We start from the raw sequence: 72,089 nt of genomic DNA on the forward strand, positions 1-72,089 counted from the left end.
TTCTTAACTTACTTATGTTTCGATCCTGGGATTCTTTCCCTTATCCTTTAAGGAATATCTTTGAACAATTAAAGAAATAAACATTCACAACACGTGTTCAAAGTTCGTCGACATCTTTACTTTGTAAGTTCTCTTTCACACTTACAACCTTAAAACCGATTTGCCACACTTCCAATCAAGTTTAGAATTGGTTCATCTGACTTTCAAGAACTATGTGATTGATCAAATCAACATTCAATCACAATCATGGGTTTAACGGTTCTACCAAAACAAGTTTCGTTCTACCTCCATGTGAGTATTGTACACAGTCACACTAGATTTCCAAAATTCGGTTGACTAGGTACTAGGATCGGTTCCCCACATATATATGGTATCTAACTTATATGTGTTGCACATGTCCATAGGATCGGTTTCCCTTAGCCTAAAAACGTGTTGCACATGACCATAAGATCGGTTCCCCTTTCTACTATAAACCTTGATGCACCCCATACAAGTATCGGTTCCCCTTGTTATGTATTGCACCTTTTACTAGGATCGGTTCCCCTCTCCCATATTTGGTCAGACACACAAACCCGAGCATACCACAGGTGATTACTTAAGATCCGTTTTACTAATAAAAGTTATACCAATACATAAGTCAGGACTTTGTGAATAGTTCTACCAAGAACACAACAAGTTGTGAGCGGTTATACTTAATCAAACATATTGGTTGTTCATAAGATATGCAATGAATAACAAAACAAATAACACCTGGCAATTTTCTTTTCGGTCCACAAACAAGTTTATGAACTTACTTCCTTAGAACACATGTAAACATTGTTCCCTAGGATGAAATCCTCACCTCATACCCATACATAATCACAATAGCATTCAAATGATTATGGAGATGTATTATCTATAAAGTTTAATGGTTAAGCAATAAACCTCGTATTGTATTCCTTAATACTATATCTATCTAGAGTTCAAATATGCTTCGCAGTTATGTTTTCAATATGCATGACTTGAAAGATATGTTATGAAATGAAACAGTTCAAGTCAAATATCACTAACCTCAAGTCGAAGGATGATTGTTTTCGTTGTATCTCCTTGCTTCTTCACATCTTCAAGTCTTCGCAATACTTGTAATGTCTCATATCTTAATACTTTCAAGCTAACCTATACGAAGTTGACTCTAGTACATAATCAAGCGACTCTTAACATGACTTTGATTCACTAAAATATGACAACCAAACTTGACATACCAACGCTTGGTGAGTTCAACCGAACAATTCTCTAACAATATTTTCTCCCAAGAAGGTGATCCTTCCTTGATCTAAAGTTATGATCAATCAGAGAATTCTTACTGATGTGAGAATCATCAGAGATAGAAAGATCTCTCTTAATTCTTTCAATGAGATTTTCATAAGATTTTCTCATTTTAAGGATTTCCTTAATATGCACATCAGCATGATTATTTGAAAAAATTATCGAAAAATCATGATTGTTTTCTTTGGCAGAGAATTTCTCATCCCCCTGTTTCTGGAATCGTTCTTCATCAAAACAACTGTTTCGATATGGGTGAGGAGGAACTTTTTTCCAGAAACGTTTGTCAACTCTTGAACTTGATTCCTTTGAGTTGATCTTGTCGGGGTCAAATAAAATCTGTCTTTCTACTGAGGAGTGATCTTTCAGTTTTTTAAGACAAAAAAACTTCTTTTAAGACTTTTGCAACCATCTTTACAAGAAGGGTGAGTTTCTTGTCAAGTGACTGAAAATTGTATTCCTTTATATCAATTCTACTGAATCGGTTCAAAGTTTCCTTTGGACAAGATTTCGTTGATCATCATTATATTTAGAAGTGGGTTTCTCATCCCCTTCTGACTTGATGTAGTTCGGTAGACTACCATCATCATGATCTGTTTCAGTTGTGACAAGATTATCAAAATCTATAAAAGTCAAGCTAGGACTTTTTGATTCCTCATTATCAGAAGAAATTATAACAACATCATTAGTCAGGATCACAAAATGAGTCTCTTTATCAACAATAAGAGATTTTCCCAAGGCTTCTAATTTGACAGTAAGATCCATATTATATTTGGCTAAGAGATGAAGTTGAGTATCTTTATCTATGATATCATGTTTAAGAAGATCTGACTCTATCTTTAGCATCACAACTTTGGCAGACAGAGATTGATGGGTTTTAGGAGTTTTACCAACTCTTTATCAGCACCTTCCTTTTCATCAGAGATGACTTCAGATGTTCTCTTACTTGTTGAATCTTCTGGATCATGAGTCAACAAAATAAGAAAATTTTCAACTTTTGAGTATTCATACTCTTGCATAACATTAACTAAATCAGTCATGTATTCAATTCTTATAGGATGGATCGCACCAAACACCGATTGTTAGATATTTTCGTGTTTGCCTGCTCTGATACCAATTGAAAAGACGAGGGTACCCAAATATACCACACTCTAAAACTTTTCCACCTAAAAGTCCTTTCTTCGAAAGTGATTTTCTATATACTGAGTCGAGACAATACAACAAATCGGTATCACACTTCGAGTGATCGTCTACGGATACGAGATCGAGACAATACAATCAACGAATTGTGTTTACTTGATATTAGGTTCGGACTTAACCAAACTCTAAGGGATAACTTATCAAGTAAATAGAAATTAAAGTTTGTGTATTTTACTTCTAATTATAATAACAATTATAATTGCGAAAATAGAAAAGTAAAAGACACAACAAGATTTTGTTAACGAGGACAAATGCGGAAAAACCCCGGGACCTAGTCCATATTGAATACTCTCAGAATTAATCCGCTATACAAAATCTAAACCAACTTCGTATAGATGAGACCAAGTAACTAACTCTATAGTTTAACTAGTTTCCTCAGTATCCCTGCGCCTTCAACTTCCATTAAGTCACACACTTAGAACAATTCTTTTGGTTCGTATTCCAAACAGTAAAGGAACAACAAATCTGTTTGGTAACAACTCTTTTTAAACAAATTATACAAAGGCTCTCTCGTTTAATCACATAAACTCCTTCTTACCTATCACCATAGTGATTGTAAGACACAAGCAATCAACACTCTTAATCACAAAGAATGGTGTTGATGCAGATATACACAACTAACCAATCAAATATTATCACAAGGATAAATCCGATTATAGTTGGATTCATTTCCAGCCGAAACAAGCATTGTGCACACCAAAGATTATGAACACAAAAAATCTTATTGTCTTCAAATCTGTCTTGATCTTCAATAAACACCTGCACACAATCAACTTGAATCTAAGTCTGTTAACGTCGTATTATCACAACACGTATTTAGATCTACAAACAGTATAAAGATGCCCGTTAAAACTTCGATCTAGTTTGAGTGAATCTTATATAAGAAGAGATGATTCTTAAGAATAAACAAACTAGGTGCAATCAAATTTCAACCACCGTTAGTCAATCAAATCAATCGAAAACTAATAATAAACCGCAATTATCTATTTTCCCACCAACGGTACTAATAGAGCTTCTCAATCCCAAAGAAGTATTTAAACCGAGCGGCCGTAAGTGATTTCTCCTAATTAGGTTACTCTCCACTCCAAAAGGCGGCTCCACCAATAACAACACAACTGAGGTAGTTTTGATGGCTCTGAGGATTAGTTTGCAAGAGAAGCAAACTTCAGTATTTATAGAAAAGGAAGTTTGGACACCAAGGAATTTCCAAAACCGAAAATATTCTCAAGATATGCAATAAACACAGATTCGGTTTTCATAATTCCTGGAAATGCTTTGTCCAAATATTGACCGAAATTCACATAGAAAAATCTTTAGTTAGTAAATGCACATTACTAATTAATGTTCTCTAAAGATATGTATTTAATTGCTGGAAATTAAATACCATATAAAATTAAGAAACCTTTAATAAAAAAGATTCTCAGTCAATTTCGATGTTGGGATTCTCCTTAGCTATCAAGGAATATCTTTGAGCAATTAATGATAAGAGTTACAACTCGTGTTCAAAGAATGACGACATCCTTACCTTGTAAGTCCTCTTTCATACTTACAATCTTAGAAACGAAAATCATTCGATTTCTAAGAACCATGTGAATTATCATCATATCAAATCACTAATCATGGGTATCACGGTTCTACTAAAACAATTTTCGGTTCTACCTCCTGTGAGTACTTTACATAGTCACACTAGTTACCAAAACTCGGTTGACTAGGTACTAGGATCGGTTCCCCACGTAATATGGTAACTACACGTAATTTGGTGCACATGTGCATAGGATCGGTTCCCCTCACTACTAAGAACTTGTTGCACATGTTCATAGGAAAGGATCGGTTCCCCTCACTACTAAGAACTTGTCGCACCTCTAACAAGGATCGAATCCCCTCTTACAAAATTTGTTGCGCCTCTTACTAGGATAGGTTCCCCTTTCACTAATAATAGTTGCTATTTTGCAAGGCATCGATCATACCATCTTGAGTGATTTCTTAAGATCGGTTTTACTAATAAAAGTTATACCAATAACTTAAGACAGGCATCCGTGAATAGTTTTACCAACCATATAAACAAGTTTATGATGGGTTATACACATCACACATATTGGTTGTTTACAATATATTTTCAATATGAATAGCATTACCAATAAGCCTAGCGATTTCCCTTTCGATCCACAAACGAGTTTGTGAACTTACTTACTTTAAACAAATGTAAACATTGTTTCCTAGGATGAAATCTTCACTTACACTCATACATAATTACAATAGCATTTAAATGATTATGTCGATGTCTTATATACAAAGTTTAATGGATAAGCAATAAACCTCGTATCGTATTCCTTAGTACTATGTCTATCTAGAGTTTCATACACAGCTTTGCAGTTTCGTTTTCAATATGCACGACTTAAAAGATACGTTAGGGAATGAAACAGTTCAAGTAAAATAATACTAACCTCAAGATGAAGGATGATTGTTTTCGTTGTAGTTACATACTTCTTCACGTCTTCAAGTATTTAGTAATACTTGTAAGTCTCAAATCCTAATACTTTCAAGCTAAACTATACGAAGTTGACTCTAGTATATAATCAAGCGAATCTTTAAATGAGTTTTGATTCACTAAAATATGACAACCAAACTTGATATACCAACACTTGGTGGGTTCAACCGAGCAGTGCTCTAACACACCCTACCTGTCTCCTTCACCAACACCGTATGCACACATACGCACACACTTGGTTTCCGGCACATGGATTTATACACTAATGTGCGAACACACTAGATATGCTTATATCCATAGTTGTTACGTAATCTCAACTCTACATTTCAATTATTGAAACTGTTAGAGCATTGCTCGGTCGAACTCGGATGCGTTGCTGTCTCAAGCATGTTTGTCAATGTTAGTGATCAAAACTATAAGTCTTGATTTCTAGTCTATTATAGATAAGTCTCGGACTAGGATATAAAGTGTAGTTGAGCTCAAGGACTTCATGGAAATTCATCATACAAGTAGAAGAACTACTTAAGGAACCGCTGGAACTTCTCGACAAAAAGGTATGTGAAGACTTGAACTTATCTATCACTCAAAAGTCTATCTACTCTATCTCATACTTCTTGAGACAAAAAGTCGTATGTGATATATATATAGACTTTATTATACACATTTGGTATTTCGAGCCGAGTATACCTCGCCTATCTATATCTCGAAATATGTGTTGGTAAGCTTTTCGCTTCAATCAAGTTTATCTTTACCTAGTATGTTTCAATCATCTTGAAAATTGCTTTGATGAGAAATGGTGTAACAACTATATAACGTCCTCTAAGAATGTTTCAATGATTGGAATGAGAGTTTAGATTACATAACCGATGATGGACATAAGTATTGTTGTGGAAATACATATGTGCATAAGTCCCATCCCTTGAAACAAAGTTTTCGAACTTTGTTGATCAAGAGAAACCAAAAGAATGGCTTTGCCAAGTCCGCGAACTGCCGAATTTCTCATCCCGAGAAATTATGCTGGAGTTGACAAACTAGTTGCGTGAGTACCAGTCCGCGAACCGGTGGAAGGTCTTTTGCCGAGATTTTATGCTGGATTTTGTAAACTCTGCTCGGTTGCTTAAGTCCGCGAACCTAGTGTGCGAACTTAAGAAGGTTATATATCTGAAGATGATTTCTGAACTTAAAATTATATAAACTAAGGAATGCAGTATGCAAACCGTGGCTATAAATTTCATGAACCGATTCAAGTGAATCAAATCATATTTGCTTCAATTGTGTCTTGTGTAGTTACATAAGATTTCTTTGCAATTGAACAACTCTCTAACTAGTTCATCTTGAAGTCATTTGAACTAGTTATGGTGAAGAAGAACATGGTTGATATGAAATGCTCATATGGCTAACCATTTGGTTAACTATTGTTGAACCAACAATGTACACGTTTGGGTACAGTTACACAATCCTAGAAGCGTACATGTCAAGTGTGTGTAACAAGCTAAGATTTTGATCTAACGGTTGAGAAATATTAGCTTTAAGCTAAATCATGTTTTCATCTAATGGTGGATATTGATGGCTTTGTTACCAAGGCAGAACCCTGATTTGAAAGACTATATAAAGGAGACATCTAGCCTTGTGAAAAACTGATCCCCACACCTTACGTGTGATACTAGTTTGCGTCCTAGAGTCGTTTCTCCTTTACCCTTTGGTTTTCTTCTTCTAAAACCAGGTTAACGAATTAAAGACTTCATTGGGATTGTGAAGCCAGACCGATACTACTTTTTATCGTAGTTGTGTGATCTGATCTTGCATCTTCTATCTACGAGTACAATCAGATTGATTGGCTTGAGATTGATATCTCCGATAGGCAAGATATAAAAAGTAATCATAAACATCTTCGTCTTTGTGATCCCGCAACATCTTGTTTCGCTACCACACGATTAAGATTGTTGTGAGGTGATTGATAACTCTAGGATGTTCTTCGAGAATATAAGACTAGATTATCAATTGGTTCTTGTTCACCTTGATTATTATCAAATGACGGAACAAAAACTTTAGGGTTTATCTGTGGGAGACAGATTGATCCTTTGATAGACTTGTCTTTCTGAGACAGATTTGTCTATTGTCAAAGCCTGCGATTTTGGGTCGTTGAAACTCTTAGTTGTGGGTGAGATCAGATAAGGGAATCAAGTGTGCAGTATCCTGCTGGGATCAAAGGCGTGGGGAGTACAAATGTACCTTGGATCAGTGGGAGACTGATTGGGGTTCAACTACAGTCTAGTACGAAGTTAGCTTGGAGTAGGCTAGTGTCTGTAGCGGCTTAATACAGTGTGTGTTCAATCTGGACTAGGTCCCGGGGTTTTTCAGCATTTGCGGTTTCCTCGTTAACAAAATTTCTGGTGTCTGTGTTATTTCTATTTCCGCATTATATTTGTTTATATAATTGAATTAATACAGGTTGTGCGTTTGAATCAATCAATTGGAAATCCGACTTTTGGTTGTTGATTGATATTGATTGATCCTTGGATATTGGTCTTTGGTACCATCCAAGTTATTCCTTGTGTTTGATTAGTGACTCGCTGATTTCTATTAGCTTGAGTAAATCAAAACAAGAGAGAGATATTAACTTCTTGAGATACTTTTAATTAGATTGAGTCTGACTGTCTAGTTGATTCTCTATAAAGTATTTAGGAGTTAGTCTATACAGATTTCTAAGCAAAATATTGGGTGGTGTTGTTAGACCTCAGCTTTTTCAATTGGTAACAGAGCAGGCAAACACGTTCAAGACCTTACAAGTCTGTGTTTGTAGCGATATGACTTTATGGACAGTAGTGTTATCTCAATAAATGCACCACCAGATCCAGGGATTTCAGAGTTCTCTTCCATGACTGTTTTAATAATATATGTAGAAGAAATTTTATCTAAACCTCCACCAGGTTTAAAATCCCTTGAAGTGTTTTCAGGGATTGCAAAGAAGCTTGAGAGCTTATCTCTTGATGTTGAGTTATACCTCTAGAAAGAGAAAGAATCTCTTGACAGGATAAATCAAGTTATGATGAATAATATTCATGTTGAGGTTGATATTGATTTACTAATCAGTGAGAGCAACGCTTCTCCTCTGCGTAATCCAATTAGTCGTGATAAACTAAACAAATTACAAGAGGAGTTTAAATCTCAGTCCTCTGAGTGTATCACCTCAAAGCATGAATTGAGTCGTTGCTCAATTCCTGATACTTCATATCAAGATAGTAGTATTGTATTCTTTTATGAAGAATCTAGGACGTCTCTTTTTATCAAAAGAGTTTCCCTTCGCAGTACTAAAAACTATCTGCAGAAACTATTTTTTATAAGTTGGAAAACAAGAAATCAGAAACACAAATATTTTTGGGTTTTCTTGAAGTTCCTTGATAGACTTATAAAAACAGTTCCTTGGGTGTTTCTCAACATTACAAGATTTAAGAGTTGTTGGAAAGAAACTCTTTCTTGGTACCATGGTGAGCAAAACATTTTTCACCTCAACACAACTTGTTTGTGTTGAAAGTGCATCCTCACCAAGAAATGCCCTTCTATGTATACGGTGAGGGAAACACAACAACTGGGGCGCACAGATTGTATTCGGTGAGGCTGTATAATTCAATTGGAATTTTCTAAAAAGGTATGTCTATAAACTTGAGCAAGTTTTATGTTTTTATTACTTGTTTGAGTACTTATAATGATCCATGTACCTTGATTATCGTTCATTTCTACCTAACTTGATATGTGTTTAAGGTTCTTAAATGTTTAGGTTTGAAAACATTAGTTCGGGATGTTTGGACTTCATGGTACACATACCAAGTATGCATAACATCATTTAAAACCAAAATCCAGGGGTTTAAGTTCGCAAACCCCGTCTGCATACTGCTCCAGGATACGAAAATTCGTTTGCAAACCTGTATGCATACTTGACGTCGATATTCGGTAAACTTGTTTTGCTCGTATCTTCTTCGTACGAACTCGGAATGACCTCATTCTTGTTGAATTCTCTTCCTCTTTGAATTCTCTTCAAAATGGAGGTAATAATTATTGAATTTGGATGAGTTAAGATTGGTATTTTTCATGTCTCTTGTTTTTGAGTGTTTTGCTTCGTTTCGTTGCACTTGTTCCACTTCTCTTGGACTTGGGCACTTGGATTCATGGAGTAGTACTCTTCTAAGCTCATTTGTAGCTTTTACAAGAATGTTGTTGGTGAATCACAAAGAAGGAAGTTCAAGTTGGGCAGTCGTACGCATTACTATGGGATTCTTGAATGTTCACAATCATTTTATGTGAACTATGGTGCATGGTCGTTAATGACTTTGTATGTTCTTCTTTGAAAATATTTTTATACGCCTTTGGTAGCTATTCTTGGTATAAATCCGGGCGAAAAAGATTTATTCTACTCTCTAAGGAAAAATCATCTTATATGTGCATTACGAGTTTGTCTTGATGCCTAGGAAACTTCTTATGAGAATTTATTCTTGTTTTTGAGAAGGATTACTAGAGTTTGGAATAACAATGATATTGACTACACATAGCTATTATTTTTCATCTTCTTGTTCTTTTTTAGGTTTATTGGTATTAAATTCTAAAAATATTTGGAGAATGATGTTTTGCAGTATTAATCTTTATGATTTCATATATTGCAACTTGTTATGGGATATTGGTGTTTGCGTCCGTGAACTATGTTTGTCCCATACTTTGTCAAAAGTAAAGTCGTTTGTGATCGGTATTTATGTACTGGTGAAAGAATGAATGGAATTTTGACATATACAAAAGTTAAGCCTATATTGTCAATTACTTGATGGAAGATAAGATAAAATCTTTTGTCTTTAAGGATTATGTCTATTGATATCGTTATGCATATAGTAATGGAAAATAGAATGAATCATTGTGTATTCCGCAGTATTGATCATCCCTGATCCATATTTTTATGTAATACTGTGAGGCTCCGTAATGTGTCTTATGTTGAGCACGATACAACAAAGTTGATTATTTTTGGCTTTGTTGGTTGTTCCGTAAGGTACTTTATGTTGAGCATTATGAACTAAATTAATCATCTTGTTTGATTATTTAGTTATTGCTCCGTAAGTTTTCTTATGTCGAGCAAAACAAATGACAATTAAATTAATTACTTTTGTAATTAGTTTGGTTGTGTATTCCAATTAGATTAATTATGGGTTCTCTTGTAATTAATCTAGTTGAGTATTTTAGTGTCTCCATAAGTTCTCTTATGTTGGGCACAGTCAATTGAATTAATCACTTTTTGTGTTTAATTTGATTGTGTATTCCGATTAAATTAATCATGGGTTTACTTGTGATTAATTTGATTGAGTTTTTGGATATAGAAAATCATTCTTTTGGTTTTTGGTGTCCAATAAAAATCCTTCTTTTATTTCGAAATTAAGGTCGCTCTTGTTGTTCTTTCGGGAATGACATCTAATGGGGAGAGTTCTTTTGAACTTGTGCTTAATGGTCATATCTTGTGCGGCTGTGGAATTTTAGAGGGGTTATCTTGTATCTTTAAACTCCTTGGTGAATGCATTTAGCTTCGGCTTTATGATTGCATATAAATTGGTTGGTATGTATTTTTTCGTTTAGTCATGAAATGTCTCTTTCGGAAATTTCATTATGATCCCATTCTTGTACCTTTGCCAATTCTATTGACAAAAAGGGGGAGAATTAATATATTTTTCACACTACAAATACATATGGTTTTCGGATCATTATGTAAGGGGGAGTGGTTTCCATGTGAGATGGAATATTGACTAAGGTTGATTGATACATATCACCATAGTATTATTGTTGAAGTTGTGCTACAATTGAACTTTGACACCGTGTAATAATACTATAACACTGTATAACAATGATCTAGACCGATGATTTATCATTGTTATAGCTAAGGATCTTCAACAACGGTGATGCTAAACTTACAACCTTTGGGATCATTGGAGTACTTGGAAGTGACGAAGATTTCGAGGAATATTGAAGATTAGACATGTGGAATAGGAGCTACTAAAGTTTCTTTATCTTTTTTGTATTCCATATGTATTGATAGTTTTGTCACTAAAATTGACAAATGGGGAGATTGTTAGAGCATTGCTCGGTCGAACTCGCATGCGTTGCTATCTCAAGCATGTTCGTCAATGTTAGTGATCAAAACTATAAGTCCTGATTTCTAGTCTATTATAGCAAAGTTTCGGACTAGGATAGAAAGTGTAGTTGAGCTCAAGGACTTCATGGCGATTCATCATACAAGTAGAAGAACTACTCAAGGAACCTGTGGAACTTCTCGACAAAAAGGTATGTGAAGACTTGAACTTATCTATCAGTCAAAAGTCTATCTACTCTATCTCCTACTTCTTGAGACAAAAAGTCGTATGCTATATATATATATATACTTTATTATACACATTTGGTATTTCGAGCCGAGTATACCTCGCCTATCTATATCTCGAGATATGTGTTGGTAAGCTTTTCGCTTCGATCAAGTTTATCTTTACCTAGTATGTTTCAATCATCTTGAAAATTGCTTTGAGAGAAATGGTGTAACAACTATATAACGTCCTCTAAGAATGTTTCAATGATTATAATGAGCGTTTAGATTACATTACCAATGATGGATATAAGTATTGTTGTGGAAACACATATGTGCATAAGTCATATCCCTTGAACCAAAGTTTGCGAACTTTGTTGATCAAGAGAAAACGGAAGAATGGCTTCTTTCCAAGTCCGCGAACTACCGAACTTCTCATCCCGGGAAATTCTGTTGGAGTTGACAAACTAGTTGCGTGAGTACCAGTCCGCGGACCGGCGGAAGGTCTTTTGCCGAGATTTTCTGCTGGAGTTTGTAAACTCTGCCCGGTTGCTTGAGTCTGCGAACTTAGTGTGCGAACTTAAGAAGGTTATATATCTGATGATGATTTCTGAACTTAGACTTATATAAATTAAGGAATGCATTATGCAAAACGTGGCTATAAATTTCATGAACTGATTCAAGTGAATCAAATCATTTTTGCTTCAATTGTGTCTTGTGTAGTTACATAAGATTTATTTGCAATTGAACAACTCTCTAACTAGTTCATCTTGAAGTCATTTGAACTGGTTATGGTGAAGAAGAACATGTTGATATGAAATTCTCATATGGCTAACCATTTGGTTAACTATTGTTGAACCAACAATGTACACGTTTGGCTACGGTTACACATACCTAGAAGCGTACATGTCAAGTGTGTGTAACAAGCTAAGTTTTCGATCCAACGGTTGAGAAATATTATCTTGAATATAAATCAGGTTTTCATCTAACGGTGGATATTGATTGCTTTGTTACCAAGGCAAAACCCTGATTTGAAAGACCATATAAAGGAGACATCTAGCTTTGTGCAAAACTAATCCACACACCTTACGTGTGATACTAGTTTGCGTGCTAGAGTCGTTTCTCCTTTAACCTTTGGTTTTCTTCTTCTAAAACCAGGTTAATGACTTAAAGACTTCATTGGGATTGTGAAGCCAGATCGATATTACTTTTATCATAGTTGTGTGATCTGATCTTGTATCTTCACTCGTACGAGTACAATCAGATTGATTGGCTTGAGATTGATATCTCCGATAGACAAGATATAAAAAGTAATCACAAACATCTTCGTCTCATTTTTTGTGATTCCGCAATATCTTGTTTCGCTACCATACGATTAAGATTGTTGTGAGGTGATTGATAACTCTAGGCTGTTCTTCGGGAATATAAGACCGGATTATCAATTGGTTCCTAGTCACCTTGATTATTATCAAAAGACGGAACAAAACCTTTAGGGTTTATCTGTGGGAGATATATTGATCCTTTGATAGACTTGTTTGTGTGAGACAAATTTGTTTATTATCAAAGCCTGCGATTTTGGGTCGTAGAAACTCTTAGTTGTGGGTGAGATCAGCTAAGGGAATCAAGTGTGCAGTATCCTGTTTGGATCATAGGCATAGGGAGTACAATTGTACCTTGGATCAGTGAGAGACTGATTGGGGTTTAACTACAGTCCAGTACGAAGTTTAACTTGGAGTAGGCTAGTGTCTGTAGCGGCTTAATACAGTGTGTATTCAATCTGGACTAGGTCCCAGGGTTTTTATGCATTTGCGGTTTCCTCGTTAACGAAATTTCTGGTGTCTGTGTTATTTTTATTTCCGCATTATATTTGTTTATATAATTGAAATAATGCAGGTTGTGCGTTTGAATCAATCAATTGGAAATCTGAGCTTTGGTTATTGATTGATATTGATTGATCCTTGGATATTGGTCTTTGGTACCATCCAAGTTATTCCTTGTGTTTCATTAGTGACTCGCTGATTTCTATTAGCTTGAGTAAATCAAAACAAGAGAGAGATATTAACTCCTTGAGATACTTTTAATTAGATTGAGTCTGACTGTCTAGTTGATTCTCTATAAAGTATTTCGGAGTTAGTCCATACAGATTTCTAAGCAAAATATTGGGTGGTGTTGTTAGACCCCCGCTTTTTCAGAAACATTCTTCTATAATGTTATAACAGTCGTTATTCACAACTATCATCATCAAAGCTATTTTCAAGATTGAAACGTCATCATGACTTTCGTCACGTATAAAGATGAACAATGCTTAAATCGAAAGCTTACCAACTCATATTTCGAGAAAAAGATTAGCGAGTAAACTCGGCTCGAAATAGAAAATGTGTATGTATAAAAACTATCATACTTATACGACTTTGTCTCAAGAGTAGGATATAGAGAGGTAGACTTTTGAGTGATAGATAAGTTCAAGTCTCCACATACCTTTTAGTCGGATGAAGTTCCACCGGTTCTTTGAGTAGCTCTTCGTCTTTGTAAGATGGTCGCCGTGGAGTCTGAAGCTCAACTACACTTAACTTTCCTAGTACGATACTTAGCTATAAGTAGTCTATAAATCAAGACATATAGTTTTGACAACTAAACTTGACAAACATGCTTAAGATATCAACGCATGCGAGTTCGACCGAGCAATGCTCTAACAAGATGTGTTGGCTGTTCCGGTCAGTGTAGCATCGGAGTCCATGTTCAGCGATGGTGGAATGGTTCTAACAACAGATAGAAGTTCATTAAGTCCAGATTTAGTCCAAGCGTTGCTATGCTTAAGTGATTGGCTTCCAGACTTCTTTGATGCAGGTAAATCTTCTTTTCCTTTGCTTAGTTCTTTTCTTTTGCTTTTCTTTGATTAAATATAGAAAGTACAACCAAGCATGACTGCAGTTAACACCCGTAAATATCACTGATTCTATAAATAAATGCTTGGTGTAAGTACTCCGCAGCCTTCACTGCAGGTTACAAAGGAACTCGACCATAAATTAAACCAAGTTTTGAAAGTAGCTAATTCAAAGCATTTGTTACAGGGACTTTATAGTATAAGCATTTTTATCAGTCAGTGTGATGCTCACCACTAGTCTAATAACAGTCTTCAAGATATATGTGAACAACCAGATCTTTGTTAAAATTGATCAGTATAAATCTTGTGCAGTACACCTACCCTTAGTTTTCATATACAATTTACCAACACTTAGAATACATATTGAATTAAGAAAATATATGCATATGATTTTTTAGACTGTAGGAATTTACACATTTAATGCTTATGGCTTATGTAGTTGAAAGGATGGCAACAACCCACTTTGATTTTCTTTGATTAATTATTTGGCCATATACTTCTAAGGACTGTTGATTGTTTGTGAATGCAGATATGGAAGTCGTCGACTGAAGTTGATGCAATGATGCAATATGCAACCAGGCAGCCAAAGAAGATCATCACTAGCATGTTGACATTGTTGTTTAGTCTGTTACAAGAAGACATGATTTTTTCTTTTTTTTGTACTTGTGTACTTTAATTTACAGACTGTTTGGTGTTTGTAGTTCTTTTTCACGTGTAATGTGACAGAGAGGCTGGGAGTAGTGTTTGTGTGGTTTGTCTTTCAGGTTACACTGAAAAAAAACTCTCTATTATGTTTAATTCTTAAATTTCAACATTTGCTTTTGTTCCCACAAAACCGGATTTTGACGGATAAAAATACGATGTCCGTTTGCTTAACCTTAACCTTATCGAATTGGAATTTTTTGGGTTCCGCCGGATGTTATTGGATATCAGATATCCACTAACCCTTAACCTTAACCTTATCGGTATGGAAAATATCTGGCGGATATTAACCCGCTGCCAGCGTACCTGCACAAGGAATCAACCTGGACTGCCTCCTATACACTTGTTACTTTATGAAAAGAAATCTGAAGAAAAGAAAGAGTATCGAAAGAGATCAGCAAACTACCAAAGATATTTGTCAACAAATGAGATCAAAACTGGCGGCCAAGATGCTGGAAAAAGTCGGATGTTATGAAAAAGTATGGGATGTTGCAAAGGATGAATAACACAAGGAGTGGCGCAAGAGTAAAGGAATGCAACCATTAAAGAGGAATATGATTTTTCAAGCTTTATATACAAGACTTATCACTTTCTGAATTGCTTCTAAATATTTTTTAATCTTCAGACAACTTTTTAAATTTCTGTTTTCAACTTTCTGTTTAAGACTTATCACTACTACAAAGACCTTGAATTGATCTTTTTATTAGTTTCAATATTGATGTTTTGAAAATAGACTTGTGTCAGTATTAAGGTGTATATTACAAAATAGGAAATATTAAGGTGTAATTGATTGTGCACGGTTACTGACAGAGTAGAAAATCTCAATAATGGTACAAGAAGGTGTACATAATGGTACACATGTACTTACATATTTTTCTAATTATCCAGGCCAGCAGAACTGAAAAATATAAAATTGGAACACTAAGCATAGACTAGAAGAGGCATTAACAAAAGTAATAACCTAGAATCTTTCCAAACAAAATAACCTAGTATCACCCATTGCATAAAAAATAAACCTAATTAATGGCATTAAAACTGAAAACATACAGTATTACTAGACAAGATAAACTAGTAGCATCCATTGTACATCAAGGTGTACATAATGGTACACATTTAAAAAGACATGTAAGAAAACTGAAGTGCAAGGAAGGTGTACATAATGGTACACATGTCTTGACACTAATTATCCATGCCTAGAAAATTGAAAAAAACATTACCAAAAGTAAAAACCAAAAACATAGAATCTTTTGAACAAATCAAACATAGTAAAAAGCATCAAGGAAGGGGGAAGGTAGCTCTGCTGTGGTGACCAAGTGTGAAGCACTCTGTGCACATCATATTCCTATTTTGCTTCTCCCAAGCATTCTTGATACGATGTGTTCTTCAGAATGAGACCGGGGAGACTTGACTTCATACAATCTTTCCATGGACTCAACCACATATCAAGGACGGCCAATGTTGATGTTTTCCTTTAGTAAATCCTCGTATACTGGAGTGTATCTAGTGTTGAAAGTTTCTAGGCCTTCCACCCTTCTCGAATATTTTTTCTTCATAACATTCAAACTAAAATAATAAAAACACAAAAAATAAATCAAAAAAATATTTAGAAGGAATACAGATAAAACATGTGTACAACAATGTACACATTAAGGAAATCCATGTGTACAACAATGTACACCTAGTTGCAGAATCATAAATAAAACTTATGTACAAGTATGTACACATCAAGCAAATCCATATGTACGAAAATGTATACAGATAAACATGTGTGAAAGGGGATATATATACACATCAAAAATATAAATGAATGAAACACTAAACATAAAACTCACCGTATTGCATCGAGAAGAGCAAAATCAGACAACTTTTTGAAATCAAGAATCCTGTTGTTGAATGACTCGGAAAGAGTTGAAGAGTGAGCACTATATCTGTATACAGGGAAAAATGCATTTGCCCATTTCTTTGGAATCTTGAGATAATTAGCAACATGTCCACATCCAATTGCATGCATGCTCCGTAAAGCTTCTTCAAAGTTAGCTGCCATGTAAGAGTAAGCAGCTTTGTAAAAAAAATCAATAACGGCCTTGGAATTCACATCACCTGATCCAATAGGAAGATTACACTTTATATGGTAAAAGAAATATATGTGATATGAGTCAGAGAATACTTTTGGAATGGCCTACAAAATTTCTTATCCACGATCACTAAGGAAAACAATCTGACTACCATCGACCACTTTTTAAAGATTCTCCAGAAACCAAAACCAATTATCTTTGTTTTCAGCAGAAACAAGAGAAAAGGAAAATGGATAAAAACAATTGTTTCCATTGATACATGTTGCAGCCATCAAAACACCCCTGAATCTACCAGTAAGGAAAGTAGCGTCCAAGTAAATCATGAGCCTAAGATACCTATACCTATGCTTGCAAGCACCAAAACAAATAAAAAAACCTCTGAAATCTTCTGTTTGCATGATCAACTTCAGAATTCACAAATCTATCAGGATTAGTTTGCTCAATGGCTTTGACATAAGAAGATAAATCGCTATACGACTTCTTGTCATCACCAAACTGTTATTCAAGTACGACTTCGTTCCCTTTATGGGCATGGTGATACTTAATATTGGACCCATAAGTCTTATTAAAAAGTGACATGATGTTATTGGGCTTTAAACTAGGTCCCCCCTCTATATTGTCAGCGATCAAATTCTTGACTAACTTGGTTGTCACCGCAGGACTCTTCAACCTCAAACCAACACCACAACTACAAAAAAAAAACTGGAATAAGTAATTTGCACCACCATATACACCTAATCAGATCTCAAAGTCAACACCACATATGCAAAAATAAGACATATACAAGGAAGAATATGTATTTTACACCACAATGTGCACCTAAAAAGCCTATAACAAGTAATGTGCACCACAATGTACACCTAGCTAAAACCAGTCTACATATATAAGATGCACAACTATGCCCACCACTGTAGACATACACATAAAAAGCCTAAAAATGAGTAACGTGGGTCACAGAAACAAGAATTAGTAATGTGGACTAATATGAACACTACTAACCTGTGAAGAAAATTAGCATGTTTTAGCACAAACCGAGAAATGTCACTATTCATAGGCCCAAAGTAAATCTTCCAACAACAACTAACTTCTTCGCACTTTGCAGTAAAACGAGTCTTGTCATTTTTAAGAATAATAATCTTGCAACCAATAGCCATCTTGTACTTATCAACAAATCTAACAACATTAACACCACCCATAATTTCTCTACCAATCTTGTCAAGGTATAAACCCGTTCATCAATAATCAGAGGCTTGGACTTGTTTGCATCATGATCGACCACCCTTACAATCTTTGGACTTTATCTTACACAAGAATTTGCAAACTAGAACCAGAACTAGTGCTACAACCAGAATTATAACGAGAAGTATGCTTCAGAATCACGTCAACATTCAAATAGAAATGTTCATTGTTCATAAGAATAACAAGAGCAATTAAACCTTGCAGTTGTATATTACCTTTTATAAAAACTACTTGATCATTTTCCATATAGATCAAACGTATAATCCCAGGAGACAAAGACCTCCAATGCTTATATGCAAATGCTTCAATTCATCTACGGTGCTCGAAGTATTAACACGAAAAACATCAGAATGCTCACCATGATTCAAAACAACAGGACAACCTTGTAGACATATTTGATACCTCTACATATTACAAAAAAAAATAGTAATAAAAATTTGAAGCTTCAAATCACTAAATAACCTACGTAAACAATGTACATGAAATTACACATTTAATCGAAGCAAAAACATCAAATAAAAGTAAACCTAAATCAAATAATCCATCGATTAATCGAAGATATAAGATTCAAAATCTTACTGGAACACATAATTGAATAAATCAGAAGCCTACGATCTGATATCAGGTCGATTTCATACCATGTATCATAAAACAAAAATCATCATCAATCAACAGTAAACAAAAATCGTTTCATGAGAATCAAAAGCTAAGATATAACAAAAATCAAATCAAGATCATACAAACAATAAGATGTAACTGATTGTATTCATATCACCATCTCATAAACTCAGAAAAATTAAAAAAATCAGAAACAAACCTAAAACTTAGGTGTAACAGATCGTACAACCAAAAGAAAGCTAACCTGAGGTTGAATTCTGCTGCAGAAACGATCAAATCCAACCTAACCTCTATGAATCTGTTAAATCACCTTCGAAATTTATATCTGGATCGATCTATCTCCAAATCTGAGATCAAAAAAATCGATTTCAGAACACTTTCAAACTAAGCTAAAGATGAATTATACCGGATAAACGATTGAAATCTAATTGATCGCTCTCTCTGTGTCTCTCTCATCTCTGTGTCGCCCTCTCTCAATCTCAATCTCAAATATAAAAAAAAACAAATTCAAAAACCATTGTTTATATACAAAATCGATGGATGATAAGCTCTGGTATTAAACAAAACGAAAAATCGCTGGAACGGGCCAAATTTGGACAACCTCGTCAAGATTTGGACGAGACTATAAAACACGAGTCATTTTAGGATTAAAACCGTTTTTTGGGGACCATGGTTTTTTTGGGGGGACCATGGTTCTATTTTGGGTAAAGACATTGGAAGTAATTCTAGGTCACCCCATATCTAGTTATTTATTTAATACCTAATCTACCCTCCTAATACCTAATCCTTCTAGTTATAACAATTGTCTCTAAGATCTATTTTGGGTGAACAGGTATGATGCAAACTTAGATAATGTATGTTAAAATTGGTAAAAATTCCCCAAAAATGTAAGATATGGAACTGGATTTTGAACAGTTCGGTTAGTTTATATGAAGGCAAGTAACCGAACTCATCTGAAGGTGTAGTTCGGTTTCCTTGTGAGGATGAACAAGTAACCGAACTCATATGAAGGTGATGTTCGGTTTCCTTGTGAGATAAACAAGTAACCGAACTAGTTTGACGATGTAGTTCGGTTACTTGATCCAAACACGCAGGTTACCGAACTCCATAGCAATGGAAGTTCTGGCATGCAGCGTTATGTTCGGTTGGTTCGCAACTAACCGAACTTTACGTACAAATTAATTTGATATAAGTGTATAAGGTTCGGTTGGATCGCAAACGGCATGCTTCTGCGATCCAACCGAACTCATAGATCAAAGTTCGGTTCTTACAGTACTAAAAATAATGGGAATAACATTAAGGTTCGGTTACATAAAAAAAATTCTTTCTATGTTTTTAACCCTACAGTTCGATTACATGGAGGTTTTAAAATGTTTGCGATCGAACCGAACTCATAGGTCAGAGTTCGGTTTTAAGACTAATAAAACTAATGAGAAAAGTGGTAAGGTTCGGTTACATCCTCAAAATTGCTTTCTATTTTTTTAACCCTACAGTTCGGTTACATGGAAATTATACAATTTCTTTGCGAAACAACCGAACTCTACAGTTCAGGAACTAAGTTATGAATCACATAAAACTGAACCGTTCTTCGTGTTCTTCAGTTCAGTGAGTTCGGTTAGGAACCTAGGGCAAATAGAAAACACGTTCTAACCGAACTCAACACTGTAACTACCATTTCAAGCCTATTTTGATGATTTCTATTCAATTGAATCGATGAAAAACAAATTAAAATGAATGGGTTTGTCGAGAAATACCCGCAAATCGGTCCCATGGAAGATTCAGCGTTGTTCTTGCGACTGTTACGACGAATTAGTTGCTCATCCGGTTCAAGTTCTTCCTCAATGGGTGAGTGGGTGCGGTATTTTTTTTTTAGATTAGGGTTAATGTATCACGGTTAGGGTTAGTATTAGGATTAATGTTAATTAGGTTAAGGGAAAATTAGTAAACTTGCTAAGTAGAATTATTATTAGGACATCCCTTATCACTGTAGAGTAGGTGGCCTAATAAGACCATGGTCCCCCAAACCATGGTCCCAAAAAATGGTTCTAGGATTAAAGCATCCCGGGCTTTGGATAGATGCACTGGAGCGTCCAAAACCCACTAATAATGGGACTAAACATTTTTTTTATTTTTTTTGGATGAGGAATGAAACTAAATGTTAATTTCGCTTATATGTGATACAAAGCAGTCCGCGAAAAGATTCCAGAACCTCCTAGTAACATCTTAAACATTCCGCAAGAGATATAATCCTTCGCCTAAAAGTTTTGAACTCCACACACACGACCATGAGGCGTACACGTTGCAAACACACCCAATATAAATAGCCCACGCTCGCACACACCTCACTTATCTTATCTTCTTTTCTCTTCTCTTCTCTTCTCAGGATTCTTCATCTCAAAAATCAGCAGCAGCAGCAGAAATCAAAGTAAAAAAAAAAAATGGCTTCAAAAAAAGAGATGGAAGTTGTGAAAGATTTAGATATCAAGAGATACATGGGTAGATGGTATGAGATAGCATCATTCCCATCAAGATTTCAACCTAAAAATGGCGTAAACACAAGAGCTACATATACATTACAAGAAGATGGTAAAACTGTGACTGTTCTGAATGAGACATGGAATGATGGTAAAAGAGGTTTTATTCAAGGTACTGCTTATGCAGCTGATCCATCTAGTAATGAAGCTAAACTCAAAGTCAAGTTTTATGTTCCTCCTTTTTTACCTATTATCCCCGTTGTTGGTGATTACTGGGTTTTATCCATTGATCCTGATTATCAATATGCTTTGATTGGTCAGCCTAGCAGAAACTATCTATGGGTATGTTTTACTTTGTTCTTTCTCTGATGGGTTTTTTCTTTTTCTCTTTTAATTGAATTGTTTCACTCAAAATTGGTGTTTTTGTTATGTGTAGATACTGTGTAGGAATACCCATATGGATGATGATGTATACAATGAGCTAGTGGAGAAGGCAACAAGTGAAGGATACGATGTGAAGAAATTGCACAAAACTCCACAGACAGACCCTCCGCCAGAAGAAGAAGGACCTAAGGATACCACGGGTATATGGTGGATCAAATCCATCTTTGGAAAATGAATGATTAATTTATGCTTGGGTTTAGCATGAATTCATCTCTGTTTATAATGAGTGAGTGAATAAGACAGATGAACTTAATATAGTGTTGTGTGTTTAGGTTTTGAGTTGATAGACTTCTAATGTGTTTAAGGGTTTGTGTTTCATGTATTTGCTTTTGTTTTGCGGTTTTTAATGGATATATGTTTTAATTTATATTCTGCTGTGGATGTTTACATTGTTCTATCATTGCTTCTCACACTATGAAACACCCAAGTCTTATGGTTCCAAAGTAGTGTCCCTTGCCTGTCTTATCCTTTACTAATCCAGCAGCAGCTCATGACATTCTATTGTTGACATCATGGCAATTATACTATTGCCAATAACCTCCCCCCAGGCATTGCTTGTTCGGATTAAGCTGTCTTTCACATTGCAACAGCCATTTTCAAACAGAAGCTTTCAAGGTAGCTGGGGTTATTTGTACTCTGAGAGCAGACCCCAAATCGCAGATAAGCTGTTTGATTAGTGTGGCCTTAGATTATATGTTTTTGAAATTCGTTAAAGCGTTGTTATAAGCCGTTTCAGATTGAGTTTGCGGGTTCTCTCTTAATTACATATGCATTTCAAGAATTTAATCCTCATTAACAGAAACATGTTTTCGCTTCATTTTCTCCCTCGAACCCCTGTTCCTGAAGTTCCAAGTACGTCCTATCCTTTCCTCCCTGTCTTCTAGATGTGTTTTGTATGATTAAATTTCAGTTTCAATTCCATTATTCCGTTCTCTTTGTGTAATGTAGAGAAATGTTAATTTGACTTGATCTGATCTGATCTGTTCTTGTTGTAGGCTTAGAACACAATCGTGGTCCAGTTCTTGGCTATCTTTTTCTTGCTGCTGCAGTCCATTGTGTTCGCCTAAAAAACACTCCCACATGCTATTCCAGCACAAATATGGCTGTCATTATCTGATAAATAGTGGCTTACAGTTCATGGCTCACATTATAGGTAATTTGTCAGGTTGTCATGATCCAGACACAAGCTGTTAGCAAGACCTGTTGTTATAGCAAGGGGTGGATTTTCGGGGTTTTTTGCTGATTCCACTGAATATGCCTATGCCTTTGTGACATCATCTGGCCTTCCGTATATGGTTCAGTTCAGTGGAGTTGGTTTTTTCCAGTCAGAATTAAGGCTAGATAACTATACAAGTATAGGAAGTGTCTACCCAAAAGGACAGAAAACTTATTATATTAATGGAGAAATGTTCGTGGCTGGTTTGCTGTCGAGTTCACAGCCAATCAGTTATTCAACAACGTTTCATGTATATGATGAGAAACTTTTTAAGAACTTTCTACTTTATATACATGGTCTGTTCTGATTTTTCACCGGCTTTACTTTCTTCTGTTGTTGTGGTTCAAGGAATCTTTACTCGAATAGATTTGTTCGAGAACTCGTTGCCGCTTGAGCTTGTTGATGACGTATCAAGAACCAAACCACCCTGTAGACTTCGGTTGAATGTCCAGGTAAATAACTAGCTGGTCTTATCCAGACTATTTGAGCCTCATTGTGAAATTTCTTTTGCGCATGCTTATCAGTAGCTTACCTAAACATTCATTTATACCATTTGTTGCACTTGCAGTATATATGTAATGTTTTACAAGCAGCGTAACATAAACGTCAAATCATTCATTCAAAATACATTGAAAGCGGGTGGTCATTTAAGCTACATCTCTCCCGAAATAGGTTTCTTGAAAAGCCTCAGTGGAGTACTAACCAAAGCCACGGAAGTCATCTTTCTCTTTCTTGCTGAAGATGCAATGGAACCCACTACCAAGCAAACATACAAATCTATCCTGGCAGAAATAGCCTCAATTAAGACTGTAGAGGTAGCTAAGACGATGGCTGTTTCTGGAGTATTGATCAGCATTAAGGTTAGTTCATTAATACACAATAAAGTAATTTGTCCCTTACCTGCTACCTGCTACAAAAGATTTTCTAGCTTAAATATCATAACATCAACAATTTAGAGCTTGCATGTTTATTTAAAAAATTTGATCACAATCCTTGCGGAGACGGGTTTTGTCACCACAGAGGTTGTCTTCAGCGCCTTGACCAATGCCTGACGAATAACTACGCACCAAGTTTTATTTCTCTCTTGTGATACTTAGGTTTTGTCTAAGTATAGTAACGAGCCTACTAGCAAAAGGGTCCTAAATATCGTTGAAGCTATAGCAACGTAACTCAGCAGAGTGTGGATGTAATGAAGTTTGCAGATGCTGTTGTTGTCGGTAGGCCTTCAGCTGTTGTTGTAACAACAGAAAGCGGCTTCTCCAGAGAATTCACTAACATAGTGATGGAATTCCGAGCTGTCAATCTAACTGTATGCATAGCAACACTGGCGAACGAATTTACATCAAACCCCAAGGACTTGTTTTCTGATCCTCAGAATCTCTACTTGTGCCTCAGAGTTTGTGGTTGATGGACTCGTAACAGACTATCCAGCTACAGCCAATGCCCATCTGAGTAAGTTTGTCACGCATATCAAGACATTCAGGGGCTAAGTTTTTTTTAGAACTGTTTAGTCTTAGTTTGTGAGGATGAATCTCCATGGTCTTACCACCATTTTACTGCTCCAGCGAGGGGCTATTCTTAGTATATTTGCGGTAGAGGCACAACCACTGGGTCAAGCTCCAGCTCCAACTCCTGAACCATCTGATGAGGTAGATCCACTTTTGCCACCAGTGTCGCACATTGAGACAACAATTCTTAGTGCTGCTGGACCTGCAATTAGTAAAAATGGCCAGTCCGCAAGTATTGCAAACTTTTTTGACTTTGCCTACTGTCCCTTATCTAGCTAGATACCTAGCTTTAGAAATCTCTTCTTCTAGCAGGGGTAGGGGTTGATTGTCGGATCTTAAAAATGACCCTTTTACAGTTTTAGATACAATTGTAACGTTTTTATCAATATCCATTTTTGGTTAGACAGAAATAAGAAAAATCATGAAGAACGTAGATCCTTGCAAGAAAAATCAAGAAAAGGGCATGTCACAAAAAAATAATAAAAAACGGCAGTCAACCCTTAACCTGAGCACAGATCACTAAAACGGGCTATCATCCAATCTATCTGTCCACCACAGATAAATATGGGTGATAGATTTTGGTGGTGTTTGAAAAGAAGAAACAAAAACGGTTATCAAGGTCGTACAAGCCGTTTCTTAGGGGTGTCAATTATTTTCCTTCCAAAACCAAAACAGTCTCCGTCTCTCTATAAAACCGCAACAAACGCTTAGACCAATTAAAAACCAAACGCTCTTCTCTCTCAAATTAAATTTTTGACGAGAGCCAGAGATTATTACTAGTTACCCTAGATTAAATTAACAAGTTAGTATTTCTTTTTGATAAATAAGTTAAAAAAAAAAAATCTCTCCATCATTTCTCAGTTTCATTTTTTCTTTTCTTTTTGGACCTCATTCATTCTCTTTTAAGGATTTCAAGACAGAGAATGTTTTGAGGGATCGAGGAAGGATTTACTACTCAAAACATGGTCAGGTTTTCGGTTGTTGTCTTCTTGCTGCTGCAGCTACAATCTCTTCTTCTTGTTGCTGCACTTGCCAAAAAACCTGCTGCTGTTCCACAGAAATGGCTCACATTATCAGGTATACATTCTCTCTTTAGTCTCTCATACATGAAACACTATGGATAATGGATGACTCAATTTGCTCTCTTTTCGTAGGGGAAAGGCCTATGGTAATAGCAAGGGGTGGATTTTCAGGGCTATTGCCTGATTCCTCTGATATAGGATATCAAATTGCACATATGTCAAGCTTACCAGATATGGTAGTATTCTGTGATGTACAAATATCAAAAGACGGAGTTGGTTTTTGTTTGTCAGATATAAGGCTTGATAACTCTACAAATATAGCTAATGTATTCCCAAAAGGACACAAAACTTATAACATTAATGGAGAAGATGTTAGTGGATGGTTTGCTGTCGACTTCTTGGCTGATGATTTGTACAACAACGTTTCATGTAAGCTTCTGTATAATTCATAATGACTGACAGATTTTTTCTTTTCTTTTCTTCTGTTGATTTGCATTGTCCATCGCTTTGTAGTGGTTCAGGGAATCCTTGCGCGGACAAGTTTGTTCGATAACTCGTTCACCCTTAAGTTTGTTGATGAGGCTACACAAATAAAACTACCTAATCAGCTTTGGTTGAATGTCCAGGTAAATATGACTAGCCTGCTTCATATTCAAATCATTATATGTCTTATCGCACCTCAACATTCATTTCTACCGTATGTTGCAGTATGATATGTTCTACAAGCAACATAACATAAACGTGAAATCATTCATCCAAGACACATTGAGTGCGGGTGCTCCTAGTTTAGGCTACATCTCATCTCCTGAAATCGGATTCTTGAAGAGCCTCAATGGAGCAGTGACCAAAGACGTTAAACTCGTCTTTCGTTTCCTAGCTGAAGATGCAGTGGAACCCACAACCAAGAAAACATACAAAGCTATCTTGGCGGATTTAGCCGCAATCAAGACCTTCGCTACAGGAATTCTTGTCCCCAAAACCTATATCTGGCCAGTTACTCCTGATCAGTACTTGGAACCTCACACTAGTCTGGTATCCGATGCCCACAAGCTAGGACTAGAAGTGTATGCTGACGGGTTTGCAAATGATATGCCTGGAAGCTTCAACTACAGTTACGATCCAACAGCTGAGTATCTACAGTTCATTGACAATAACGAATTTGCTGTTGACGGTTTTCTGACGGATTTTCCCCCTACTGCTTCCGAGGCTATCGGTTAGTTACTTTCACCACAGGTTTTAAGATATTTGTAGCAGGTACTTTGTGAAGAAGATTATGCATATTTGCAAGGCGTTAATCTTACATATTCTTGTTGTTTCTATGCAGGTTGCTTTGCATTGAACAACAAAACAAACCCCAGAATAGGTTTGTTATTTCTCCTAATCAGTGCAAATAAGTGGGGTTCTTCATTTTTAAATGTCTCTCAAACTTTTTGGATGCATTTGCAGGCAAAACTTTGGTCATTTCCCACAACGGAGCAAGTGGAGTATTTCCTCCTTGCACTGATCTTGCTTATCAACAAGCAGTAGATGATGGTGCAGATATAATAGATTGCTCGGTCCAAATTACTAAAGATGGAATTGCTTTCTGCGCTGATTCAGCTGACCTGACAGGTAGTACAACTGCAGTTACTACTTTCATGTCCAAATCCACCTCCGTCCCTGAGATCCAACAGAAAAATGGGATTTTTTCGTTCGACCTTACATGGAGCGAGATCCAAAGCTTGAAACGTAAACCTCCTACTTAAACTCATCATCAGTAATACTCTTAGCCGTGTATTATTCTTAATATGTAATAAGGTGAAATTTTTCTTCTTGCAGCTCTACTAGTTAGTCCTACTGGAGATCAAGGCTTGCAAAGAAACCCAGCAAACAAGAATGCTGGTAAATTAATTCTGTTCTCTGAGTTCTTAGAATTAGCTAAGACGAAGGCTGTTTCTGGAGTAATGATCAACATTAAGGTTAGTTCATAAATATACAATAAAAATAATACGAAATTTATAGCTGGCATGTTTATTAAGTAATTTGGTCAATTTTCCAGAATGCTGCAATCCTTGCAAATAAGGGTTTTGACATCTCAGAGATTGTCTCCAGTGCCTTGGTCAATGCCACTCTCGACAAACAATCTACTCAACAGATCTTAATTCAATCCGATGATACTTCGTTTCTGACCAAGTTTAAGAATGTGCCTACTTATAAAAGAGTCTTAACTATTGTTGAGACAATTAGCAACGTAACTCAGCAGAGTGCGGATGAAATCAAGAAGTTTGCAGACGTTGTTGTTGTCAATAGGCCTTCAACTGTGGTATTATCAGCTTACTTCACTAAAGAGTTCACTGATGTAGTGAAGGAATTTCAAGACGCAAATCTAACTGTGTACGTAACAACACTGACAAACGAATTCACGTCAATTGCAATGGACTTCTTTTCTGACCCAATCCTCGAAATCTCTACGTACGCCTCACCCTTAGCGTTTGGAGTTGATGGTCTCATAACAGACTATCCAGCTACTGCTAATGCCTACTTGAGTAAGTTTTTCCTTTAAACTGATTTCTCAAGTCATAAGTAATTTTCGTTTGTGTGGAACTGATTGTTTTCTGGACTACGTGCCAATGCAGGATCTCCATGTGCTGACCCTGATGCGAAAGATCTTCCATACACAATTTCACCGCCTCAACCGGGGGATCTGCTCAGCTTCGCAGAACCAGGTGCATTACCACCAGCTCAATCTCCAGCTCCATCCCTTGAACCAGCTGATGTGGTTGATCCACCTTTGCCCCCAGTGTCACACGTTGAGACGACAAATCCTGGTGCTTCTGGACCTTCTTCACCTGGCAAAAACAGTCAATCGGCAAACATTGCCAGCACCGGACTTTGTTTGCTATCCCTCGTCTATGTATTCATGGTTCTATACTGATTTTAACTAAAATATACCACCACCAATTTTTTTAAAAATAGGGCGTGTTGACCTTAAAATGGCCCTCTTTCTAGTACATATATAAACTTTCAGATTTCTTTTGATTTGTTAAAAGCTTCATTGCTTTCTTCTGTTTGATTCATTTCTTTTTAGAGTTTGTACTATATACATAACCACAGTTAATTGGTAATGTAACACTCTTAAATTAGCTTAGTACCGTAATTTTATTCATCACCAACTTTATTAGTAGCTGAATTTTGTTTTAACTAGATGAGCGGGCAAGGGTCAAAAAAACTGACGGTAGAACTCTAATTTAATCCAATTCAAATGACATAAGTAGTCTAGGAACCCCACTGTACTAATTTATCAAAAATAAATAAAGAATTCTATTACGTGGGAAGTGAATAATATTCCTTGTTTTGATGGGCTTCATAAATATCCTTATCACATAATAAATAGAACCATTTTTTGGGGACCATGGTTTTTTTTGGGGGACCATGGTTCTATTTTGGGTAAAGACATTGGAAGTAATTCTAGGTCACCCCATATCTAGTTATTTCTTTAATACCTAATCTACCCTTCTAATTGATTTCAGGTTATGAATAGTGAAATGATTTAGTTAAAAACAATTAGTGAGATTAAATTAAAAGATGGGTTTATTATTAGTTGAGTAGAATTATTGTGAGAGTAGAGTTAGAGAAGATGAAGGAGAAAAACATGAAAAATAAAAAAAAATTCAATTCACCCCCTTCGAGTATTCAAGTGATGAATCTGATTCTTCATCTCCATCCTCTCCTACTACTATATTTGTTAATCTTCAAAATGTATGTTGAATTGGTAAAAACTTCCAAAAAACTGTCAATTTTTGAACTGGATTTTGAGGAGTTCGGTTACATTATATGAAGAACAAGTAACCGAACTCATCTGAAGGTGTAGTTCGGTTTTCTTGTGAGGATGAACAAGTAACCGAACTCTCCTGAAGGTGTAGTTTGGTTGCCTTGTGAGATGAACAAGTAACCGAACTAGTTTGAAGGTGTAGTTCGGTTGCTTGATCCAAACACGCAGGTTACCGAACTCCATATTAATGGAAGTTCTGACATGCAGCGTTATGTTCGGTTTCTTAGAAATTTTACAATTTCTTTGCGATCGAACCGAACTCGTAGGTCATAGTTCGGTGCTTACAGTACTCAAAAGAATGGGAATAACAACAAGGTTCGGTTACATAAAAAAATATTTTGTTCTAATTTTTTTAACCCTATAGTTCGGTTACTTAGAAATTTTACAATTTCTTTGCGATCGAACCGAACTCGTAGGTCATAGTTCGGTGCTTACAGTACTCAAAAGAATGGGAATAACAACAAGGTTCGGTTACATAAAAAAAATTCTTTCTAAATAATTTAACCCTACAGTTCGGTTAGATGGAAATTTTACAATTTCTTTGCGATCGAACCGAACTCGTAGGTCATAGTTCGGTGCTTACAATACTCAAAAGAATGGGAATAACAACAAGGTTCGGTTACATAAAAAAAATTCTTTATAAGTAATTTTACCCTACAGTTCGGTTACGTAGAAATTTTACAATTTCTTTGCGATCGAACCGAACTTAGCCTTTAATAAATCAGAAGTTCAAGGCTTGAGTTCGGTTACTTGTAAAATTGTGTAGGTAACCAAACTCAACCTTTAAAAAAAAACAGAAGTTCAAGGCTTGAGTTCGGTTACTTGTAAAATTGTATAGGTAACCGAACTCTAGAGTTCGGTTACATAATCTGAATCACATATAACCGAACTGTTCTTCGTGTTCTTCAATTCAGTGAGTTCGGTTAGGAACCTAAGGCAAATAGAAAACACGATCTAACCGAACCCAACACTGTAACTACCATTCCAAGCCTATTTTTATGATTTCTATTCAATTGAATCGATGAAAAACAAATTAAAATGAATGGGTTTGTCGAGAAATACCCGTGTATGATTTCTATTCAACTGAATCGATGAAAAACAAATTAAACTGAATGATTCCTATTTTGATGAAGACGAGTTTGAAATGAAGATGAAGAAGAAGAGAGGAAGAGATGGTTGAGTGGGTGTGTCAGTTTTTTTTTTTTTTTAGATTAGGGTTAATCACGGTTAGGGTTAGTATTAGGGTTAATGTTATTAGGTTAAGGGCAAATTAGTAAACTTATTAAGTAGAATTATTGTTAGGACATCCCTTATGATTGTAAGATGGATGGCCTAATAAGACCATGGTCCCCCGAAAAAAACCATGGTCCCCAAAAAATGCTTCAATAAATATATCCCTTTTCGTCTGTAAACCCATCACGGTCCATTAAGGTTTTGCTTCTTTCCATATTTACCCATTCTCTTTCAATAAGACTTTGAAGAAAATCGTTTTTTTATTTTCATTATTCCAGATCTAAACTTTCTTTCTTCTTCTTCTCACCCGATAACAACCGCCATCACCATCACCGTCGCTCCAACTTTTTTTCGCCGTCGTTAAGAAATCTATATTAGTCAACGAAAGTAAATAATTTGTCGACTGTGTTTCATAAATCTCAAGTTGATAAAGATGGTGGATGTGGTGGCGGTGATGGAGGAAGATATCAACTATCAGATTTATGTCTTTCATTATCATATTTCCCTTTGAGAGGGAGATGAACATTTCCGTTTGAAATCATATTTCATTATCAACCATCATCAACAATTTATCTTTTTTTCTCCTTTATTATGATTTTATTATCAGTTAAACATTCGGAGATTAACAAATCTGATTTCTAAGTTTCGAATTTGGGAATTTTGGGTTGATACAGAAATCAAAACCATATGAATTTCACGGACATAAAACGACTGGATCAGGTTAGTATAAAAAACCCTAAAAATGTCCATTTGATTTGAATCTCGCATAACTTGGATGTTTGTGGTGATGTTGGTGGTGGAGATTGGGTGTGATTTTGGTTGCATTTGTTAATGGTGTTCCAAGTATAGCAATTGTCCTTTCAGTAAACCTACTTCAATTTTTACGGGATCAACTACTGTTATTGATCCAATTTATGGGATCAACTGCTATTGTTGACCCAATTTTTATGGGAGCAACTAGGGTTGTTGATCCATTTATGGGATCAACTCCTGTTGTTGACCCAATTTTTTATGGGATCAACTACTGTTATTGATCCTTTCAACTCCTATTATTGACAATATTTCCTTGGATAAGTATAATCATCCTTTTAGTTTAAATCATGCTTGTAGTTTAAATCATGTAAATTTCTTCCAATATTGAACTTGTGGTGCAATGGTAGCATGACTGACTCCATGTCAGGTGATGCGTGTTCGACTCATGCCAAGTTAAATCCATTTACATGGATCAACTTTCATTGTTGATACAATTTAGGGGATCAACTACCATTGTTGATTCCCTAAATTGGATAAACTTCAACTGTTGATCCTTTTTTTGGATCAACTACCATTGTTGATCCCCTAAATTGGATCAACTTCTACTGTTGGTTCTATTTTTATTTGGATCAACTAATGTTGTTGATACAAAAATATCTGAACCAGTGGTGGCAGCGGCGGACTAGAGGTGATGGCGGCGACATACTAGTGATGGTGGAGGACTGGTGGTGGTGAAGGAGTGGTGGTTGAATATTAGTGTGGTGGCAGTTGGTAGGCGGTGGTCGTTGAACGGTGGTGGTGGAATGGTAGTTGAATGTTGGTGGTGGTAGAGTTAGTGGTGGTGGTGAAGTATTAGTGGAAGAAACTTGTTCCATTTTGAAATATTGAAAAATATTATATGAGTGAGGGTATTAAGGTAATCTAATTTGAAATAGGTAAGGTTATTAAAAAGTAGGGATATATTTATTGTTGTTTAATGAATATTTATTGGGTGTCAAAAGTAGGGACATATAAATAATGTACCTTCTATTATAGGGGTTGTACCATATTTGATTTCTGGGGTTTTATTTCGTCATGAAATAGTGTATCAAATAACCCCTATCCTATCATTTTATTAACGCCTAATATATCTTCAACTGAATTAGTGCTAATTAGGCCGACCAAGCGAAGTGAGAGAGTACTCTGTATATGATGGGTTTTTGTCATTGTGAAGCACAACTTTTTTTTATCCAATTTAACAAAAAAAATTGGATTTGTTTGATGATGGTAACCAAAATTTGGTGTCCCATTTGAAATGACGCGACTGCCTTTTCATGATCTTTTTTATTGGGTTTCTGAAAAGACCAATATCCCCTTATCCTTAAAAACCATTTCCTTTATACTCCTCGCTCTCCACCTCTATTTCTTTTCACTTTGTTTTAGAAAAAGTGATACTTTTTCTGTTTAGAAAAAGTGATACTTTTTCCCTTGTTTCAGAAAAATTAATACTTTCGCCTTGTTCCATAAAAAGTGATACTTTCGCCCATTTCAGAAAAAGTGATATTTTGCTCGGTTTCAAAGACAATGATATTTTTCCCGGTTTCAGAAAAAGTAACACTTCGGCCGGTTCCAGAAAAAGTGATACTTTCGCCCCGTTTGATAAAGAAGTAGTACTTTCACTCTGTTTCGGGAAAAGTGATTCTTTCACTTTTTTAGTTTGGCCTATTCTAGGAAAAAATGAAACTGTAAAAGTATCCTTTTTTTTCCTGAAACGAAGGAAGTATATTCCTAAAAATATCATTCCAACAAAAAAAAGATACATACAAAAAATGTGAAGCCACTACAAACGATGTATAACAGTTTATACCGTCGTATTTTGGTTCATGCATCCACTATTTTCTTTATGAAACCACTAAAACGATGTATATACCTCAAAAATAACATTCCAACAAAAAAAGTATAGATAAAGCGTTATGCAATGTTGTTTTGTTTTTCTTCAGTTAGCCGTCCCACCGTGGCAGCGGACATCTAGTTAAGGTGATTAACTAAATTAATTATGATTAACGTATGAATTAGGATTATTCGTTGCACTAATTTTAATTTTATGACCATCAAAAAAAATAATTCATCATTTTTTTTTCCTTCTTTTTTTGATTAAGCAAGAGGATTCTGAGGATTTTTTTTTAACTTTTTTAAAAATCAACCACCTATATGGGGAAGCATATTTTTAAATTACTCAGGATAACCTTATTTATAGAGGATTTTGTTGATTCAAATCGGACAACATCTATTAAAAATTTGGGTATTTTGCTGTTTCGTCTGGGAAACATCAAATCCCAATCGTAACCAACACTTATTCAGTTGAAAATGATGAACTTCCAGTTGAAAATATCGTATACGGATGGGATAACATTGCATACCAGCCGCAACTCGACACTTTACGGGGCTATGAAAACCCATCCGCAAGCATCTCGGATAGGAAAACCTTGTCATAGACTTATATGCCTGATTTTTATATATTTTGATTATCAGAACCATTTACGGTTAGGAAAACCCAGCCACAAGTCTTAGATATGGTTGGGATGAACAAGTCGTAAATTCAATTGCGGCGGGAAAACCTAGCAGTTTTCAACCTCTGTATTTTTTTGTTGCTGTGATTATTAGAATAGCTTACGGATGGGATTTCCCAGCCGTGGGATGTATTTATGGCTGGAAAACACTAGCCGTAATTATTTTAGGCTAGGAAAAGAAAATCTATAATCTAGATTCATGGTTGGGAATCTAAGAACTCCCAACCGTAAACACGTTCAGAAACATGTTTTTTTGCACAAAATTAATCGAATCGTATTTTTTAACCATTCAAAAGCAAATATAAATGATGAGTCTTTTTTTTTTATGATCATCATCCTCATCATGATGGAATTATGATCATCATCTAAATAATGATTTATGAATGATAATAGTTTTTTCCACGATCTTCATCTTCATCATGATTTATAATAAGAAGAGAAAAAAAGGAGAAGAGAAAGATTATATATTTAGTATTTTTCTTTTCAATGAATGAATAGTAAAATTTAGTTTAAGTTTATTTTTTTTTACTTTTCATATACCTTAGATCCCATATCCACCTCTTGGCTATACATTTCATTTTAATCCCCGTAATCCTATTCGGTTGAAGCCCCAATAGTAGGATTCTAAATAAATTATTTTTTTGTTTCTAGAAAAATACTAGGCATTACCAATTTACCACCATCATTTTTCCCATTTCTCACTCCTTCACAATTTCTTTAAATACTTAATTTTCCATATTTTTTTTTATTTTTAATTTTTGATGAAAAACTGGAATATTTAGGACTAAACAATGCATTGCAATAAATTTATAATGTCATTTTTATTAAAAATATTAGAGATGATGCTCTCTTTTTGAACTATTTGGTGCAGGTGCATTGTCCTGGGTTGTATTTTTCCGATTCTCACTTTTTTTTTGCAATTGATTCCTTCGCTGCATTGTGATTCCTAATTATGTACCTAATCTATGTTGTGGGAGTTTTCTTAGGATTTGCATAGTGTCTTCAACCGCATTCTCCGTTGTCCAAGAAGTAGTCTCTTCATTTTTGTTGATTGAATCCATCAAGAGTTCATAGTCGGTCGCTCTTGTAACACTTGAAAGGAGATTTTCTTCTAGCCATTTTGAAGCTTTGAGAAGAGCCCTTGCTACTACATGTAAAGCTGAAGAAGCCCGTTCTTAACCCGCTGAGAGATGCATAAATTAAAGCTTCTTGGTCCACTGAATACATAATGACGACGTATCCCATATATAAATCCTCTTTTTCTTAAAGGAGGCGTCAACGAATATTGTCTAATCTGACTTAAACCCTGACCATGAAGTTTTAGTGAGCTTGAAATACTACCTCACATTTATATTTCCAAATAAATTAAGTTATTTTAGAAAATTTTTTTCCTAAGATTGTAAATTTTTTGGATCTGCTATCCAGTTTTCTTCCCAGTTGGTAATTGAGTCCATGAAAATTTGAGTAGTGATTGCATCAAGAGAGAAACAAACCATATAGCTCTAGCAAACAGGGAGTCTCTGAATAGTTCATGTTCTGTTTCCAAAGCTTGAGTATTGCACATGGGGCAATTCGTCGAAATCTCCGAATTGTGGGAAACAAGTATACTTATGGTAGGTAAATCCTTTTGAATTAATTTACAACTGAACAGTTTGATTATTGGAGTGACTTGCATCTTCCACAATTTTCCAAGAGAAATCACTGTTGGTCTCGTTTACCCAATTTTGATTAATTGATGAGGAAATTGTAGATATTTTTGGCTGAGAAATCCCTTAACTCATGATGTTTACATCTAATTCTTTCATACTCTTAAAATTGTAGAGATACTTGAAAACGCGGGGGGTCTAACAATCACACACAATATTTCGTTTGCCAATCTGTACGGACAACTCAAATACAATTCCAAGAGAGTAAACTAGACAGTCAGACTCAATCACGGAAAAGTATCCAAGAGTTTTATCTCGATTTGTCAAATCAATCTGCAATTGAACATATATGCATCTGCGAGCCTGATTGAATATGAGAAATAACTTGGATGGTACCAAAGATCAATATCCAAGAGTCAATCAATTCATATCCAACAAAAAACGTCGGATATACCAATTGATTGAACTACACACAACCTCTGATATTTCAATTATATAAAATATAATGTGGAAAAAAAATAACACAGACACAAGAAACTTGTTAACGAGGAAACCGCAAATGCAGAAAAACCCTGGGGCCTAGTCCAGATTGAACACAACACTGTATTAAGCCGCTACAGACACTAGCCTTCTACAAGATTAAATTCGGTCTGGAATGTAGTTGTGTCCTAACCAATCTCCCACTGATCAAGGTACAGTCGCGTTCCTTACGCCTATGAATCCCAACAGGGCTCTACGCATTTGATTCTCTTAGTTGATCTCACCCACAACTAAGAGTTGTTACGCCCAAAATTCGAAGACTTATAAACTAATTTGTCTCTCACAGAAAAATATATTCTCATAGATAAATCTGTCTCCCACAGAAATACCTATGAAGTTTTGTTCCGTCTTATGTTAAATCAAGGTGCACAAGAACCAATTGATAATCCGGTCTTATATTCCCGAAGAACAGCCTAGAAATATCAATCACATCACAATAACTTAACTATATGGTAGTTAGACTGAAAAGGCGGGGGTCTAACAACACCACCCAATATTTCGCTTAGAAATATGTATGGACTAACTCCAATATACTTACTAGAGAATCAACTGGACAGTCAGAATCTATCTAGATAAAATTATATCAAGGAGTTAATATCTCTCTCTTGATTTGATTTACTCAAGCAGAATCTGCGAGTCCTAATCAAATACAAGGAATAACTTGGATAGTATCGAAGATCAATATCCAAGTGTTAATCAATTTAAATCAACAACCAAAAGGTCGGATATCTAATTGATTGATCTTTAACGCACAACCTGTATTATTTCAATTATAAAGATAAACAATATAATGCGGAAATAGAAATAACACAGACACCAGAATTTTGTTAACGAGGAAACCGAAATGCAGAAAACCCCCGGGACCTAATCCAGATTGAACACACATTGTATTAAGCCGCTACAGACACTAGCCTACTCCAAGCTAACTTCGGACTGGACTATAGTTGAACCCCAACAGATCTCATACTGATCCAAGGTACAGTTGCGCTCCCTACGTCTCTGATCCCAGTAGGATACTACGCACTTGATTCCCTTAGTTGATCTCACCCACAACTAAGAGTTACTACGACCCAAAATCGAAGACTTGAAATAAACCAATCTGTCTCACACAGACAAGTCTATTGAAAGGATCAATCTATCTCCCACAGATAAACCCAAAAGGTTTTGTTCTGTCTTTTGATAAATCAAGGTGAACATGAACCAATTGATAGTCCGGTCTTATATTCCCGAAGAACATCCTAGAGTTATCAATCACCTCATAACAATCTTAATCGTATGGTAGCGAAACAAGATGTTGAGGAATAACAAACAATAAGACGAAGATGTTTGTGATTACTTTTTATATCTTGCGTATCGGATATATCAATCTCAATCCAATCAATCTGATTGTACTCGTACGATAGAACATGCAAGATCAGATTACACAACTACGATTAAAGTAGTTTCGGCCTGGCTTCATAATCCCAATGAAGTCTTTAAGTCGTTGACCTGGTTTTTAAGAAGAAACCAAAGGTTAAAGGAGAATCGACTCTAGCAAACAAACTAGTATCACACGTAAGGTGTGGGGATTATTTTTGCACAGATGCTAGAGTTCCCCTTATATAGTCTTTCAAATCAGGGTTTGCAATCAATGTTAGCTTAGTAACAAAGCATTCAATATTCACTGTTAGATGAAAAACTGATTAGATTCAAACTAATATCTTTCAACCGTTATATCAAAAACTTAGCTTGTTACACACAAATGAAATGCACGTTTCTAGGTTTGTGTAACCGTACCCAAACTTGTACATTTTCTGGTTCAACAATAGTTAACCAAATGGTTAGCCATATGATTACTTCCATATCAACCATATTCTTCTTCACCATAACTAGTTCAATTGACTCAAATGAACTAGTTAGAGAGTTGTTTAATTGCAAGGAAATCTTATGTAACTGCACAAGACACAATTGAAGCAAAGATGATTTGATCACTTGAATCGGTTCATGAACTTTATAGCCACGGTTTGAAAACTGCATTCCTTAGTATTCACAAGTATAAGTTCAAAACAATCATATTTAGATATAACCTAACTCAAATTCGCGGACTGGGTTCGCGGACTTAAGTTCCCGGAAGGAGTTCAAAAACTCCAGTAATGAGAAATTTCGCCAGTTTGCGGACTGAGTTCACAACTCTAGTTCCGGTTCTCTTGACCAAAAAAGTTCGCAAACTTTGGTTCAAGGAATAAGGACTTGTACATATATGTGTTTCCACAACAATGCTTATGTCCACCATTAGTTATATAATCTAAAATTTCATTTCAATCATTGAAACATTCTTAGAGGACGTTATATAGTTGTTAAACCATTTCTCGTCAAAGCAATTTTCAAAGTGATTGAAACATAATCATGACTTTCGTCACTAGGTAAAGATAAACTTGGTTGAAGTGAAATCTTACCAACACATATTTCGAGATATAGATAGGAGAGGTATACTCGGCTCGAAATAGCAAATGTGTATAAACAAATTATATATAGCAAAACGACTTTTGTCTCAAAGTAGGAGATAGAGTAGATAAACTTTTGAGTGATAGATAAGTTCAAGTCTCCACATACCTTTTTGTCGATGAAGTTCCACCAGTTCCTTGAGTAGTTCTTCGTCTTGTATGATGAATCACCATGGAGTTCTTGAGCTCAACTACACTTTCTATCATAGTCCGAGACTTAGCTATAGTAGACCAGAAATCAAGACTTATAGTTTTGATCACTAACACTGACAAACATGCTTGAGATAACAACGCATGCGAGTTCGACTGAGCAATGCTCTAACAAGAACAAATTATTGTGGAATCACAAATAATGAGGCAAAGAGCTTTGTGATTACTTTTTATATCTTACTGATCGGAGATAAATCATGAGAAAATATTAGAGAATATAATACTCAATAGAATAAAACAAGTAAGATCAGAATACGTAACTACAGAGAAAATAGTTGGATCTGGCTTTGGAATCCCAATAAATTCTTTAAGTCGTTAACCTATACGGTTTTGCAAAAACCTAGGATAAAGGATAATCGACTACGGTCGCAAATAGTATCACACTGGAGGTGTGGGGATTAGGTTTCCTAGTTGCTAGAGTTTTCCCTTATATAGTCTCTCAAATCATGGTTTTCTTAGTTATCTTAGAAACAAAGCATTCATTATTCACTGTTAGATGAAATCCTGATTTAAGATGCAAGCTATGTTTTTCTTGAAACCAAAGCAATATCTCTCCACCGTTAAATGGACTTAGCTTGTCACACATAAATTATATGTACTTCATTTAGATATTTGTAACCGTACCTAAACGCGTACATTTAGTTGGCTCAATAATTGTTAACTAAAGTTACCTATATGGACACTTTTGTCTAATCCACATTCATCTAACACATATATATCAACTATGATGATCAATCAATCATGAATGATAATCAAAGGATTTAATTGTGTTCTTCATTGAGTTGTTAAATTGTTGCTTATCTTAAATTAAAATACATGAATGAATCGAAGCAAAATCGGATTGATTCGAAAGAATCAATTCATGAATTAAGCCACGGTTTGGAAAGATTGCATTCCTTATTATATAAATGTATTTTTTCTCATGAGTATGAAATCATACTTTACCGATTTAAGAACTTGAACCACTTAAGTTTGCGAATGGGTATGCAAACTTAAGTTCCGGACATTGGTCACAGGCCAACAATTTGCAAACGGGTATGCAAACTTTAGCTCCGGACCGAACTCATTTGAAAGTGTTTGCGAACGGGTACGCAAACTTGGTTCCTGATTTTCAACAGTTAAATCAGTTTGCGAACGGGTATGCAAACTTAAGTACCCTGACTTAAACAGTTGAATAAGTTTGCAAACGGGTATGCAAACTTAACTTCCGATCCTGAATTACGTCAAAACAATTCGTACACTAAATACACAAACCGTAATGTATCCAGACATGGGTTTTAGCTCTTAAATCCCATTTAAATCATTTAAAAATTCTTAGAATACGAAAATGGATATCTCACACATACCATTAGCTAATAAGAAATTTTCAAGTGATCGAATGATCAATAAAAAACTTTCCGAGTCGACATCAAATGAGTGTCTCACACAAATCATGTAAGATGTTTCAAGGAAATTTCCACATGATCATCTTTTGACATAAAGTCAAGGATAATGATGAACGTAGCTAACACAAAAAGATACCAACACATATTTCGAGAAATAGATATATGAGTTAAACTCAACTCGAAATACTAGATGTGTATGATATGAAAAACTATATCATATTCGACTTGTCTCAATAGGAGATATGTAATAATTGAATAGACTTCTGAGTGATAGATAACCTTTAGTCTCTACATACCTTAATTTTGTTGATGAAGTTCCTCCGAGTTCTTCAATAGATCTTCGTACTCAGTTGTAAGCGTCATGAAGTCTAAATCTCAAATACACATTCTATCCTAGTCTGAAACTCCTATTGGCTGACTAGAAATTATGACTACAGTTCTGATCAACTAAACTTGACAAACAAGCTTGAGATAGCAACGATTTCGAGTTGGACCGAGCAATGCTCTAAAATCTTTCCCACTTTGTCAATTTTAGTGACAAAACTATCAATACATATGGATTACAAAATATATAAGACTTTGTAGCTTCTCATCCATCATGCTTGATTTCCTTGGTTCTTCAACTTTACTTGAATTCTTCATCGCTTAAAGTAGACCAGTGACTCTGAATGTGTTCGACTCAGCATCATTTTTTTTGAAGATCCATAGCTATAACAATACGAAAACAGTTGTTTCGAATATTTTTATACAATGTCATAGTATTATTACACAACATCAAAGTTTATTGTACCACAACTTTGACAATAATACTATGGTGATATGTATCACTCTCCTTTAGTCAATACTTCATCTCACAATGAAAACCACTCCCCCTTACATAATGATCTGTAAACCATATGTATGTAGTTTGAACTACAAAATAATTCTCCCCCTTTTTTTTCAATATAAATTTGCAAAGGCACAAAAATTATGGGATCATAATAAAATGTTCATATGATTTCTCCTCTTGGCCTAGGAAGGCGAAAATTAACCAAAGGAATTTTGGTAACCTTTCAAATCAACTCTCTATTGACAAGAAACCTTTTCCTATTTATCATAGTCTTGAATTCCAATTTGACAATATCAACATCATGGATGTTAACATAAAAGATTCTTGTAGGAGTGTCAAAACCTTCATCAAGACAATCAAAGATGTTACCAAGTTTAAACTTCTCAAAACACACCAATTCATCTTTATGACCACTTTCTTCTACCAATTTCTTATCTAGTAGAAATTCACTAGAAGAAATCTTTTTAAAAATCACACTACTAGAATCATTGATAAATAAAATTCTAATAGAGTCTTGGTCACTTGGTATTCTATGCTCTTACATGAAGAAGAAGAACCAAAATTCATAGAGAAATTTCTTGGCTTCTTGTCACCACAATACCTTCCCGTTGGAACAAGTAAAAAGGATTTGAGAAGATAATACGAGGGAGGAACTTACTTGAGGATCTTCCTTGAGACATTGCTTGTAGAACATCCAAAAATTGTTACTAATCACGCTGGCACTGAAACCTAGTTCGCAAACACTGTTAAAAGGAGACAATGAAGGGGATCGTGAACGCAAACCTTAGATATACCTTTATTGGGCTTGGACATGTACTGATTCGGTGACTCATTAAAGGAAAAATTAACATAGTGTCAATAATATAGTTAAAAACTATAAGATTTTTTTTTAACCTCCGATGGGCAGAAAAATTCTGTCAAAAAGAATTTTAAAAAAGATAAGAACAAAACTAATCAAATAAAAATGCACAAAAATGAATAACCGTTACTTTCCCCATTTCAAGTTATATACAGATGGGGTGAAGCCAAACTCGTTGCCAAACGACAAGATGGGCAGAAGGAATCTTACGCACCATCTCCAGTTGATATTTCTGAACTGTACCAGAAGTATAATCATAGTAATGATGATACTCATGATTAATTGATATTTTTGACTCCTTTGTCTTATGATCAAGCGAAGGAGTTATCTTGTATTTGGAACTAGCAATAACCCCAGTAGAATTTTTTTTATCAATTTTACATGAGTGATTTACATAATCTGACTTCACATTTTGAAAACATGACTTGTCAGTATCGGGGCTAGCACCAGGATAACCTTTTCCTTAATCGTATAAAGTCGTTCTAGGGACTTAAACATATTCTCAAAAGCAGAAAACATATCTTTGCCCATTGATCCATCATGATAGTATTCCTCGAATAGATTGAGAAGCAATCTAGTGAGATTCTGTATGTTTGTGTTTTTTTTTCAGAATGCTTCCCGCCTTGAATTTTCTTAGAGGAGCTTCTTCTTTTTCCATAGATTGTTTTTCATCAGCTAAGTCTTTTGAAGTCTTAGATGACTCGAGATTATCTTGAGATACCAGTGATCTTGAAGAAAATAAAGTCTAAACAATCTTAAAGGATTTCTGGTGTGCGTTATAGATGCTCAAAACAAATTTTCCAAAGTGATTTCCCATGACAACATGCTTTAGGATCAATCAAACATAAACTTATTAGGTTTATCTTGTTTGCATGCTCTGATACCAATTTAAAATGTGGAGTTCTAACAACCACACCCAATATTTCGTTCAACAATTTGTATGGAAAAATCTAATACAATTTCAAGAGAGTCAACTAGAAAGTCAGACTCAATCAAGGAAAATTATCCAAGAGCTATATCTCGATTTTCCAAATCAATCTGCAATCGAACAAATAGGAATGTCTGAGCCAGATTGAATATGAGAAATAACTTGGATGATACCAAATACCAATATCCAAGCGTCAATCAATTCCTGTCCAACAAAAAAGGTCGGTTTACCAATTGATTGAACTGCGCACAACCTGTGATATTTCAATTATATAAAATATAATGAGGAAAAGAAATAGCACAGACACCAGGAATTTTGTTAACAAGTAAATCGTAAATGCTGAAACACCATGGGACCTAGTCCAGATTGAACACCACACCATATTAATCCGTTACAGACACTAGGTGTTAGATCATTGCTCGGTCGAACTCGCAAGCCTTGCTATCTCAAGCTTATTTTTCAAGTTTAGTTATCAAATTATAAGTCTTGATTTCTAGTCTCGGATTATGATAGAATGTGTATTTGAGCTTTAGACTTCACGACGTTCATCTATTGAATACGAAGAACTACTAAGGGGAGCTTGTGGAACTTCATCAACAAAAGTTATGTGGATACTTGAACTCATCTATCACTCAAAAGTCTATTTCTACTCTATCTCCTTCTTGAGACAAAATTCGTATAGCTATATAGACTTCAATTTGTATACATTTGCTATTTCGAGTTGAGTTTAACTCACTTACATATTTCTCGAAATATGTGATTGTAAGCTTTCTCTTTAACCGAGTTCATCTTATGTTCTTGACGAAAGTCAAAAGATGATCATATATAAATCTCCTGGTAACATCTTACATGATTTGTGTGAGAAAATCATTTGATGTAGACTCGGAATGTTTCACATTGATTATTTGATCACTTCAAAATTGCTTTGAAGCTAATAGCTTGTGTGAGACAGCTATTGTCGTCTTCTAAGAATGTTTCAAGATTGAAATGAATGTTTAAAACGATTGACCATGATTGGATATAAGCACAGTATGCGTACTTTTATATGTGTTGTCCAAGACCGGGAATCTAGTATGCATACCCGTATGCGTACTGGAGAAGTCAATTGAAGTTCGGGAACCTTAGTATGCGTACCCGTACGACCACTATATTCAACTGAGTTGGGATGTGAACGACAGTATGCGTACCCGTTTGCGTACTGGCGAACACAATCCAAGTGCGGCTACTTAGGTATGCGTACCCGTTTGCATACTTGAGTGGGTTAAGTTCTAAAATTGGTTTATTCATGAACAAATACATTTAACAATAAGGAATCCAATCTTTTGCAAACCGTGGCTATAATGTTGATGAATCGATTCAAGTGAATCAAAACTGATTTTGCTTAAATTGTGTCTTGTATACTTCTATGAGAATATAAACAATTGAAAAACTGCGTAACTAGTTTCATTTGAGTCATTTGAACTAGTTATTATTGATATGAACAAGGTTGATAAGAAAGTGTTCATATGGCTAACTTCGGTTAACTATTGGTTAGCCAACCACGTTTACACATTTAGGTACGGTTACCCATATTTAAATGAAGGAACATTTCATTTGTGTATAACAAGCTATGTTCGGTCTAATGGTTCAAAGATAATAGCTTGAATCTATTTAGGTTTTCATCTAACGGTGAATATTGAATGCTTTGTTATCAAGGTAACATTGATTGCAAACCCTGATTTGAAAACTATATAAAGGAGAACTCTAGCAATTGGGAAACCTAATCCCCACACCTCCTGTGTGATGCTAGTTGCGACAAGAGTCGATTCTATTTTAACCTTAGGTTTTCTCCAAAACCCTGTAGGTTAACAACTTGGAGACTTCGTTGGTATTGTGAAGCCAGACCCAACTATTTTCTCTGTAGTTGCATGTTCTGATCTTATTTTGTTCTATCGCATCGGGTAATATATTCTCTAATATTTTCTCGAGATTTATCTCCGATAGGTAAGAAATAAAAATTAGTCACAAAGCTCTTCGTCTCATTCTTTGTAATTCGACAATTTCTTGTTTCGTTTCCATACGATTAAGATTATTTTGAGGTGATTGATATTACTAGGCTATTCTTCGGGAACGTAAGACCGGTGTATCAATTGGTTCCGTTCACCTTGATTAATCTATTCCTATAGACTTTTCTGTGTGAGACGGATTTGTTTATCAAGTCTTCGACTTTGGGTCTGTTGATGGTAGATTTTCGACAAAGGTCAAAATCGTAAAATCATGATACTGCATGTTTCTGACCCGGCTTCAGGAATGTAAGTGACGATCCATATTTTATGATCCATGAACTATTTCACGATATCTGATTGAGCGAACGTTCCTCTCAGAGTTAAGATGAATATGTCTCACAAAAGGCCTCTCAGCTGAGCGTTCGATGCTTCGAACATTTCTTCATCACCTCTATATAGAATCAAAATGATTGGGTAGCTCCTAGAAATATTTCATGCTAGTATAGAACCTAACGCCTTCAGGACGTCACACTGCTCGTTGTTCCCTGACTACGTAGTGATACCGTGTGTAGAATCTCTTGATGATTGGGCGGTTCCTAGACATAATGTTTGTTAGAGTGCTTAATGCCTCCAGGGTCACGCTGATCGTTGTTTCCTGACTATACCCCCTCAGAACGAGTATGATGCTTCAATTATCTCATATCTCGATTCTGCAAATAGATTAATTCTAGCGTGCTGAATTCCTAGAAAATAATTTATTCTATCTCATTACTCCGTTCCATGGATGATCCTCGGCTGGATTCCATGGATTAGTAATAAACAACCATTTTATCTCATTACTCCGTTCCATGGCTGATCCTCAGCTGGATTCCATAGATTAGTAATAGATAACCATTTTATCTCATTACTTGGTTCCATGAATTCTCAGATGAATTCTATGGATTAGTAATAGATACTCAATTAATTTTGTTGCTCCTTTTCATGACTGAATTCTCAGCTGAATTTCATGGATTAGTAATAAATGTTCATTGATCGGGCATCAGGGACGCCACCGAGTAAGCCCCGAGAAAATAGTGCAAGTGTACTTAGCAATAATGCACAAACGAGCACCCGAATGCACGAACGAGCATTCAAAAATATGGACAAACGAGCAAACCTGTGCAAAATAAGGAGGAAAATAATATCAATAAAATAATAAAGAGGCGCCTAAGTGGACCGGGCCCACCGGCCGGCTAGTCATGCCGCCATGGCCGGTCCCACACCTCTTTCCATTATTTTATATTATTTTGTTATTTTTCCTCATCTCATAAACATTCGAGCAAATATCCTTGTTTGAGCAAAACTCTTAGTTTCTCCATATTTTCCTTCACACGAAGAAAAATAGTAAGAAAAATAGGGAAAGGTGTCACAGGACTGGGCCACCTAGCCGGCCGACCATGCCATATCTGTGGCCGGTCCCACACCTTACAACCCTTATTTTCTCATATTATTATTTCCTTCATCTCATGAAACTCCTTCATTTGAGAAAAAACCCTAGTCACATAATCAACTAGCCTACTCACGTCAAATATTGAAATATTATTATTTTAATATTCTCAAAATATTGGTCGCAAGAGCATAGTTCTACTTGCTCATTCGACCAAAATCGAGAGTGTCAGTCAAGCAAATTCTTCTGAAAATCCAAAGTATTGCTCAAACGCGTACCAGAATACCAAAACTCTCAGGACAGAGACATGAAAACTATTGTGACATGGGCATGCTACGTTGACCGACCAAGGTCGGCCCTAAGTCTTGCAAGGAGCCGGTCCCACACTCTTTCATAATTTTGACCTAATTAGCTCTTAATTGTTCATATTGAGTCCAAACTCTTTCCAATAAATTGGAATTTGATCAATCGACCACCAGCTTGTCCCACGGCCACCTTGGGCCGGTCCCATGGCCCCTTGGCCGGTCCTTATCTCTCCATAGTTAGGTTTTATTACCTAACGCTCAGACGAGCACTATTTTAATAAATGATAAAACCAACATTTGATCATCCCTTCACCAACTGGTCAACAAAGGACTTTGTTGCATGCCCACTCGAGCACCTGGGCGTTACATGGTCGGCCATCATCCCATGTAGCCGGTCCTTCCTTCACTCATTGACTTATTTTCAGTATTGAAAAGGCGAGGGTACCCAAATATACATCAAGCTAAAAATTTTCCTACCTATAAGTCCTTTCTCCGAAAGTGATTTTCTATGGACTGAGTCGAGACAATACAACTAATCGGTTCACACTTCGTGTGATCGTCTATGGATACGAGATCGATACAATACAACAACGAAGTATGTTACTTGGTACAAAGGTTCGGACTTAACCAAACACAATAGGATTCACTTATCAAGTAAATAGGAATTAAGTTTGTGTAATTTAATTTAATTATAATAAAATAATTATAATGCGGAAATATAAAGTAAATGACACAGCAAGATTTTGTTAACGAGGAAACCAAAAATGCAGAAACCCCCGGGACCTTGTCCAGAATTGAATACTCTCAGGATTAAGCATCTACACAAAATTACACCTAACTTAGTATAGTTGAGACCAAGCAAATAAACCTATAGTTCACCTAGTTTCGTCTGTATTCCCACGCCTCCAACTTATAAATAAGTCACGTACTTGGAACAATTTCTTTGGTTCATATTCCAAACAGTAAAGGAACAACAAATCTGTTTGGTATCAACTCTTTTCAACCAAGTGATGTGAGTCAGAAAAAGGCTCTTCTGTTTATCCTAACATAAACTCCTTCGTCAGGTCCTTGGATCTATCTTATGTTCAATTACCGAAGTAATCGTTTAAGATTAAGCCAACAACACTATTAATCCAAAGAATTGTGTTGATGTCGATCTACTCAATTAATCAATCTAATCTATCACAAGGATAAACCGATTATTAATTGGATCCTCTTTTACCGAAACAAGTATTGTGCACACCAAAGATTATGAACCCACAAATCAGAAATCTTCAATATCTTCTTCGTCTTTAAATCTTCTTAGATCTTCGATAATAACCTGCACATAGTCACTTGAATCTCTTGTGATCAATCACGCACTGAACGGAGTCTGTTATCACAAGATCTTCTTTAGAACTAACAACAGTCTGAAGATCCCCGTCGAAACTCTGAACTAGTTTGAGTGAATCTTATATCAGAAGAGAAGATTCCCAAGCATAAACAAACTAGGTTAAATCAAAGTTCAACCACCGTTAGTCAATCAAATCAATGAAAACAAAAGATAAACCGCAATTATCTAGTTTCCCACCAACGGTACACGCTAGAGCTTCTCAATCCCAAAGAAGACTTTAAACTGAGCGGCCGTAAGGGATTTCGCCTAATTAGGTTACTCTCCTCTCCGAATAAGCGGCTATACCAGTAACAACACAACAAAGAGGAAGCTTATTGTTACGAAGGATTAGTTTGCTAGAAATGCAAACTTCGAGTATTTATAGATTAGGAAGTTTGGACACCAAGGAATTTCCAAAACCGAAAATATTCTCAAGATATTCATTAAAGCACAAATTCGGTTTTCATAATTCATGGAAATGCTCTGTCCAAAAATAATGATCGAAATCTCTCAGAAAATCTCTAATTAGTAAATGCACATTACTAATTCTTATTTTCCCAAAAATAAAGTTAATTACCTTAATTAAAAGATTCTTAACTTATTTATGTTTCGATCCTGGGATTCTCTTCCCTTAGCTATTAAGGAATAACTTTGAACAAATAAACAAATAAACATTCACAACACGTGTTCAAAGTATGTCGACATCCTTACTTTGTAAGTTCTCTTTCACATTAACAACCTTGAAACCGATTTTCCACACTTCCAAACAAGTTTAAAATTGGTTCATATGACTTTCGAGAACTATGTGATTGATCAAATAACATTAAATCACAATCATGGGTTTAACGGTTCTACCAAAAGTTTCGGTTTTACCTCCATGTGAATATTGTGCATAGTCACACTAGATTTCCAAAATTTGGTTGACTAGGTACTAGAATTTGTTCCCCACGTATATATGGTATCTAACTTATATGTGTTGCACATGTCCATAGGATCGGTTTCCCTTTGCCTAAAAACGTGTTGCACATGTTCATAAGATCGATTCCCCTTTATTTTATAAACCTTGATGCACCTAATACAAGGATCGGTTCCCCTTTGTGATGTACTGCACCTCTTACTAGGATAGGTTCCTCTTTCCCAAATTTGGTCATACAAAACACAAACCCGATCATACCATCTTAGGTGATTACTTTAGATCAGTTTCACTAACAAAAGCCATACCAATACATAAGTCTGGCCTTTGTGAATAGTTCTACCAAGAACACAAATAAGTCGTGAACGGTTATACTCAATCACACATATTGGTTGTTCATAAGATCTGCAATGAATAATAAAACCAATAGCGCCTGGCAATTTGCTTTTCGGTTCAAAAACAAGTTTATGAACTTACTTCCTTAGAACACATGTAAAGCATTGTTGCCTATGATGAAATCCTCACCTCATACCCATACATAATCACAATAGCATTCAAATGATTATGGCGATGTCTTATCTATAAAGTTTAATAGTTAAGCAATAAACCTCGTATTGTATTCCTTAATACTATGTCTATCTAGAGTTCAAATATGCTTCGCAGTTTTGTTTTCAATATGCACGACTTGAAAGATACGTTAGGAAATAAAACAGTTCAAGTCAAATATCACTAACCTCAAGTGGAAGGATGATTGTTGTCATTGTAGCCCCTTGCTTCTTCACATCTTCAAGTCTTCGTAATACTTGTAATGTCTCATATCCTAATACTTTCAAGCTAACCTATACGAAGTTGAGTCTAGTACATAATCAAGCGATTCTTAACATGAGTTTTCATTCACTAAAATATGACAACCAAACTTGACATACAAATGCTTGGTGGGTTCAACCGAGCTATGCTCTAACAATCTCCCCCTTTGTCAATTTTAGTGACAAAAATCTTACATCATATGGATAAACAAATTACAAGAATTCATTACACATACACTTGATTCCCGAATTCAACAACACAATAAACTACTCACATTCAATCCTTGAAAATGCCGCTGTTGATATTATAATTAAAAATCTAATACTCCCCCTAAGGAAGATAGGTAGATATTCAATCCGCACGTCTTTGTTATACCAATTCATATGACATGTTACTCCCCCTTAGTCTGTGCTTTCACTCTTTCGTTTAGATAAAATGTTTATGCACCAATGTTCTTTTCCTTAGCGATACCAATCAATATAAAATCAATGCCAATATCACTTGTTTACTCCATATATTTCTCCCCCTTTTTCGTCACAAAATTACAAATAAACGAAAAAATAAAGGACAACACGAAAAGAATCTTACAAATCTCAAAATAGACTTGCAACATGTAGAGTTAGGCACGAGGGTTCTACACATCATGTTCTAATAACCAGTATCAAAACCGAAACTACAAGTAGTTTTATTTTGATATGTTACCAAGGAAACAATTGTCCGAAACAATTTTTCCAATTTAGTTTAGCAAAACAAAAATCAACTAAGCACCTTAGTCCCTTTGCTAAACCGATTGTTCAAAAACACCCGCTTAATTCGATAAGACCAAAATAAAGATAACTCTATCTTTCTCATCAGTTTCTAATTATCCATAAACTTAGACCTTTCAATTTTAAACAAGACAAGTACTAGGTTAGTTAACTAGCATTTCTTGTTAAGGCATTCGATTAAACTTGAATAACCGAAACCTCACTTCGATAAGTCTAACTAAGATCATAATTAACTTAGTTTATCTTATCCAGAATCAAATTGGACTAAACAACTCATCCCGTAATCCTTTTGTTTCGTTAAGCCATAAATAATTCATACAAACCAACATAAATTAACTTGCATAATTATTCACCTCAACCGGAAGCAATTGATACAACATAAGCATTAAAACACCGCAATTGCACCGAAATTCTGTAAGCCTAAACAATTGATACCACACAATAAAGCAAGATAACAATAGTTTTTCTTAACCGGAACCAATTGAATCACACAGATCCACACACACATCATGGAATAGACATCAATTGAACCGAAATTTTGTTAAGCAAAAGTAATAAATATATAATATAAAATCAGGCTTTTCTTAAACAGGAAAACAATTAACTAACAAGATTGTTACCTCAAATTTCGCATCGACTTCTCCAATATGATTGCATCTTCTTCCAGGGAGAATTGACATCGAAATACCATCATGTTATCATCCTTATGCAAATACAAAAGAATAACAACAACCAACCTTTACCAGAGAAAGGTTGAAAATCGGTTTTAACAATTGCAAGCAAAAGTTGAAAACCGTCGAAACATATATGCTTTTATGCTAAACCAAAACCGATTCAACATATTGTGATTTTTTCACATATTGTTTCTACCAGAACCCCTCATGATTCTTTGATAAAGACTACCAACATAGGCTAGAACTTAATCCTGCTAAATCAAAAAGTCTCCCAAACCACAAGGGTTCACAATATTATGAGATTGAATATCAAGGTAATAAAACCGAAATCAAACATCCCATAAACATAAATAGCAATAAGATAAAAGCATTCAAGCACATGCTATGTAAACTGAAAATTATCACAAGAAAAATTATAAATCAAATAATTTTATTCATAATAGACTAATACAATTATAGATGGTGGATTTTCGACAAAGGCTAAAATCGTAAAACCATAATCTTACATATTCCTGATCCAGCAATCAGATGACTATTGAGGCCCATGTCTCTTATCGAAGCATGAAATCTCATGCCATAAGAGTCTCTGACTGAGTATACTTCTCTCAGAGCATACATGAATATGCAGTCTCTCAACTAGGCAACGCCATATTTCATGAATACTGAGCAATTTCAGTAATCACTTTTATATAGAATCGAACGATTGGACGACTCCTAGACATATTTCCTGCTAGTATAGAGCGATAACGTCTTCAAGATGTAACAATATTTTCCCTGACTATATAAAAGACATGTGTATAGAATATTAATGATTGGACGGCTCCTAGACAACTTGCCTTCTAGTATAGAGCAACAACGTCTTCAGGATGCAACAATGTTTTCCCTGATTATATATAAGAAATATGACATTTCAACAAGCTCATATCTCTCAATTCTCGGATAATTAATGCTCCTAGACAGCATGTCTGCTAGTATAGAGCTATCAATTAATTATTTTTAATCGTTAGCTGAATATCCAGCAGTATTCTATGATTCTTCGTAATATTTCGTCACTTCAATTCTTGGTTCTTCCCAGCAGAATTCCACGAATTAGTGATAAATATTCAACATACGGGCATCTGAGCCGCTATCGAGTAAGCCCTGACCAAAATGGTGCAAGTGTACTCAGCAATAATGCACAAACGGGCACCTGAATGCATGAACGAGCATTCCAAGACACGAAGGAACGATGAACCTATGCAAAATAGGAAGAAAATAATAAATAATAAAATATTAACTGAGGCGCTAGGGGATTGGGTCCACCGGCCGGCCGGTCGTGCCGTGGCCAGTCCCACGCCCAATTTTATATTTGATCATATTTTTATTAATTTCCTTGATCTCACGAAAATCTCTTCATTTGAGAAAATATCCTTCGTTTCATGAAAACTCTTTAAATTCATGATATTTCCTTCAAGTCATGAAAAATAATGTAAAATTAGGGAAACTCGTGGGACCGGGCCCTAGCCGGCCGGTCATGCCCTAGCCGTTCCCAATCACCCCTTATTTTTATTTTTTTTATTTTTTATGTTTTCCTCATATCATGGAAACTCCTTGATTTCAACAAATTCCTTGGTTTCAACAAACTCCTTGATTTTATGATATTTCCCTAAAATCATGAAAATATTATAAAATTAGGAAAAGTGCCTTGGGACCGGGCTCTTTGGCCGGCCGGCCATGCCTTGGCCATAGCCGGCCCACACTTCATGACTTCCTATTTTATTATTATTATTTCCATAATCTCATGGAAATTCCTTAACCTCATGAAATTCCTCAGTTTCATGGTATTTCCTTCGCATCAGGGAAAATACATAAAATTACATAAAATTGGGAAAGGTGCTGCGGGACCAAGCTTGCTAGCTGGTCGGACATGCCCTAGCCGTGGCCGGTCCCACAGCTTGCAATCCCTCATTTTATTAATTATATTTCATCATCTCATGAAGATTCCCTAGTTTCGGCAAAACCCTGAATCCTTCACATTTTCTTAAAATGTTGCTCAAACGCGCATCAGAAAACATCGAAACTCTCAGGACTGAGACACAGACATTATGGTGATACGGGCATGTCTCCTTGAAAGACTAAGGCCGTCCCTAGGGCTTGTGAATATCCGGTCCCACATGTTTTAATAATTTTGACCTAATTTGCTCAATTGTTCATATTGGGTCCAAACTCTTCTCAAACAACTGGGAGTTTGCTCAAACGACCATAAGCTGGTCCCACGGCCACCAAGAGTCGGTCTCATGACCCCTTTGTCGGCCCCACATCTTTCCATAATCAGGTTTTACTACCTAACGCTCACACGAGCATTATTTTAATAAATGATTAAACCAGCATTTAATCATCCCTTCACCAACTGGTCTTCAGAGACTTTGGTATTTTGCTCATTTGAGCATCCGTGCGTTACATGGTTGAATCGTCATCCCATGTATCCGGTCCCTCCTTCACTCTGTGGTTTATTTTCAATAAATCATCGATTGATCAAAAATTAGGGTTTCGAATCCAGAGCTCTGCAAAACATAATTCTGAGCAGATTCAAATACTAATAATTTTATGATGATCACGTGATCAATACTTTTATTATTATGCTCGGCCTAGCTGCCAATATCTTAAATTAATATTTTATTTTATCTGGTCCTAACACCAAAAATTTATCATCAGACGAGCAACACTTGCTCATACGAGCAATTTTTGCTCAGACTAAGGAATATTGGTTCAACTATCAATATTCAACAATTCAGCAATATTTGCTCACCTTAAGTTATCAACATTTATTAGACAATATACTTTTGTCTCAGTAGACATGTTGAACATTTACATTTGGAAATCACGTTCGACTCAACAACACAAGGACTCATCGTCCCATAGAGTCAGCAACTGACTCCACAATCACGAGATGTCAATCGTGTCACATGGGGGATATTAACAATGGTCTTGGTCTGGCGGTCTACGGCACATGTGTTCATACACACGATGAGAATGTGATCAAGTCGTGTAATGAGTTGGAGGAGTTAGAAAAGTAGTGGGTGGAAAATTAACCAAGTCTCCGCACGATGAGCAAATGGTTTTGACACGATTCTCCACTCTTTGAATCCAGCAATTGTCACACTTCATGGGATCAAGGTGTTTACAATTCTGGCAATACAAATAAGTCTCAGAATCATGATTGAAAGGAAAATACAATCTCTCGTCAAGCAGACAAACAAGAGATTAAGAACCCAGCGTTCAATCAATCAGAACTTAACTTATTTTCTCCACGTAGAATACACAATACACCTACAACCTTCGATCATCATGATATCACACATTTATCAGCTTCCATCCTACAGACCGACCCATCCTATCTTGTGACCGAATTGACTCTGGAATGGCCATTGTCTTGGTTTAGGCCGGAGTCCTACAGATTGATCTCTTGAACTTAAAGCACCCCGTTCTTGCAGTGCATCTGTGTGAGGTTAAACATTTCGCTCGGTTCAAGGATACTCCTCCACACGGTCGCCTCCTCAAAGGTGACATGTGTATTACAACATATAACTTAATCTCTAGTGGTGCTCTTGTTGTTCACTGAGGTCTCTTCAGTGTTCAAATTCTTAAAGCATGTCTCAAGAGACTTTTCAGCAGCCACTTTATGTTTCATAAGAAATTCAATTAGAACTTTGAGTTCAACAAGAATTCCTCTTGTTCCTTCATACTTTTCTTTTACCCAATCTTGATGTCGAATAGTCATAGCAAGATTGGTTTCCAGTTCATCAGAACCTTGGATGTATTGAGACATACTATCAGAGCGAATCCACTTAGTTTTGGTTGGATCTTGTAGGTTATAAGACAACAGACATGACTCATCTTGTGATCCAACTGAACTAATAGAGTCATAATCAGACATGATGCCTTTCTTCTTTCTCTCTGTATTGATTCCTTGACAATCCTTACCCTTTTGAGCTTCCTCCTTATTAGCCTTTGAGACACTGCGAGTTATTGGGGGAATGCTCGGTTATGAATAAATATATATAAAATGATTGATCAGGGTTTTCGAATACAGGTAAGAGAAAGTTTCTCTTTTTAAAAGAGACAACTTTCGGACCAAAATACCTATGGAGAATCCAAAAGTATAAAAGAATATATTTCGTTTCCTTAGTCCGAATTTCCCAGGCTGAACGGTTTATTAAAATTCAAAAATTCTAAATAAAACCTCTTTTTGGAAGATCATGTTAAACATGAACATTTTTCAGACAACCATGGATTCGCAGCTACCCATATAGTGTCACAGATTTTTTTTGATAAACAACTACACACAAAAAAATGTGCTCCTGTTTTATTGTGCCTTTCCCATCCAGGACTATGAGCACGAAAAGGATGAGAATGCACAATTTTGATACAACTAAGTTGCATTGGAGTAAGATTTTCCAGCTTACAGTGAATATCAGAAACATAGTTCATGTTTCTCTTAGGGAACTTCTGCCCAAAATATTCTCTCCCAAGACAATGATCTTTTCTAACTCTAGAGATATGATCATGTGGAGACAACGTACTAATGTGAGAATTCTTAGAGATACATAAATCTCTCTTAATTCTTTCAATGAGATTTTCATAAGATTTTCTCATTTTAAGGACTTCCTTATGATCCACATTAGTATGATCATCTGGGACAACAATAGGAAATTCCTGATTGTTTCTTTTGGAAGATATTCTCTCTTTCCCTTCCTTCTGAAGTAGTTCCTTATCAAAACCAGAATTGCTTCGATATGGGCGCGGTGGAACCTTTTTCCAGAAGCGATTATCAACTCTTTCCCCTGACTCTTTTGAGTTGATCTTATCAGGAAATGGTATAATCTCTCTTTTTACTGAGGAATAATCTTTTAGTTTTTTAAGACTACCACCATATGTTAAAGAAGTATAAGTTTCCTGTCAAGTGACTGAAAATTGTATTCCTTACAATCACCACGGAATCGGTTCAAAGTTTCCTTTGGCCAAGATTTCGTTTGATCATCAGTAGATCTAGAAGAGGCAGTCCCATGACCCCTTTGTCGGTCCCTCATCTCTTTATAATCAGGTTTTACTACCTAACGCTCACACGAGAATTATTCTAATAAATGATTAAACCAGCATTTAATCATCCCTTCACCAACTGGTCTTCAGAGACTTTGGTATTTTGCTCATTTGAGCATCCAGGCGTTACATGGTCGACTCGTCATCCCATGTATCCGGTCCCTCTTTCACTGTGTGATTTTCAATAAATCATCAATCGATCAAAAATTAGGGTTTCGAATCCATAGCTCTGCGAAAACTGAATTCTGAGCAGATTCAAATACTAATAATTTTATGTTGATCCCGTGATGAACACTTTTATTATTATGCTTGGCCTAGCTGCTAGTATCTTAAATTAATATTTTATTTTATTTGGTCATGACACCAATAATTCATCTGACGAGTAACACTTTCTCATACGAGCAATATTTTCTCAGACTAAGGAATATTGGTCAACTATCAATATTCAACAATTCAGAAACATTTGCTCACCTTAAGTTATCAACATTTATTCGACAATATACTTTTGTCTCAGCAGACATTTTGAACATTTTCAAATCACGTTCGACTCAACAACACAAGGACTCATCTTCCAATAAAGCCAGCAAATGACTCCACAATCACGAGATGTCAATCGTGTCACCTGGGGGATATTAACTAGGGTTTTGGTCTGGCGGTCTATGACATATGTGTTCATACACACGATGAGAATGTGAGAAAGTTGTGCAATTAGTTGGAGGAGTTAGCAAAGTAGTAGGTGGAAAATTAACCAAGTCTCCGCACGATGAGCAACTGGTTTTGACACGATTTCCCACTTCCCCACTCTTTGACTCCAGCAACTGTCACACTTCATGGGATCAAGGTGTTTACAATTCTGGAAATATAAATAAGTCTCTGAATCATGATTGAAAGGACAATACAATCTCTCGTCAAGCAGACAAACAAGAGATTAAGAACCCAGCGTTCAATCAATCAGAACTTAACTTATTTTCTCTATTCAGAATACACAACACACCTACAACCTTTGATCACCATTGATCTAACACATTTCTCAGCTTCCCTCATACAGATCGACCCATCCTCTCCTGTGACCAAATTGACTCTGGAGCGTCCATTGTCTTGGTTTAGGCCGGAGTCCTTGATAGACACATTTTTGTGTCTGAATTTTCCTCAGTGTCTGTATTGTTAGTGCTTGGTTTTTGTACTAATTTTGATGTTTTATGTGTTTGTAGGTGTTTTTGGAGAAATACACGTGTGGAAAAAGTTGCTCGAAAAGTGCTATTTGGACCCCCAGAGAAAAGTACTAAAGGACCGTCATTTTGGATAAGGGCACCTCGGTTGGGCTCCTGCTATTTTCACCCCCGATTTGGTTAGAGCGGTGCCATATTCATTGTTTCAAAATTTCAGTTTTGGCGGGAATTGGCTGCAGTCACTGGAAGATATTATGTTCAGTAATTAGTGATATTTTAGAGAGACTCAACGGCTGAAAGTCTCAGGGATGACGTGACTAGTCTTAACAGGAAGGGTATGATTGATTTCGTCAGCTAAAGTTGGCTAGATTCTCGGTGAGAAGAAAACAAAGGAGGGGAGATATTCACGAGTTGCACGAGATATTCATGGGATTTCCTGTGCGTAATAGAGGATGGAGTGTGTCTTAAAATAGTTTTACTCCAATTGGGACTGTGTTGTGAGTGTGTCAACACCAGAAAACGCGTGAAGGGTTAAATCAGGGAAAATAGTTTTACTCCTTTACTGCCGAGTAATAAGATATTTTTTGGAGTGATTGAGCGTGATTTCTTGGTGATGCTGTCTATATAAAGGGTTTATGGGACTCATAGAAGGGGTGTCGAGAGTTACGAAGTGATAGGGGAGGATAGGGAGTAATACAGAGCTTAGGATTTAAAGACGAAATTTTTTTCTGTTCTGCTGCTGCGAAGAGGAAGAACACGAAGAACAGACTTCATAAGACAATCGTTTATAAACAGTGATAACGACACAAGGCGAGGGTCTTAGAAGAACAGCGACAGAAGCAGTTTATTTTTATCGTTCTTTCTAGCAGCGTGGTTCGTAACAATTTAACCGTTACAAACCCGGTTTTGATTATATTTTCTCCATTTTATCATTTGTAAGCACCATTTGAGCAATGAATATCAATTTTGAGCAAGTTTATACAATGATGAGCTAAACCCATCCTCTGGGGCGACGGAGGAAGCTATTTCGCCAATGAAAAAGTGGTAATTTTTTCCTTAATAATTTATGCAATTTAATTTATGATTATTTGCCTAGAATAAAAAAATTTCCAATGATTTTTATTAAGCAATTGTTATTTTAATTGATGGTATATGCTTAACCTTGAGTTTTTGATATTCCATGCTTTCAATTTACAATTGCTCTTTTATAAAATCTATTTTTTGCAATGATTAGAATCACTTAAATGGGTAAAATTGCATAATAATATCACTTTGGAATTGATAGAAAAGTGGAACCCTTAGCCCCCGTTTCTCCAAAATCTTGACATCACTTTTTGAATCAAATTTGCAATATTTATTTAAATCTAAAAATCCATTTCCTTCACAAGTATGAAATGAACCTTTTTACCACTATCACTACAATACTTTGAAAAACCATTAAATTTTGGTGCCGCCGACGCGGATTTGTGTTTAGGTAGAATTTTTAGATTTTTTTTTCATTTGTTCTTTTTACGTTTCTTTGGGTGTGTCTTTGTATTGCAGGTTTGAAGTTGGACACTAAAGACTTGGAATCAAAGCTTAAAGCTAAAAGAGAAGAAAAAGACGAATATTTTTTTTTTTTAGGATTTAGTTTTATTATTATTTTTTTTCTTTTAGATATTCTTTTTTAGAATTGTGTTAGGAAATATTTTGTAATTTTCTTTTTATTTTTGCACTTTACTTTGGACTTTGGACAATTGGGACTTTATTTTTTTAAGCCCTACGAAAGGGTAGTTTAAATATAACTGTGTGCAGGGAAGGACGGCGATTACGATATCGCCTCGGCCCCTCGGGTTTGCACACTGACACCGGAGTCAGTGACCCGAGTCGACTACAACGGTTCTTCGCCCGTCTGGTACGGGAGGTAAGTCTTTCGAATCACACGTGAATCCCCTGCAAGCGGGTTTACTGTCTGCCTTAAGGTGAATATATGTTGAGGACTGAACCGGCTGTTTTAATTTCCTAGTAAAGGGTAAGGACAGGCCATACAAGATAAGTGTTCAGATTTCATCACCGTTCTCTTCTTGCCCGACTTAGGAAAACGAAACCAAACGCGAACCTAAGCCTAAAATTTTGACTAGAACGAGACCTATAAGGTAACGAGCTTAACAGGAAAGTCATTCGAAAAATATTGGTTACTCTTTTAAGCATACTTCGAAGTTCTTGATGGTTTCTATAAGTTGAATGTGCGACTGCGCCTCTTTGTAATACCGGTGAGGCCTTGGGTATCAAAGCTCCACTGAGCTTCCATCGCCTCTATTCAACTTAATTTAACTCGGATTGATTCTAGAGGGGTTTGCTTAAATTGTAACGAATTCCCTTTCGAAGGATTAGAAGCTGGTCTAAAACAATCTAAGTGGAGCGATCATGCTTTTTGTTTGCTAGAAATCAGTAGGTTTGCTGTGGTGGAGTCAGCCTTGTTTGTGTTTGCATAGAACTTCCCTTCCTTTTTAGGACTTTTCTTTTTAATTTTGTTTTTCTAGTGTATGCCCGAGGTTAGAAAACGGTCTTGGAAAAGAAACACTCTAGGTCGTTTGATTAGTGACAAACCTAGTAGTTCTTCTTGTGAAGGCGGGGAGCTCGAAGACTCTTCTTTTGAGAGCCCCGTTTTTGGAAACTTCAGTTTTGAGAATCTGTCTCTTCGTGAGGAAAGTACCCCTAGTACTTTTGTTGTGCCAGCAATGACAACTTTGAAAGATTACATGTTCCCAACTAGGTCCAACCGAGCTTCGTGCATTAAATTGCCAGCCACTACGGATAATTTCGAGATAAAACCTAGTATTTTTCATATGATCCCTATATTCTTAGGAAAAGATGATGAGAACCCTTATTTCCATATTAGGGACTTTGAGGAAATTTGTGGGACAATTAGAATAAAAGACCTTACTGATGAAGTCTTGAAACTTAAGATGTTTCCCTTTTCCTTGAGAGATAAAGCCAAGACCTGGATGGACAACCTACCATCTGAATCCATTGAAACATGGCAGGAACTTATTGCTGCTTTCTATATGAAATTCTACCCTAAGCATAAAAGTGCAGCTGTTAGGCAGAAAATTAGTGCTAGTGTGCAACAAGAGGGAGAGTCTCTTTATAGGTTTTTAGAAAGATTCAATGATCTCCTATCCCAGTGTCCTCACCATGGATTTGATAAGATGAAACTCGTAGAGATTATTTATGATGGTTTAGATTATTCGACCAAAGCCATGGTTGAGTCTATGTGCGCTGGTGATTTCACTAGTAAAAATGCTGATGATGCTTTTACCTTCTTAGGAGCTATCGCTGAAAAATCCCAACAATGGGAATCTTGTGTTGAACCCCCTAAAAGACTCTTGGTCAATAGAAGTAGCACCAATGTGGTAGATACAAGCTTAGGGTCAGATGTTAAGTTTGCTGCTTTGTCTAGAAGGTTAGAAGCTTTGGAATTGAATCAGTCTAAACATAGGTCTCTTGTGGAACCTGATGATAGGAATAGATCCTCTCAAGTCTCTAGTTGTGGAATAGAACCCAATGATTCTTTTTGGGAAGGTCAGGTTAGTGAGGAGCAAGCCCATGCTATCTATAACAACACTAGGTATGAAAATCGTCAGAAGTTTGGCCCGTACTCAGAAACCTACAACCCTGGTTGGAGAAACCATCCTAATTTCTCTTGGTCTAAGGGCCAGAGTCAAGGCCAGTCTAGCAATTCTCAGCCTCCCCCAGGTTTTGGTTTTAAGAACTCTTCAGGTCAAACCCAGTTTCAGAACATTCCTGAGAAAAGTATCTATACCTTAGAAGAAACTCTCACTATGTTAGCAAATAACCATGGCATGCTATCAAAAAACCACCATAGCTTTCAAGAAGAAAATAGACAGGAGTTGAAGAATAATTCTCAGAGTCTTGCCAAATTAGAACTTAAAGTAGGACAAATAGCTAAGTCTATAAGTGAGAGAGAAGATGAAAGGTTCCCTAGTCGTACTGATCCTAACCCCAAAGGAGAGAAATCGTACAATCATGTGAATGCTGTCATAACCCTTAGGAATGGAAAGAAATTTGACAACAAGGTTGCCATGCCTGATAGTGAACATGCTGTAGTTCACCCGTCTGAGCCAGAGAATGAAGAGACTGATAGAGTCTCTAAAGAGACCAATGAGGGTTCTGTTGAGCCTGACTTTGTTCCCATATCCCCATTCCCACAGCTTTACGACTAAGAGGGAGTCCAACTTTAATGATATATTGGAAGTTTTTAAGCAGTTTAATATCAACCTTCCATTATTATATGCAATTAGGCAGATTCCCTCTTATGCCAAGTTCCTTAAGGACTTGTGTACGCGAAAGCGTAAGCTCAGTGTCCTGAAGAAAACCTTCATAGCTAGTCATGTGAGTTCTATTATTCAGAATACCACTACTCCTTAGTATAAAGACCCATGGTCCCGTTTCATTGCTTGTACAATAGGTAAGTACCGTGTTAAGAAAGCATTGGTTGACTTAGGAGCCAGTGTGAACTTACTGCCATACCATGTGTACCTTAAGCTAGGACTTGGTGAGATGAAACCTACCCAGATAACACTCCAGTTAGCTGATAGGTCTGTTAAAATTCCTCGTGGTGTTATTGAGGATGTTCTTATAGAGGTCGACAAGTTTATATATCCAGTGGATTTTGTTATCCTAGATACCCAACCTGTCCCTGACCCAGAGAACCAAATACCAGTGATTTTAGGTCGCCCATTTTTATCTACATCCAATGCGATCATTAACTGTCGAAATAGTATTATGAATTTGTCTTTTGGTAATATGACTATTGAGCTGAAATTTTTTAATATTAGTAAGCTACCCTCTGAACTAGATGACTCGAGTATAGAAGAGGTGAACATGATAGGAACATTAGTCGAGGAGTAATTACCAAACAATTTGTTAGAAGATCCATTATAGAAATCCCTAGCTCACTTTGGGATTGATTTTGATGATGATAATGTGATTAATGAGGTGAATGCTTTGTTAGATTCAACCCCTTTGTTAGATACTAGTAATGGATGGAAACCTAAGTTCGAACCACTACCAGTTTCTAAGTCTACCCTAGTTTCTTCTTTAGAAGAGCCTCCTAAGTTGGACCTAAAACCATTGCCAGATACCCTGAAGTATGTGTTTTTAGGCCCGTCTGAGACTTTACCTGTGATTGTTTCTTCCGACTTGGATAGAGATCAGGAAAGTAGGCTAGTAACTGTCCTTCAAAACATTAAGGAAGCTTTAGGGTGGACCATAACAGACATTAAGGGTATGTCCTACTGTTTGTATGCATCAGATTTATTTAGAGGAAGATACCAAACCTTCTAGGGAGATGCAACGTCGACTAAACCCTAATATGAAAGAAGTAGTTCGAACTGAGGTTCTTAAGATGTTAGATGCATGCATTTTCTACCCCATTTCAGACAGTAAGTGGGTCAGCCCCATTCAGGTTGTTCCCAAGAAATCTGGTATTACTGTAGTCCAGAATGATAACAGTGAGTTAATCCCGACCCGAGTGACCACGGGTTGGCGTGTTTGTATTGACTATAGGAAATTGAACAAGGTCACTAGGAAGGACCACTTTCCCCTTCCCTTCATCGACCAGATGCTAGAGAGATTAGATAGACATAGTCACTACTGCTCTTTAGATGGTTACTATGGATTTAATCAGATCGTTATTTCCCCAGAAGACCAGGAGAAAACCACTTTTACCTGTCCCTTTGGTACCTTTGCGTATAGACACATGCCTTTCGGGCTATTTAATGTCCCTGCGACTTTTCAGCGTTGCATGATGAGCATATTTTTCTGACATGGTAGAAAGGTTCTTAGAGGTATTTATGGATGATTTTTCAGTGTTTGGTTCGTCTTTCGATGAGTGCTTGCATCATTTGTCACTAGTGTTGACTAGGTGTAAAGGAAATAATTTAGTGATTAATTGGGAGAAATGTCACTTCATGGTTCGTTCAGGAATTGTTTTAGGGCATATCGTATCTTCTAAGGATATATAGGTAGAGAAAGCCAAAGTTGACCTTATTAAGACTTTACAGGTCCCAAAAAACGTAAAAGACATTAGGTCATTCTTAGGGCATGCAGGTTTTTATCGTCGATTCATTAGGGATTTTAGCTTGATTTCTAGACCTCTTTGCAATTTGCTTGCAAAAGATGTTAAGTTTTTCTTTGATGATGCTTGTTTAGAGGATTTTGAGAAGCTTAAGACTTTTACTCACTACCGCCCCAATAGTCCAGGCACCCAACTGGAACCTACCCTTTGATATCATGTGCGATGCTTCAGATTATGCTATTGATGTTGTGCTAGGTCAGTGAGAAAACAAGTTACTTCATGTAATTTACTATGCTAGCAAAACTCTGAATGATACCCAGTTGAACTATACCACTACGGAGAAGGAACTTTTATCCATTGTGTTTGCCTTAGACAAGTTTAGACCCTATATCTTAGGTTCTAAGGTCGTTATATATACAGATCATGCTGCTTTGAAATATCTTTTGTCTAAGAAGGATACGAAACCTAAATTGATTAGGTGGATCCTTTTGTTGCAAGATTTTTCTCCAGACATTAGATACAAAAAGGGTGCCGAAAATGTAGTTGCAGACCACTTGTCTAGGCTAGTTGTTGATTCCCCTGATGATTCCCTTCCTATAAGGGATAGATTTCCTGATGAACAATTGTTCTTTGTTACCCAATTACCTTGGTTTGCGAATATGGTGAACTATCTTGTTACTGGTCGAATGCCCCAACATTGGGGTAAACAAGATCGTTCTAGGTTTTTAGCCGAGGTTAAGCACTTCTTTTGGGATGATCCGTATTTGTTTAAGTATTGTCCAGACCAGATTATTAGGAGATGTATATCTGAGAGTGACCAGTCCAGTATTATTTCCTTTTGTCATGGTCATGCTTGTGGGGGTCACTTTAGTGCTAAGAATACTGCTGCTAAGATATTGCAGTGTGGATTATATTGGCCTTCGTTGTTTAAAGACTCTAACAGTTACTGTGTTACTTGTGAGCGTTGCCAGAAATTAGGAACTAATTCCCGTAGGAACATGATTCCCTTGAACCCTATTTTAGTTGTTGAGGTCTTTGATGTGTGGGGTATTGACTTAATGGGTCTGTTTCCTAATTCTTTTGGTAACCTATACATCTTTGTCGTTGTAGACTATGTCTCTAAGTGGATTGAGGCGGTTGTGTGTAAAACCAATGACCATAAAGTTGTGATCGAGTTCTTATAAGATAATATACTTACACGTTTTGGTACATCGCGAGCTATAATTAGTGATGGAGGGTCGCACTTTTGTAATGGACCTTTTATGATTTTGATGAAGAATATGGTATTACACATAAGGTAGATACCCCGTATCATCCAAAGACTAGTGGTCAGGTAGAGGTTTTCAATAGGGAGATAAAATGTATATTAGAGAAAAAATTTAATCCTAATCGGAAAGACTGGTCGTCTAGGCTTACTGATGCCTTATGGGCTTACCGTACTGCGTTTAAGACCCCCATTGGAATGTCGCCTTATCGACTTGTGTATGGCAAGGCATGTCATTTACCTGTTGAGTTAGAACATAGAGCTTATTGGGATGTTAAGCAGCTAAAATTTTCACTTGACAAGGCAGGAGCCCATAGGAAACTCCAGCTCAATGAGTTGGACGAGATTCGTATAGATGCTTACGATAGTGCTAAGGAGTATAAGAACAAAATGAAACTTTTGCATGATAGAAATATTTTAAGGAAGTCATTTTCTCCGGGTCAAAAAGTTCTTTTGTATGATACCCGCTTGCATCTTTTCCCTGGGAAGTTACTTTCTCGGTAGACGAGTCCTTTTTTTATTGTTCGCACTGTCTTTCCTCATGGAGCTGTTGATATCGAGACATCGGATGGTATTAATTCTTCGAAGGTTAACGGTCAAAGATTGAAACCCTTTTTAGATCCCTTTCCTACAGGTGATGTTGAGGAGGTCCCTCTGGAGGAGCCTGTTTACCCTTGATTGACCATCGAGGCGATTGTATGTTGTATATTAGTTTTTGATTTCTCTCTTCACTCAGGTACTATCTTTCCGACTTCTCTCTTTACTGATTCTTATGTTACTTTACTTTTTGGTATTGCTCTTTCATTAGAAACATTGGGGACAATGTTATATTTAAGTTTAGGGGTGGGGAAGAAACTTTTTGTTAGCTTTTAGTTGCAATAAATAAACTCCAGAGCCTAGAAATTTATGCCTATTAAGGTTTTCACTAACCAATCTAAGTGGATGGGAACATCTTGGTTTTAGGAGTTGAGGAACCAATCTGATTAGATGGAAACATCTAAAGAGTCTATTCATAAAAGCACAGAGCTCAGGTGTTAGAATTAAAAAAAAACATGGCAGTTTCGCTATATCTCGTTGAATCCTAATCCTTTTGTTTTTATTTTTTTTAAAGTGATTTGGTGGGGCACACGATTCAAGTTGTTACCATTGCTAGGGTGAAATAGAGTGATTGGGATATCAAAAAATAAAATAAATAAATAAATAAAAATTGAGACCTGACCATCAGACCAACCGGAATAAATTCAATAAAGTCGACCACTGGTGCCCTTTTATATGCCAGTTGTGTTGACCTAGAGTTAGGTTTATCGACCACTGGTCCCCTTGTATATGCCAGTGTGATATTAGTCAGACCGGTATCTCATTCCATTAGGATAGGTTCACCTTGGCAGAGGCCTTCAGACAGATATGAGAAACACCGCTCACTTTAAACCATATATTTTTTTCTCTCTTTATCCATCTTCTTAATCTTTCCATGTGATTGGTTGACTCCGGTTATGATGTCCAAAAACTATCTCAGTAGAGCTCTGTCACTTATATATGAATTTTAGTATGCTTGAGTGCAAACTCATATACAAAAATTGGAATATCGCATCAGGGTACTTCCTCCTGTAGTCAGTGATTGTATGCCAACCAAGGAGATTCTTTAGTGCCTTCCAAGGTTCTGTGTAGATATCTAGGGTTTGGAGTATAAGGTTTTGTGGGTAAACCTCTGGTAAACCTCCCTAGATTAACTCGGTCACTAGGGCCACCTAGTGAGTTAGGACTTTATTTTATAGATTAGTTTTGCTCGAGGACTAGAAAATAATAAGTTTGAGGGTATTTGATAGACACATTTTTGTGTATGAATTGTCATCAGTGTCTATATTGTTAGTGCTCGATTTTTGTACTAATTTTGATGTTTTATGTGTTTGTAGGTGTTTTTGGAGAAATACACTTGTGTGGAAAAAGTTGCTCGAAAAGTGCTATTTGGACCCCCGTAGAAAAGTACTAAAGGCACCCTCATTTTGGATAAGGGGCACCTCAGTTGGGCTCCTGCTATTTGCACCCCCGGTTTGGTTAGGGGGACGCCATCTTCATTGTTTCAAAATTTTCAGTTTTGGCAGGAATTGGTTGTAGTCACTAGAAGATTTTCTGTTCAGGAATTAGTGATGTTTTAGAGAGACTCAGTGGCTGAAACTCTCAGGGATGACGTGACTAGTCTTAACAGGAAGGGTATGGTTGATTTCGTTAGCTAAAGTTGGCTAGATTCTCGGTGAGAAGAAAACAAAGGAGGGGAGATATTCACGAGTTGCACGAGATATTCATGGGATTTCCTGTGCGTAATAGAGGATGGAGTGTGTCTTAACAGAGTTTTACTCCAAATGGGACTGTGTTGGGAGTGTGTCAACACCAGAAAATGCGTGAAGGGTTAAATCATGGAAGAAAATATCCGGAAAATATTTTCCTTTACTACCGAGTAATAAGAGATTTTTTGGAGTGATTGAGCGTGATTTCTTGGTGATGCTGGCTATATAAAGGGTTTACGGGACTCATAGAAGGGGTGTCGAGAGTTACGAAGTGATATGAGAGGATAAGGAGTAATACAAAGCTTAGGATTGAAAGACGAAAAAAAAATTTGTTCTGCTGCGAAGAGGAAGAACACGAAGAACAGACTTCATAAGACAGTCATTTATCAACAGTGATAACGACACAAGGCGAGGGTCTTAGAAGAACAGTGACAGAAGCAGTTTATTTTTATCGTTCTTTGTAGCAGCGTGGTTTGTAACAATTTAACCGTTACAAACCCGGTTTTGGTTATATTTTCTCCATTTCATCATTTGTAAGCACCATTTGAGCAATGAATATCAATTTTGAGCAAGTTTACACAATGATGAGCTAAACCCATCCTCTAGGGCGACGGGGCAAGTTATTTCGCCAATGAAAAAGTGGTAATTTTTGCCTTAATAATTTATGCAATTTAATTTTTGATTATTTTCATAGAATAAAAAATTTTCCAATGATTTTTATTAAGCAATTGTTATTTTAATTGATGGTATATGCTTAACCTTGAGTTTTTGATATTCCATGCTTTCAATTTACAATTACTCTTTTATAAAATCTATTTTTGCAATAATTAAAATCACTTAAATGGGTAAAATTGCATAATAATAATAATAATAATATCACTTTGGAATTGATAGAAAAGTGGAACCCTTAGCCCCAGTTTCTCCAAAATCTTGACATCACTTTTTGAATCAAATTTGCAATATTTATTTAAATCTAAAAATTCATTTCCTTCACAAGTCTGAAACGAACCTTTTTACCACTATCACTACAATACTTTGAAAAACCATCAGTCCTACAGATTGATCTCCCGAACTTAAAGCACTCCCTTCTTGCAGTGCATCTGTGTGTGGTTAAACATTTCGCTCGGTTGAAGGAGTCTCTTCCGCACGGTCGTCTCCTCAATTCCGTAAAAACCAGCAAATCGTTTTCCCCATCTACAGATTGGCGACCACAGTGGGAGATCATTCTCTCGGTTGCAACTCACAATTTCATCAAAGATGGTCGATTATGGGGAGATCTCAGAAACATCCAATCTCAATTTATTATCTCCCAGTACTGGCGAATTTCTTCTAATTACTACTAAACTTGGTTGGCCTGGTCAAGCTCCCACAGAGGCTATGAACACTCAAAGCTCAACCACCATTGCTGATCTGATGAAAATTCTAAATGATGTAGTAACAAATCAAGCGGAAATTGTCAAGATACAGAACGAGGTGTTTGCCCTTTTGAAAGTTCTTACTGATCAGTTATCAAGGGAACCAACATATGATCTCTCTAAAAAGAATGCTGATGGAAATCCTTCATATGTGACCACTGGTGTTGATTTCTCTTGTAAGATCCATACCTCCACCAGCGACGAAGAAGACAAAGTCCACACTCATGCTAAGCGCAAAAGGCTCCACCAATCTAGCTTGGACGTTCGTGAAACCTCGGAACAATTCTCACGAATTTCTAAAGAAGATCCGTCCGTTTTGGCACGCTTCAATCAAGACTCTTACGATGAACGGATAATGCCATTTTATAAATCCCTTTTGGAGGATTTACATTCTCGGATTGTAGCCGAAGCAACTAACCGATCGGCTGCTGCTCTACTCAGCCAATCCGAGCCATTCCAGAATAAAGAAGTTTGCAAGGGTATAAGGAAAAACATGTATTCTTCCAATCCTAAAATCAACCTCCGTCCTTCCATGAACGTTATTGATGAAGGAAGTAAAAAGAAAACCGAGGCACAACAATACACACATTCTTCTCCAGTTCAAAGGAAGAATAATCAAACCAGAAATGCACAAATGTTGACTCAGCGTCAACAAAATGACCAGACAGCTCCGGACTTCCATCTTCCCATTGAAAAAGTGGTCGAGTTGTTAGAAGTCTGGATCCAAGATGGTGCAATCAAATTTCCATACGTCAAGAAAAAGCCGACTGAAGAAGAAATGGATAATCCTCGTTATTGTCGCTTTCATAGGTTCGTCAATCATCCAACAAACGACTACAAGGTTTTGAAGCGCATATTCAAGGAAAAGGTCGAATCAAGAGAACTTAACCTAGGGACTGAATGGGTGCACATGGATCGTCTCTCAGTCGGGACTTTCTCTCTCTGAACAACCTGTCAAAAAAGGCGGTTCATGGTCGAACATATATGTGAAATGTTCTATACATTGAAGGCACAAAGGAAATACATGTTCACAAAACTGAATCACATCGTGCCAGGGAGGCGACTGTCCATTTCTTTAAATACTCCCTGGGCCTTCAACCACAGACAAAGAGATGCACGACCGTAGACTACTTACCATAGTCGATCTCAAAGGAAACAAATTCGGAAGAACGTTGATCCCCCATCAATATAATTCCACTGAAGACTCTTAGAGCCGCAGTCATCACTCGAAAAGAAGCTACTCATGTTCCCATATCAATCAAGAATCATGAAAGAACGGTCAGAGATGCTTATGGCTACATTACTTTCAAGATGAAAATAGGCTCAACCTAGACAGAAGCCAAGTTTTTCATAGTCAAGGAAGATCCAGGATATGACATGATCCTCGGACGAACATGGATCAATGCTGAAAAGATGGCTACAGACAAAACGCCTTTGGTTTCACATCTCTCCAACGAAAAAGGTTTGATCCAGAGGATTTGGTGAGCCCTCCGTCGTCATGACACTGAGAGGAAATTCTGATGAGGTTGAAGCAAGAACCTGAAGAAGGTGCATCGACATTTCTCAAAGTATTCTGCACTCAGGCAAGTCTCATTCCTCATATGTTCATATCATATATTCTCCTACATGCTCTCCTAGCATGAGGACTCAATTATGCTAACAACTCAGCCGTTGCAAGACGTCATGAATGGATATCTTCACCACAACAATATTTTACCAAGTGGTCGCACCTCTTCGAATCGAGCATCTCACTGGAATGTTCATTTTTGAGACGATATGCAATCATGACAAGGAATGTATTGGATGTACTAATGTTCCACATTCAGAAATGTCCACCGCCGAATTATGCAAAAGTGTTGATGCCTGTACGAGCATGAAATCTCACACGTTGGAGGACTAGTGAAGGAAAAGCCAAACCTAAGATATTCAGTGCCAAGACGATCATGCCTAAGACATTCTCTTGAGGGATTTGATGCTTTGAACCTCAAGCATCTGAAGTTTGAAGTAGGATTTTCTTAATTTATCCGTGGTTTGATCAATCCCTCGAAAACATATGCAATACTTGCATTCAGTAATTGAATCTCTTTCAGCAATCAACATCAGTTTATTTAAATGAAAATCTTTATCAAAACAAAAGTAAATCCCTACAAATGTCAATCGCCTACTTTTCCAAGGCCAACTGAAAATCAAAAACCGTTCATCTCTCGGCGCCTTATTCTTAGATACCTTCAAATTGTACTCCCAATCAAAGAGTACATCTGACACCTCTAACTTCAGCACGAGTATTATTAATGACATACTGATTAAACACCAAGACGATCAGCATAGCAGAAATACAATCGATAAGTCTTCATTATCCCCATGAAAAGACTTCTGAAGCAGATGCAACTTCATTAATCCATGGATGGCACAAACTCCTTCAACGTACACTGGGGACTTGACCTTATTAGAGAAATCGGTTCAAATCTATCAATAAATGTGATCCACATAACAAGTTATTGCTGGATGATGTAATTCCATGAAACGTCATCAACGGAACTTCTCTACATCACGAACCTTGCACGACCATCGAACTTTTCTCCTCACACCCAGAATGGAGACTGTCGCTGCTATATGCCACAACAATATCGATTCCCTAACGAAGCCACTTCACAGTAAAGTCATATTCAGGAGAATTTGGGTTGAAGTCCTAGAACATCTTCATCTTAGGAATTCTCAACTCACCAACTAGTTCGTGAATGTAAAAGGCTCACTGGATGAAGGAGCAAAGGCTATATCGATAATCATGGTTCTAGCGTTTTTCGGTCTCTGGAGCAACTCCAAACATAGTATCGGCATCAACAAGGATATGTGGAGGAACTCCGTTCATGGTCTCAGCATCAACAAGAATTTCAGGAGAAATTTCAATCGTGATCTAGCATCAACAACGGTCTCAAGAGCAACATCCTCATGACAGGGCTTCATCAATTAACCATTCTCTGAAGTATTGCTCGACGAGGCGGACTTATCCAAGCACTAATGATTCATATGAAGGTGTGTAGACATGAAATATGTTCACATTAAAGTCTTTCCAAAATTTTCACGATGGGCGGGCACACTCCCAAGTCTTCTACAAGGTGTTCTCATCACCTTTACAAATGAGATACAACACACTTCAGGCCATGGGTTTAGTAAAACGTACCAATGGGTGAGGAATGGGACAATTCTTCCTGAACGAAATATGTTTTTCTATGTCTCTTCTACAACATACCAAAAGGGCGCATCAATCGGACATACGAGCTGAAAGATATGGACTTTACCGTCAGGTCTATGAAATCTAAAAAATTTATACGGGATTACAAATTACAAATGTGAACGCTTCGTTGGCTCACCTCTACAACTCAAAATTGAGTGATTCTTTTCTCATGTGATAACTCAGTCTCTTATCTTAAAAATTTGGGGTCAAGCATCGAATTTCGACGTCGTATGAGGTTCCTATAGCTTCCAGAGCGTACAACATGCAAGCAACAATTCTTAGACGAGATTCATAACTTCCACGGTCGATCGGTGTCCACCAGGTCTTTCCACTAAGTCCTTCATCAAAGTACCTTCAACTTCAACCACCTAGGTCTTTACATCAATTTTTCTACCTTGGTCCTCTATCCAAGTCTTTCCAGAAAAAAGAGAAAACGAAAAGGAGAGATTTAACAATATACCGGGGACTGACAGTCCACTGATCAAGATGATCGGTTTCACAGTCCGAGACTCGTGACACCAGACTCTCATATGCTAATCATTCATCATAAAAGGAATGCTACCACCAGATCATACAACCATGGTCATC

At 36.4% G+C, this 72,089-nt stretch overlaps 3 protein-coding genes across 4 annotated transcripts; all 3 read left to right on the forward strand.

The window, feature by feature from the left end:
* Window positions 1-21,185: 21,185 nt before the first annotated feature.
* On the forward strand, window positions 21,186-22,126 carry LOC113320083 (temperature-induced lipocalin-1-like). The gene is made up of 2 exons (XM_026568018.1): window positions 21,186-21,649; window positions 21,744-22,126. The coding sequence occupies exons 1-2, from the start codon at window positions 21,272-21,274 to the stop codon at window positions 21,924-21,926; spliced, it is 561 nt and encodes a 186-aa protein (XP_026423803.1). The 5' UTR covers window positions 21,186-21,271; the 3' UTR covers window positions 21,927-22,126.
* A 151-nt stretch (window positions 22,127-22,277) lies between these two features.
* LOC113320084 lies at window positions 22,278-25,058 on the forward strand. The gene is made up of 4 exons (XM_026568020.1): window positions 22,278-22,904; window positions 23,316-23,419; window positions 23,536-23,827; window positions 24,163-25,058. The coding sequence occupies exons 2-4, from the start codon at window positions 23,412-23,414 to the stop codon at window positions 24,373-24,375; spliced, it is 513 nt and encodes a 170-aa protein (XP_026423805.1). The 5' UTR covers window positions 22,278-22,904; window positions 23,316-23,411; the 3' UTR covers window positions 24,376-25,058.
* On the forward strand, window positions 23,151-28,642 carry LOC113320082 (glycerophosphodiester phosphodiesterase GDPDL7-like). 2 transcript variants are annotated; one of them, XM_026568016.1, is made up of 9 exons: window positions 25,290-25,552; window positions 25,630-25,926; window positions 26,011-26,123; window positions 26,206-26,710; window positions 26,822-26,860; window positions 26,944-27,225; window positions 27,316-27,455; window positions 27,536-28,022; window positions 28,113-28,642. In XM_026568016.1, exons 1-9 carry the CDS (start codon window positions 25,438-25,440, stop codon window positions 28,409-28,411), a joined length of 2,277 nt encoding a protein of 758 aa, XP_026423801.1. In that variant the 5' UTR covers window positions 25,290-25,437; the 3' UTR covers window positions 28,412-28,642. The 2 variants fall into 2 exon arrangements, with proteins under 2 accessions (XP_026423802.1, XP_026423801.1); XM_026568017.1 differs by lacking the exons at window positions 25,290-25,552; window positions 25,630-25,926 and adding an exon at window positions 23,151-23,217.
* The last annotated feature ends 43,447 nt before the right edge of the window (window positions 28,643-72,089 follow it).

The sequence above is a fragment of the Papaver somniferum genome, chromosome 11, assembly GCF_003573695.1.
Source record: "Papaver somniferum cultivar HN1 chromosome 11, ASM357369v1, whole genome shotgun sequence".
Taxonomy (NCBI): domain Eukaryota; kingdom Viridiplantae; phylum Streptophyta; class Magnoliopsida; order Ranunculales; family Papaveraceae; genus Papaver; species Papaver somniferum.

Bases quoted from the DNA above. Each gene is read 5' to 3' on its own strand.
- LOC113320083 (XM_026568018.1), top strand. From the start codon at position 21,272: ATGGCTTCAAAAAAAGAGATGGAAGTTGTGAAAGATTTAGATATCAAG. The intron at 21,650-21,743 runs GTATGTTTTACT...TGTTATGTGTAG, and splicing joins CTAGCAGAAACTATCTATGG to ATACTGTGTAGGAATACCCA.
- LOC113320084 (XM_026568020.1), top strand. The intron at 23,828-24,162 runs GTTAGTTCATTA...GATGTAATGAAG, and splicing joins GAGTATTGATCAGCATTAAG to TTTGCAGATGCTGTTGTTGT.
- LOC113320082 (XM_026568016.1), top strand. From the start codon at position 25,438: ATGGTCAGGTTTTCGGTTGTTGTCTTCTTGCTGCTGCAGCTACAATCT. The intron at 26,711-26,821 runs GTTAGTTACTTT...GTTTCTATGCAG, and splicing joins TACTGCTTCCGAGGCTATCG to GTTGCTTTGCATTGAACAAC. The intron at 27,456-27,535 runs GTTAGTTCATAA...TCAATTTTCCAG, and splicing joins GAGTAATGATCAACATTAAG to AATGCTGCAATCCTTGCAAA.